This window comes from Phoenix dactylifera, chromosome 1, assembly GCF_009389715.1.
Source record: "Phoenix dactylifera cultivar Barhee BC4 chromosome 1, palm_55x_up_171113_PBpolish2nd_filt_p, whole genome shotgun sequence".
NCBI classification, from domain to species: domain Eukaryota; kingdom Viridiplantae; phylum Streptophyta; class Magnoliopsida; order Arecales; family Arecaceae; genus Phoenix; species Phoenix dactylifera.
In genome coordinates this window covers 9,394,194-9,458,024 of record NC_052392.1, presented here as the reverse complement: position 1 = coordinate 9,458,024, position 63,831 = coordinate 9,394,194, and the positions used below count along the sequence as shown (strand labels likewise).

The window sequence follows — 63,831 nt, the reverse complement described above, 5'->3', positions numbered from 1 at the left end:
GTGGGTGATGATGCTTCCAGTTATAAAGGTGGTTGCAGCAGTCACTTTTTCAAGTCCAACAAACAATGTTTTATTCATTAGGTTATGTTATTCCATGCAAGTATCACACCTCTGAACTTAGATTACAATGGTTGGTGATGCTTTAGAATTGTTGAAATGCATTACTGGATATCAGCCATGCAGTCATGCAGCTTCTAACTTGGTTTGTTTTAGTTAGCAAATGCCTTGCATAAGGGGGGCTGAGTTTGCCTGCAGAGGAATTCTTAGCAGATCATGTATTCATCATCTCGAATTCCTACTTCATACTTTGTCAGCCACTCAACTCATCTCTAGCCCATTGTTGTTCACCACCCATTCCACCTCACTAATGACCCTATTCTCATGAAACCTTCTGCCATTCTTCATGATCCCTCTAGGAACCTCTATTAGAACTCCATGTTTGCCAGGCTCGTACGAGGTGATGCTGAAAAGAGGCCCTTGGCATGTTCTGAGGCTTGTGTTGGAAGCCTTTCTGTCAAGTTTATGTACATCATCTTGTGTATGGATGAACCTTTCAACAAAACACTTACTCTTTCTTCTTTTGCCCCCATGCTTTGGATTTTTTATTCAACAAATTGTTGGCAGTTTTGAGCTAGCTTGATCATAGTGTTATACTATTCGAGAACATGGTTCCACCTTGTTTTTTGCATAGAAAGAGGAATATAACAACAACAACAACAACAACAACAACCAAATTTGCAAATAGATACTAAAAGCTGATGTTATCATGAATCCGATCTCACTAGAGATAAACAATGAAAAAGAAATCCAAAAGAAAGAGTTAGATTGCCAAAGCTTGTTGGTAATGGTTATGATTTATTAGCCAATGATGGGTGTTCTTTTTGTTTTCTCTTAAAATTCTCACAAGAACCTCTAGAGAAAATATGGACCATCATTGCTGGAGACTCTTGTAAGTCGTCGTATTATTAAGACCTGATTGTTCATGGCTTTTGCTATTAATTAGGTACTGATTGCATGTTCATGTTGAAATTAAGAAAGTTGATTTTTGGGAATAGTCTATGTTGTGGTTCAAATTTGGCCCGAGAGTGACCACGCCAGTGGAGTCGAGGAAACCGCCGGTGGTTGAAAAGGAAAGACGAGAGCCACCTCCTGCGCGACGGTTGCGGACCTGTACAAAGCCTCACCGGTTTTTCCAATGAGGCTCCTCCGATGATCAAGTTAGACTAGGGTAAATTTGATCTAGTTGAAAAGTTCCTCAGAAGTTACCTAACCGAGCTATTTATAGTCTCGGTGGAGTGGCCCAGATGGCAGAGGCACTGTCAGCCCTCATCATGAGGGGGCGTAGCTCTGAGCCAGATGGCGCGCAGCTTAGGCTGGTTGGTGGCGTGCAGTACTGCACGTTCGTTAGAACGGTAGGGTGTTGATAGTTACGGCAGGGTATGGCCGGAGTAGTCAAGGTGCCGTCTAACTGCTGAAGGCCGATTATGGAGACGTGATACGGTAGTGTTATGAAGTACGGCCACGTAGGTGGAAGTAGGCCCGCACATGGGTGCGATTGTTGGCAAGGCCGAGCTCGTTAAGTAGTCGCATCATGCGTTTGACGAGGTCGGCTTGGCGGGTGCTGGGAGTAGCTTGGCTTTCCGGGTTTCAAGGCGTGCTTGGTGGAGCGCCCCGAGCTCGAGGATCGGGGCGTACTGCTGGGGTAGGCGCCCTGAGCTTGGTCGGGGCGAGTCGGCGAATGTCTGGAGGTACCCCAAGCTTGGTCGGGGGAGTCGGTGAATATCTGAAGTTGGTGGAGCTATTGGCGAAGTCCCAAAGTTGAGCTGATTCTAGGCCGAAGTAAAGATTCAGCTGATGGTCGTTGACATTTATTGGGCCGAAACTGGGCGGTCTTTTAGTTGTGGGCTGGACGATCCATTTTTCCCCCTATCAGTCTAGATACATAATTAATCTAGATTCATGCAAGTATCATTAAAATATTTATGCACTTAGCCATCTTTACATCTTCCTATAATGCCTATTTATTTTTCTACGCAGTCTTAATTATATATAATTAATATGAGTGCATATACTAGAAGTCTCCATAAAGTTTTTAAAATACCTCTCCATAGGTTATATTTGGGGAACACGACCACAAGTTGATTGTTCTCCATCTTTATATTGAGTTCTTCAATTAATTGTTCATCTTATTCATCTTTGGAGATCTTTGTATGTAGCTTGCTTTTTTCTTCACATTATGGTTGGCATTTTTGGGCTAGTGTGACTTCAATTGCACCATTATTTTCTACAGTTCATACGTTTGTTTTACAAATTTCAGGATCTCAATATCCTTCCCCAGTACAGCTGTTGATTGTCTGTTTAACCAGCTAACAGAAGTTTAATGGTTCAATTCAAATATGGAAGAAACAGTGCCTCCTAGAAACAAAATAGTCATAACAGCCTCAGAAAACCAGCATATCTCTGCTAGATTAATGCCATGAAGAAATTAAATTTAAGACAAAATGTGAAAAAAAAATGCCGCATGACTGCTGGTTTAAGAACTAAAAGCTCGCTGTTAGATATATAGAAAATACAGTAAATCATGGGAATTTCCTGAAGAAGACTTGTTTGAGATATACTTCAATGTATACATAGAGAAATATTCAGTATTAGAGTGAACAAGAAACATCTGAAAACATGATGGAAATCCACAAATTCATAAAGTAAAGAGCAGGAAGCATATTTTAGTTCAATGAAAATAAAATGGTGTCACTCAATGCTCAAAAGAAATGTGCTATGCCACAGAACACGTTACACTGAAAAACGTTCAGTGAAAACATGTAACTCAAATGCCAAAACTTTTAACAGAAATACCTGGCTCCCTGCACCTCAAGCAGACATACAAAATCTCATGGCCATATAAGTAAGGTTCTTTGAGTCCAATACCAGAGGATAAGTTTCATGTGCAAGTATATAATGACAAATCCTTCAATTTAATGGTTTCAAATTCTAAATCCCAACAGAGTATCATTATCCTTAAGCATATATGCCTATAAAACCACATAAAGGACTTGATGCAGCTATGGTGAAACCAGGTACAATCGAGGATCCGGACAAGTAGAAGTTTTAGTTAGGATACCAGCTCAGTATGGGAATGCCAGAACAAAAGTTGGTTCCGGTAGTGTATCTTTCTAAAGAGATCTTAATGATCAAGGCTGAAGAACATCAGACAAATGGAAAACAAGCCACATCATTGCCCAGTAGAAACGAATAAGTTTGCACAGGTGCAATGGAATCATCATTATGATTTCATCCTATGAACATATGACAAGATAGCATCATAGAGAAATTCAACTGTTGAGGCAAATTTCTGACTTGTAACAATGAATGAATAAGATTAGCAACAAGGAAGAAACTATTCATGGACTCTATAGAGAAGAACACTGCATAGCATAGTTATTTATATTAAGCCATGCATGGAGATTAGCAAGTCTTTTATTCATTTAGGATGGACTAGTGTGTTATCAGCAACAGCAGGCCTTAAACAAGTACGGACATGAAGCCTTCATCGAAAGAAATGCAATAATCGTTAATAAATAGGAGAATGCCCCTAGGTACATGGAAAATCAACTGAAGTCAATAATACAAGGTATGGTGATTATATTAGCCAAAACTATGATGAGAATTTCTAGAGACAGTTTTCCAACTTTTTTGGATCGATGATAAAACTTTACCTGAGTGCAAACAAACTAGTCATCTACACTTGCACGCAAAATCAAAAACAATGCCATGCATAGTGCACAAGCACAAAATCAATTATGTGGGTGTACAAGTCTTGATGAGTCGACATGGTCCAAGAGTTCTTTATCCAACTTCTAGGAGTTTGGATGGGTGCTCACTAACACCAACATATACAAGCTCATAAAAACGAAGATCATTGTGGGCAAATATAATTAGCCACCAACTAGCACTAGCAGATGCAAAGTCGGTTAATGGTGGTGCTTGAACAGATGTTTTCACTTGGGAAGGGAGATGCAGGTTCGATGTAAATAGCTGAACCTTTTGAAGCATAATTTAGAACAAAAAATTGATTGAACTGATTCAAAGAGAGTAGAATCCTCTGAACATCAAGACTTGTTGTATACCTACTAGAAGGGCAGTGATCACGGCAGACAACGTTGAAGCCATACATGTCAAGCATTGAAAGTTTAGCATGTAAATAATCAACTAATTAGCTAGAATATATTATCAGATTTAGAGCTATATCCTTGCATAATCTGTATACTAAAGTGTTTATACTACCATAAGTTGGGTCTGAACTTAAAAAGAAGGGAAGATGTTTATAATCAACTAAGACTACAGGCATATAGTATGCAAACACGGTAGATCATACATCATAAATCAGATATTGGCAGCCGCTCCTCGGTATAAGAGACTCGTGCAACACACTGTATTCAAGCCTGCTCAATACTCTGTCTCTTATGTGAAAATGCAACTAAATATGTGATTTTTGTGCATTCGATGACTGTTTGCCTGCGAATGCAGCACATAATGTATATGAGGATTTGATGACACGTTTTCAATTAACAAATCATTCTCGAACCTATGCTTGCAATAATCACCTAGCTTACATACTTCAGAAACTAATGCTGTTCCAACTATTGCTCTCATCCACTTTCAATCTCACAGTCTGGAATATTTGCTACCCCTTCCATGAATGCGTATGTTGGCAGTACATAAAAATACATATATGATATATGTATGTATGTATATGAAGTCCATGAGAAGACAAATGGCAAGCACGAATAAGTTCCATCATAGATGCAAAGACCAAAATTTTACATTGGATCGGAGGCAGTTGGGCTGAAGATAAATATTATGTAGGCATTGAAAGGTTCGTGAATGCCCTGAGAGACATGAATGGATGAAAAAACAATGACATTTTGGAAGGGTTAAATATAGAAAAGAAAGCATAGTAGGCACACCTGTCCAAACTGGCTTCTAAGTATGCATCTTCAACAAGTTTTAGCAAAAAGTGAGGAGCCCATGTTCTTGAGGATGTTCATCCATGGATTGTCACTCCAGAAGTTTGGTGCAATCAAGTGGGAGAGGCAGAAAAGAAAGAGGCATTGAGGGTTTTCTCTTCTATCATGCTACTGATAATCTAGTGGGGCAAGGGGGTTTGACAAAAGCAAGGACTTAGAGAGCATTGGTCAAAAATTAGCCTTGGATTGGTTGATTAGTTGCAAGTTGACTCTAGTTCAACAAAATACCACTACTCATAATAATATCCATGTACTGTCATCTCCTTTTTTTCTTCTTTTTCCTTTGGCATGTTCTTTGTTCTCCATGCTATTTCTTAGCAGTATAATTGTTCATAGCATTTGTCTTCTGCTTTTTTTTTCTCTTATTGCTTTCAATTTCTAAAACTTCGAAGAAAAAATTCATATTTTTCTTGTTCTCGAAACCAATCTCTCCTCTCCGAATTTCTTTCTTCTTTCTCAACCTTCATTCAATGATTGCAATGTAGCAGTCTGGTGCACCAAACCCAAAAGATCATTTCTTATGCACAAGTCCTAAAAGTAAACATTCACCGTGTATTGCTACCTTTACAAGTTGTCCTAAATCTCCGCCAGCTTAGGCTCATATACAGCCATAAATTTTGATTTAAATCCATGATCCAATTCCTCATTAAAGCTTGACTACCAACTAGCAAGTGCAGAGTTTGTTTGCAACATATTGTTTTCCTAACTTAAGCATACTGCTATAAATTGATTCTGGTTTGATTTAAGCAACACATGTTAGATTAAACTGAAAATACGTTCCCAAAGTCAACTTCACTCTTTTTTAAAAAAAATAAAAGAACCAGTCTTCTGTTTAATTTGATATCTATGTCTCCCCCTCCCCCTCCCAAAACATAGATATCTACAGTACTCACTTCATGACAACTTTGCCTATGAACATTATATAGATGTAAGTGAGGATAAATCTTGCAAGATAACATACTGTCAAAGCATGTTGTACTCTATTCCATCTTATCAGAAACAAAAATCTTAGATATAACTTTGTTCCAGATAACATGTACATGGAGTTCCAAAATAGCATCTCAAGACATCTGATGTTTAAAACACTTGCCTGCTCTATACCATCTTACATCAGGAATAAAAACCTGAAAATACAATTCATTCTATTTATACCAGGTCCCACAATTGTAATATGTTTCAGCGTCTCTCAATTCTCGTAGATGACAAATATCAGTAAATAAAGAATACCAAAATAGGCAGCATGTAAAACAAAAGTAAGCAATCACCAAAATTTAATCAAAACAATGTTTATCGCGTTAAACTATCATAAACTTTCTTCTGAAAATATCATTCCTATATTAGATCGAAATTTTTCAAATCATTAAAAGCCCACAGAAAAAGAAAAGACAAACAATTAAGGCATTTCATTGGTATAGGAAAAGAGAAAACATCTTAAAACATTCCATCATATGATGCCTCAAAAGCTGAGGAAAACATAATGAAGAATGTATAGAAGATTGCTTAAAATTCCTACATCATCATATTGTCTACATCATGGCTTCCCGGTCACTTCCTGAACCCTCTACCATTAGCTTCATAGAATGCACAAAATCAAAGCATCTGCACAATGCCCAGACTACAAGCATAATGCCACAAGGCGAGTCCCTGGGACGTGGATCCAAAACCAAATGGGAATATGGGCTTCGGGTAACCAAATATGAACTGGTACCATAGGCACTTTGATGGCGAAAGAAGCAATCCATAGAAAGATTTGGCGCCGCTCACTAAATTCTGTGGTTAATAAGATTTGTGAATCGGTGGTTCCTGTTTGGAGAAGAATCAACGGAATAGCTAATAGCATAAAAACTGATCCAAGTGAAGTATATAGGAAAAACTGATATGCAGCCTTGATCTTTCTTTGTCTCGAACCCTTACCCCTATAATAATGGTAGTGGATCCAAATAGCTGAAGAAGTTGCAAGCAGCCTCTCACGGGGACTACAGAGTAGGTTTCAACAACCTGCCGTTCACGCTAAACAGTAAATAATGCAAGCTAATATTGTGAATTGTACAAAACCAGAATCAGCAACAAAAGGTACATGGCACAAACGCTCAGAATATGCCATAGCTAAAAAGGGTCACGGCTTGGAAACAAGATAATATACATTGTGCTCATTAAGAACATTTCCAATGAAGTGCAGGCCCCAGCAAACAATAAACAAACCAATGAGGTCAAAATCATATCGCACGAGGGGGAAAAAAACAATCATTGCATCACCTGAGGCTCCCATGTAACCATCACCCCCAGAAACATTAAAAAATGTACAATATCTCTATAAGGATAAGAGTGACAGCTATAATAAGCGGCATCCCAGAAGTAACCAACCTCAAAACTTTTTATTCAAGCTCTATAAATTTATTAAGGTCCAGATACGAGACCAAACATCAGACTGCTCATTGTGGCAGACATAGCTAGCCACCTAGAGCTCTTATGAAGTCACATACCACTTTAAGAAACTCGAATACCACATAACAATAACATAAGCAAACACAAAATAGACTGGCTGGCTGCTTCACTAAATAAGCCAAAAGGAACACAAGAACACACGACGACTGGATTTTAGAAAGCTCGCTTTCACTACGATAACCATCCTCTCAGAACATCTCCTTATCTTTCCCATCTTTCTCCTCCTCCACCTCCTCGTCTTCCCAGCAGCATCTCATCTTCTTATCATTGCCAGCTTTCTCCACATCATTTCCTTCCCAGCAATGCAGGATGGATCTTGGCGACACAGCAGAAGCGGAAAAGCTCTGGTACATCAGCAGAGCACCACCTGGCAGGTCCTGTTCCACCAGATCATTACAGGCATAGCCATCTAATTCCACCTTCCTCCCCCACATGCCTGCTAGCCCGCGCCCACCAAAGATAGTAACCGCAACAGAGAACTCAGAAGGGCCAAAGCACTTGAGAACTCTCTCGATCAAGTCCCCGTACACCAATGAGCCAGGGTTGAACCCCATGGCTTCATAACTAGCATAGCTGAACCCTTCCTCCGGGGTCACATGGATTGTGGAGAGAGAAGGGCCATGGATCCCATTCATTGAGTACCCACAGGGATCGAATTCAAAGTCGCATATCTCCATTTCAGGGATGATATCAGAAATTCCAGAGAGCTTTGTCATCTCCTTAGCAGAATAAGAATGTCCGTCCCCTGAATTTTTGAAGAAGATCGATGCCCGCTCAGTGTTCAGTCCGGTCATGCACATTTCAAGAGTAACCATGGGCAGTTCAGGCTTCTGGGTTGCATAATATATATGCCACTTACGGTTGGGCACTGCTGGATCGCCTATCACATAAGCCTTACCACCCAAACCGAGGTCACCAAAGAACTGATTAAGGACTGCAACCTCCTCCGAGAAGCTGCGGTGCGGAGATGGCTGGGCACCAGGAAAGATGAAAGTCCCGCGGGAGTACTTTGCAGACAGAAGAGAGAGCGAAAGCTCCTCAGCCAGCTCGAGGATTCTAGGAATGGACAGTAGGAGCTTCGTTGTCCCGCAGGTCTTCAGGATTATCTTATATGGATAGACAAAAAGGCTTGATTCAGAAAGGACATAAGAATCAAAATCCTTGTTTGAGAGCTGAGACACGATAGTGCACCGTGCCAGATCCAGAATAGAGTCAACTTGTGCCCGTGAGAGGGCACGCAAGCCTCGGCCTTGGGGATCCACAAAGACGGGCGCCTCGGAGAAAGTGATCTCAAGGCGCTTCTCATAGCCCTCAAACCCAATTGGCGAGACAGGTGGAGGGTTTGGGGAATCAACCGAAAAGATTGCCATTGAATCAAGCATGAGAATGCTTGTGGCTGATGAAGGAGAAGAAAGAAAGACAAGGAGGGAGACTGAGAGTGAGGTTTGCTTATTAGAAAGCAGCTAGCCAGAGAAGTTGGTTTAAAGGAGAAATTAAAACAGAAATTTGGAAAATCCTACTCTAGGAAAGAGGGCATCCACAGGGATATCATGATGGCTTTCTCACGCACTGCAACAGACCAAAATAACAACACATCAGTAGCTAGTACACCAATGAAAGGAAACAGATAGGCAGAAATTGAACATTTGTTAATACTTACGTTGGAGTATGCAGCAGACTGGAACTTCTTGATTCCACCGTGAGGTCGAACGTCTTCAATGCTGTAGCCGAGGGGAACTTCGTACTGTAATGAACTACTACTACTAGACTTCTTCTTACCACCTTTGGACTCCATTAAAACATTCACACCTCCTGTAGCACCAGAAAAACAGATCAGTCTCGCCTGAAAAACTTATGCACAGAAAAACTTCACCAGAAAAGCAGTTGCAAAATATCAATGTTAGGAACACATATCTGCTAACATAAACACAAGACTAGATAAATATAATTACATAAGCATAAGTGATGGACTCATGCAAGAAACAATATTTATAAGGCCCAGATCATGTTTTTAACGAAAAAGAAAAGGAAAGGGAAAGCATCCTATCAAACATTCAAAAAGCTAGAGAAAACAACACATGAAGACCCATAGATACATATGTATATATGTATGTGGCTGTGTAAATACAAACAAGAATGAAAACTCGTAAAAATGTACACGATAAATAGCGGTTATCATATCGCGTACCGATAATAATTCTTGGTAGAAAAATAAAAAAAAACAAAAATCAAAGGAATAAAGATGAGGTTTTGATCTACAAGCGAATAAAATAGAAAAAAGAAAAAAAACACGGGAGATTCACAGAACTTAAAGAGCAGAGGAAACGCAAAGAGAGCACCAACGAGATAAGATCATTCATAAACAAAGATTATTCCCTATACAACCAGATCTACATCAAACAAAAACTTCAGAAGAATCGAACTGTAAATAAAGGCAAGCATCAATAGGGAAAAAACAACAAAGCCATAGTTTTGTTTTTGTTTAATGACACAACAAGCATAAAGGAGGTAACAGATTTAGCAAAAAAGAAAAAAGTCACCGGAATCTACCAACAGGAACACCAAGATTTACCTTCCTAAAGATTAAAAAGAAAAATCACCGCATCCATCAACAACGGCCATCGATTCAACATTCTAATCCATCACAAAACGCATAAACAAGACACAAACACACATTAAAGAACAGATCTGTAACCAAATCAAAAACCAGGAAGAAAACAAGTTCTTGTCCTTATTCAGACATCAAACAAAAAGAACAACAGGAGAATCAAAAAGAAAAACAGCGAAAACCAAACGAGATCTAAATCATATGGTATTATCCCCAGAAAGACCCATATGAAATCGATCAATCCACGATACCTCTAATGTAATCACAAAATCGAAAAAAGAAATCAACGAACAGAGAATAGAAGAGGAAACATACTTTTCAATGACAAAACACTGTGTCTCGATGACGGCGGCGAAGAACCCGAAGACCCCAACGATCTCTCAAGTCTTATGGGAAAGAAGAGGACGGAACAAGATTAAGAGAGAGAGCGGCAGAGGAAATCGGCAACCCTAGCGAGAGATGGATGCGAGAGAACTCGGAGGCGAACGGAGAGGCTTTAAATAGGAGTGGTCCCTGGACGAATTCGCAGCCGCGGGCGAGCGATTTTGGCGAGCTGTGACCCCCTATTTATAGCACTCCTTCGGCGTTACGTAAGCCCTTTAGCCTGCAAGCCCTAAAACGGAAACGGATTCCCACTACCCCTAGCCGCCTAGGGAATCGACTCCAGAAAGGATTCTGATTCCTTTAATTAATTAATTAATCAATTTAAAAGCGAAACATCCGCCGCGCACCACCGTCCTCCGGTCCTTCTGGGAAATTTTCCCGGAAACGCGTTTCCTTGCGAATAGGCGATTCGCGCGGCAGGTAAACGGATTCATTCCTCGTGAAACTTCGAGCCGGGTGTGGTGCGGTTCCGCTGAGATTCCCATGCGAGCGGGCTGCGCTGATTCTCCAACGAGATTGTGACGCGTGTCCTGTTTAGCCGCGAAAGAGGGGGAGTTTAGAACATTGCCCAAGAAAGGCCGCCACGTATGTTAAGATCCGCTCATTTTTTTCGTGATTTCCGAATTCCGAGTCGGATTCGTTTCACCCGATCCGATACCATGTTTACGATGATCCGCGGTTCACGTTAAAATGGCTAGGGAAGTCGGAATGGATGGAGGAGAACGGCCGCAAAAGTAAACCTTAGAAGAACGGACTAGAGGTGTTCCGCGGGTGAAAGGGACCATTGGCATCCAAAAAGTTCACGTGACGCTGACTCCTGCGAAGCGCAAACGAGGACAGATGGCCTCATTCTGAGCCACGCAAAAAAGAAATAAAGAAAAAGAAAAAAAATGGAGAACGGAAGGAGAATATAGAAAGCTAATAAGTTTACGATGAAAGGAAAACCTCACAGCACTCCCTATTTTAGGAAAAAAAACGCGCCACAAATAGCTACGACTGCAATCAGAACGAGTTCTATTCTTGATAAACGGAAACAGGTCCACCAGCGCACGAATAAACCACGAATAGTTATTCAGATCAATTCTTTTGAGGCCGTTAGAGATAGTGAATACTATGGCTATAAGAAAAGTTACTTCATTCGTTATTCTTATGTTTTGAAATAGTTTTAAATTGGGAAGCGTTTTTTAATATATATATATATATATATATATATATATATATATATATATATATATATATATATATATATATATATATATATATATATCCATAAATGGTAGTTTTATGCCAACTTATTCTAAATTTTTTTAAAAAAATAGCCATGTTATTTGGCGCATACGGAGTCCGTTTCAAGCATTAATGATGTTATATTATTTTAGAAGGACTTGGACACTTATATGTAGAAAAATAATTTTTTTCTACATATATGGACAAAAATATCGGCGAAGATAATTTTTTTTATAGTCTAAGAGTGTGCTTTTCAATTCACTGACTCAACCTATCTTTAATGCCTGGGGATTCAAGGGTTTATCCTTCGAATAAGTAGCAAATGCAGCGAGATGGGATAAGTTCAGCCCATTCATTTGTTCATGGTTATTGTTACATTTATGCTAAGTATAATTTATACCTAGGACCTTATATATGGTATAAGTTTAATTGGGCCGATATAGCTCGGTTTTAATGCCCTTTTAGACCTTTAGCCTCCTACAATATTAATATAAACATTACATTAGAAATATTATATTTTATAATATAATATTTTAATATATATTATATGGTATAATCTTTACATTATATTATCATATTACATAGTATATTATAAAATAAAAGGGATTGAAAGGGTGAGGTTGTCTAATTTTATAGAAAATCACTTTATTTATCGGCTCATCTCCAAATAATATTTTCACTATCAGCATCCAAACATTACGTTCTTTTTACCACCGAGATGGTAGCACAGTTGGAACAGGACTTTGTTTCCAACGGAGTGATCCAGGTTTGAAACGCGTGGGCGTCGATTAAATACAGAAACCGGATGTCCCCCGCCTGGTTGATCCGTTGGGAGCGCTACTAGTCCTCTGATATTGAGGTGATGCTAGAATGGCATATTCACATGCAGGTTCGTCCGTGCTGGTGGGATGGATATAAGAAATTTTCTACTTGCATCGAATATTCTTTGGTGGAAAGAAGGCTCAGTGGGACTGCTATGTAGGTGGGGTTAATTCTATCCCTCTTGCTAAAGCTAAAAAAAATATTATATTCTTTTTGTACCAATATAAATAATTAATAATCTTTAATATATATATATATATTTGCTAGGAAATAGAATGGGAAAACAAAACGAAGAGATAAGATTAGGAGGGAGCTGGGATCCCCATACCTCCACGCAAGGCAAGGAGGAAGAGGACAAATGACAGCCGGAGATCACTTGGGTGGATGCCAACAAATGGAGGAGAACTCCTGAAAGCTCTAGGTGCCTACAAAATCGGAAGAAGTTGGAGTGCGGTGAGAGCACAGGGGGTGAGGCGTTTATCGACATGCGGGGACATCGGCGGAACGCTGACAGCGGAGCGCGTCCACCGCGTCACGTCGCCGGGAAACCTGACAGTGGAGGGCGTCAAAATGCGTCACATCGCCGGGAAACCGGACCTTGGAGGGGCGTCAAAATGCGTCACATCGCGGAATCCGATTCTCCGCCCACCTACCCTTAACGTCAGGGACGCCCCCTCCAACTCGGAACAGAAGCGCGCATGTTGCGACACGACGACTCTGATTACAAAAGAGGGAGCATCATCAAACGGATAGGTAAGAGACTGCATTCTCCGAAATTCTTTTTTTAAAAAACACTACGATGTTGCGAGGTATATCATATTTTAATTATTTTTAAAATAAAATAAAATAATATAATAAATTATACTCAATAAAAAATTTAATAGCTAAATTTGTGTTCATGAAATTCGATAATGATTGAGAAAACATCCAGCACTAATACCGCCTCCTTACAGAAACTCTCAAATACTAGCATCAACAATACTGGCCATATCTGCATAGTGTATATATATATATATATATATATATATATATATATTAAATAACATTGAAGCATATTCATATTAATATCGGAAGAGCCAACTTTATTTAGACTAATAGGCTGGGTTGTGAACTATGGTAGTTTCTTATGTAGTCTGTTATTTCGAGGATATTCTATGGATCGGAAGGTAGAGTTGTTTAGACTACTTTGAGATTTGTTATTTTCTGATTTTATTAAGTATATTTGTACGCAGAACTGTATGGCACGTCCGCTTTTGTTATATATATATATATATATATATATATATATATATATATATATATATATATATATATAAAAGGCTAGGCCCATTGTTCTTTGTCCGTGCTCGATCACGATCGACTGATCGTGGGAGAGTTGGAGAATAACTTCCAACTCTCTAATCATGCCAAGCTCCATGGCAAGGGCTTGTATGGTTCAGACGTTGGATCCCGCCCATGATTGGGGGTGGAGATGGTCCAAAGGAGAAGCTGGAATGGGGTGCAGGGGAGTTCATGAATCGGATGAAGCGAAGCTCGCCGACATCCAACTAGGCGCTGCTGAATACGCTGAGTAGCGCCTCCCCGGTGATGGTGGGAAAGGGGCCGAGCAGCGGAAGAAGGCAAGTCGTGGGGATGGAGGAGCAAACCGATGGAGAAGCTGACCTCCTCGGATCCCTTTATTGCTTGTCGATAGCGGAGTTCCCTCTCTAGCGAGGCGGCAAAGGAGTTGTCGATAGCGGAGTTCCCTCTCTAGCGAGGCGGCAAAGGAGAGGAAGAGGGCAAAGAGGTCCTGGCAAGCGGGGTGGTTGGCGGCAAGCTCGGTGATGGCCCAGGCGGCGTTCGCCTGGGCGCTAATTGGCCCCCGTCCTTGAGGAGCTTTGTGAGGGCAAAGCAGATGCCGACATGGAGCATGCTGTCAACGCCCTCCGGGTTGCGGTCGAGAAGGCCGAGGGCGCAAGCGGCGTCCTCCTGGTCGTCGGCCTGGCCCTCCTTGATGAGGTGAAAGAGCTGGTTGATGAGCCTCTCGCGGATGCAGAGTTCGATTTGGTTCGATCCCATGGCGCCAATGTTCATGTCGTCCCTACTCCTACTTGATGGTTTTCATGGAAGAGGATCCATCCAATGGAGAATCAGATGCTGGCCTCTGGACTGTAGGTCGAGCTCATGCTGGGGAACAAGTACAACAGCCGGAACCCCACTAGGGTCGAGGGACTGGTGTGGGACCGTGAGCAGCGGAAGTCCAACCGGGCTTTCCAGCAGAACGACGTCGGCAGCAACAGCGATGGTGCCGGCGGTAATAATGATGCCAGGAGCTACGGAAGGGAGCCTGGAGCGTCGGAGCAGGGGATCTCGAGACAGGTTCCGGCAGATGGTACGGGCCATGATCGATGTGAAAATTAATTTGGCAAGTGTAACCGGTAAATCAAATGGATAAGTTATGATTTAGACTAACTTCGTCATGAAATAGCTTCTACGGACTTATGTATATGATAGCATCAATGAACTTACGCATGGGATAGTGTTCACAGACTTATTCGTGAAATTTTGTCGGCCTTAGACTGGATTATGATCTTAGATAGTTTAAAGCCGAAAAAATATTGCTATGAAATCTGAAAATCAAGTTAATAAAAAACTGATGATAGGGCATAAGAAATTATTATTGAACAATTGGTTTAATTTAATATATATATATATATATATATATATATATATATATATATATATATATATATATATATATGCTTCTTTGATAAGATGAAAATGATGGCTTATGTGCATGTTAATTGTACGAGCTTTATGAGAATTGATATGGTATTTATTTTACCTGATATTATTTATTTGATTATTTTCTAATACTTATGGCGTAGTGGTTTAGGATTCTGACTGGGCCCGAAAAACAAATATCCTTTCTTGCTTTTTTTTTTTTAGAGTTTCAGGTTGCATAGTATTTGGCAATAGTTGAGATCACAGGTGGAAGAGATGAATAGATAGAGCATCCTTATTTCCGGTAGGATGAACGGATCTAGAAATTTTATGCAAGTTTGTTATTTATTATAAAATGAGATCATTATGTTCGTGAAAATTGAGGTTATAATAAATTTTTCAGGTGTAGCATACCCTTTAGGGTCCTACCCTATGGAGTGTGTGGCCGTATCATGTAGCCGATCTAGATGTTAGGTTTGGGGCATAACAAATATTATCAATACATGTTGTATGTTAAATGATAAATTTTAATGATGGTTAAGTATGTTAATACTGACATCCACATGATGCAGGAAGAGTTTTAGATGAGTTGGATTTTTATTTAGATATATATAATAAAATGATAAAAATATAGAAAAATTGAGCATATCATGCCGTGAATTTTAAATGGTCTGGACTCTCCTTCTCTGCTCTCACTGCAAAAAAAAAATATTTTTCTATACCTCTACCAAAATAAAAGTTTCTAATTATCTTCTTTAATTAGAAGTTTCACTTTTCAAAACTTTTTTTAGTTAGAATTAAGATTTTACAATCAAAAAGATTCATGGATTAAAAAAATATAAATTAATATATATTATTTTAAACTAAAATTATTTTTTATAAAAAAATTTATTTTTGGATGTGCATTGCATGCATAGAATGCTCTTATCCATGGTAGATTATCCAACCAAGATCATTATGTTAATCATAAAATGAGGCCCTCCCAGTTCAACCCAAAAGTTTAGAGGGTCCAAACATCTTCCTTAAATTTGGTGTCAAATCTTCCAAAATTTATGGAGATTGGTTGAGGCTTTTCTTATCTTTTGTTCCCGTAATTGACCATCCCAGCCTCCCTTTCCTCACTCCCCTCCTTTGAGAAGGGTTAGAGCAAGGTTATTATTTTACTTACCCTTATACAACCACTTCTAATCCCTCTTTTTTCAATAGAGTCAGTGATTAATTTTCTACTAATATTTACGAAGATTTGTATGTCATGAGTAAGTTTGCTCAATGCATAAATTAAACTTGATCTTTTGATTTACTAAACAAAGTCCAAAGCTATTATAATTCATTTGTCATTTGCTGCGATATCAAAAATTTCTAGTGGAAATTGTGTCCACACGCATCAAACCATTTGATATGTTAATGCCACATGGACTCTTGGCTTTGCATTGCAATCCATCTAAACAACATGTCACATATAGCTCCCATGCATCATATCAAAAACTGTTTTACATCAATTTTGATGTAGATCTAAGGGTTCATAATGCATTGAACCATCAAATTAGCATTGGGAGCCCAACAATAAGAACATAAACTTTATTATAAAATATTAATGTCAATAAACGTCATGCATGCAATTTCTTATTCGAGATTGATGCCTATGCATCAATTTCTTATTAGAATTATCTGAAATTATCTTTGTTTACTTCGACGCTACAGGATGCTAAAAAACTAATGTATCCATTTGAACCCCACATGAAGGAGGGACGGATAACTTTACATTAATCTAACAAGCTTGACGTGGATCTCCATCACACAAAAAGTCGAGCTCTTCCTCGCCCCCCTCCTCATTCTCTCTCGCTTTCACACATTCAAATATGGGAGCAATACGCCTCTACTTGTTTACAGCTAAGAAAATATTTGCTTTTATGTACGTGAGCGCCGTTTTGTTAAGTAGCACATCGAATCTCTTGACTATATCACCGAATCTTGTCTTGTCTTTTATTTTGTCTTTATTCCTTTTCTTTTTAGTGGAGGCCGAATCGTCTCCCATTCACGCTGCTCTTTAGTCAGTAACACACTACTGATTAATTGGAAACCACCTCTACTGTAGATGCTTGGTGATTTAAGTTTCCAGACTTAAAAAAAACACGAAGTAGATCGTAGATCTTGGATTCTTTTTCATGACCTATATGATTGCTTGTAAATCACCATAAAAAAAAAACCTGGATTTACAATGAAGAACATTTGACAAGTAGTCATGATCTATGTATTTCAAATTTTTAATCTATCTTATCGGTATTTGTTCAGAAAAAATCCATGTTATTAATGGATACACTTTGTTCTTCAAAATTTCGCATCTGTTGTTTTGTTTTATCAGATAAACTTTATTTCTTATTTAGAGAAAGAATCGATAGCAAATGTATAAATTAAAATAAAAAATTTACCTAGAGAAATAAGGTAACCGGTTGCTTCTTTAATTCGCACGCAAGTGTTGTTATCCAAGTTCTTTTTTCTTTGTTTGGGATAAAGAGAGGTAGCCTTTTCTCTAATATTTCTGATCTCCACAGATTATTGAAGACAATTCAATCCTAAATCACTTGATGCATTTAAGAAAGGCTCTATCAACTTGGGAAGTTGGCACATTCCTGGTCCGTTTTTCTTATAAAATATAAATTTTATCTTAATATATATAAAAATATATACGCACGTATATATCCATACATAATTAATATATATATATATATATATATATATATATATATATATATATATATATATATATATATATATATATATATATAGACACACACACATGTGTGCATGAGGACCATATGGATGTGTGTTTAGTTTTATATTAATCATGCATTGGATAGATCTTACGTGCTTATATAAGATAAAAAAATTTCAATAATATTTTTCAGCTAATTTTTTTGGATGAGGCTTAAGTGATGATAAATAGTATTAGAGTATATTCGGCTCATGGCTTTTATAGACTAAGCGATAGCCTACTAGACTAAAAATTCAAATTCATTCAAATAAGTATCACAATCAATCTATAGTCAAATTCGATGAATTCATAATTTATATAAATAGGTGACTAGATTTTTTTTTTTTGATAAGATTTTGAGTTGTGATAATTTGCCCTTTTTTTCTAATATGAAAGGATATGTTAGCCTATTCTTTGCCATCACTATCGCAAATAAATAGGCCATGCAATTTCCTTGAAACTAGGGAGCCTTTCCCACGAAATATGAAAGAGGACGGCCCTAGGCGGCGAGAATAAATAATAAAGTCAATTCGTCTTTGTACGGTCCTGGCTATCCCAAGGTCATATGGAGAAATAAATAATCCCTGACGAAACGGCTGACGATGGGGGGGAAAAAGAGAAAAAAACAAATATGCAATTTAGTCATCTTTGTACCATGATCCTGCCCAACCCGACACGTTAGCGGAATCGACCAGTCGACTTGTTTAATTCGTAAAATTTTTTTATTATTATTATTTTAAAAAACTTAATTTGAGAAAATATAATATCTGAAAAAATAATTTTAGTATATTTAATTAATCATAAAAAAGTGACTATTCTATGACTTAAACTTGGTTCAATATTTATTTTTATAAAAAATTGTGTATAATATTTATTATATTTTTAATAAAATAATTTAATTATAATTTTTGGTGGCTTAAAAATAATTTAAGAAAAAACATCCTAATTTTTAACGACTAGAAAAATAGCTTTTTCATGTTTTTTATTTTTTTATAAAATATAAAAAATTATTCCTATATTTTTTTAAAAAAATTAACTAATTTTTTTTTTTTGTTGACTGTTTTTTTGCCGAAAAAATGGATCCTAAATGGGTGACCAGAAAAGTGGGGAGAGTTTTTTTTTTTTTTCTAAGAGAGAGAGAGAGAGGAGAGAGAGGAGAGCAAATGGGAAGTCATGGCCGGCTAAGCCTAGTTTGGCAGCTTGTATCAAACGTTAAGTCCACGGCAGTACCCAAGGCCAAGGACAAGCAGTCTTCTCATTTACGATGAGCCTCGTTCGGCTTTCGCCTTTCGTTCATGTTCACGCTGTGGTTATTGGATGTTCATGTAGAGTTGATATTGTAAGATAATATAAAAATATATAAATAAATTTATCTAGATTTTGAAAAAAGTGTTGATTTCAATATGTTATTAGAACAGAGATCGTGAGTTCGAACTCTATCTCCGCACTCTTTAACTCCATTATTAAAAATTTCATATGTTGGACTTATCCATTAAAAAAAGTCTGATCCATATATGAGAAAGAGTGTAAGAAAATATAAAAATATATAAATAAATCTATCTCATCCTATCATCTTAAGCTGTGAAAAATGTAGAAAAAAAATACAAAGTAATTGTAGGTCCAACCTGAATTAGCTCCCCTTGTTATTAGACATGCACAATCTTGTCTTCATTGCCCCCAAAATACAATTAATTTAGAAATTTTAAGAGCACATAGATGGGACTTGAAGACAGGGATTTACCCAAATTCCAAATGTGGTGTGTCACAAACTCACAATGCTTTTTTTATCATAGAAACCTTTCATTCTGATGTTAAAGGTCCAATCTCTAACCCTCAACTTATAGCTGGGGGTGCGTTTTCAATGTACTAGCTCTTGTATCATCACAAGACGCGGGAGTAACAATCAGATGGTCTAAGTTCAGAGACCGGACCCCTCCAGTCTCTGTACCTATTGGAGGGAATCCTGATCCGATATCGTTTGAACTATAGATCAAGATGCATTCCTTTTGTCATGACCTGAAACATTTGCGAAGATCTGGTTTTAATTGAACATTGGGTTGTATCTTGAGCTTCCATCCTTTTTAATGCGGATAGGGTTGTATCTTTGGTGCGGGAAAAAAAAATTCAGCTTCCTTTGCATGAATCCACCGTTGCATTGTGTGCTGGATGCTTTGAGATCTGTGTAGATAGATGAGTGATGGAGTTCGGATAACTTTGAGATTGGTTTAGTGCGTGATCCAGCGGTGAATTCGTTTGAAGGAAGTTGGATACTTCTTTCACGCGAAAGATAAAAAACCTACTATTTTTCCAATGCAAGGTTTTGTATTTTGTATTGCCATCAATCATTTTATTAGAATAAATTACAATTTTTTTTAAGATTAGGAATAAATTATGCTTACGTTTAATAGTTTGAAAAACTTATACTTACCTCCCTCCCAATAATTTATTTTTATTTAATACTTTAATCCATAACTGAACAGAACGTAAATCAAATCTTTAACCTTAAATGGGACTTTAATGCCATGTAAAAAAATTTCAAAAATAACCAAAATAATTTTAAATGACATAACAAACATCAAAAAATATAAAGAGAACATGTGTGTCCTCCTTCCCATTTAAAGAGCAATTTCAATTTTTCATATGAGGCAAATGGTTTTACTAAAGTCATTAATTTAACTAGATGTAAATATAGGTTTCATAAGTTGTTGGATGCAAATATGATAAATATAAATATAGGTGGAGTTTTTGTAATTTACTTGTTGGTTTAAGAGAAGGGAGCAAGATGGCGAGCTGACATCCCAGGCATCAGCTTTTATTAACTCCAAAGCTTATGTCCTTTGGATGACATATGAAGGCCCATTGAAGTACTCATGTGAAGTGAAAAGAGGCAAATTCTCCAAGCACCAAGAAGAATAGAGATCCAGCAAGTTATCAGGAAGAAATGGAGCACCAGTGACATCACTGAGGAATGACCACCAAAACCGAGAGGCAAAAGAGCAGGTGAGGAGAATGTGGTCAAGTGTTTCAGAGGCACCATAATAACCAAGCTTACATCGATATGGTTTTAGGAGTGACCCAACTATATTCCTCATAATAATTAACCAAACCAAATGTAGGCTTGTTGTAGGCCAAGACAAACTCAAATGGATCAAATATTTATATCAATCGGACCTTTCTGTTTGATAGGCCCCTTACAAAAATAATACTACTTAGATTAATGTTGTAGACCTAACTCTTCGCCGGCCATGCTGACAGAATCCTTGAACCAATTTCATCATCCTTGGTAAAATCAAGTCCACTAACTTCGGTCTAAGAATACTAATAAAAAGAATGCAGTAAATAAAATAAACCTAAAGTTATCTCACGTTGTCCTTCCAGTTTACCACTTTTCCACTATTGTACTAAGGTACATATGATCTTCACCATACATTCGTAATGTTTTAGCTAGTATACAAAAATGCATACCGTGACCTTTCTGTCTATAAATAGTTGCATGCATTGCGCAATGGATGTGAAGAAGTGGGCTGTTGTTGCGGCAATAATAATAAACCTAAATCCGATAATGGGTTGGCATTTTGGATTAGTGGGCTTACATTAGGCCCACATATAGTTCATAGTTTGGAGATTAGGCCCATAATGGTTGTCACGATAAGGGCAACAAGCCAAGCCCAAGCCCATTGTTGCATGGTGGCGGAGGAGCAGTCACTGAGTTCCACAAGAACTAGTGATTTTAGCCGAAAGGATGGAGACATAATCTTTGATTAAGAAATTAAAAGCGTTCATTAGGAAATTGCTATCGAAGTCTTAGACTACTCGGATCGACATAAGAAAAGTGCCATGCCAATGATCCATTATAACTAAAGAAGCCACCAATGTTTTTCGAGTGGCCTCTCATCTATGCTTAACGTTTTATGCCATAAAGTATCATGAGGACTGGTGGTGAAAAGCTGAGATTAGAATTTGCAAATCTCACCCCTTGCACACCCCCTTAACTCCACAAGAGATGCAAATAAATAAAAAAAATGCATTATAAGACCTTGAGAAGTATTTAAAAATTTCCCTGGAATTTCACATCATTCAAATGTGTGAAAGAGCCTTATAAATGCACCTCCTCCTCATTGCCGACTGTAATTTGTAGGGTTGGAACAAACGAAATTTAGCGAGATGAACCTACCAATCTCGTTCGAATTAATATTAACTTCAAAAGTGGACGAGGCCTTCTTGTTTTCCTTTTTTTTTTTATTTTTTTCCTCAACCATCATCAAGTCCAATTGAGCTTGAGGAAGAGGTGTGAGATCTAGACGATGGCTTTTGTTGATCAACTGAGGAGAAGCTTGCAATTATTTTCAAGGACTAGATTTGAAGTTTGAATTGGCATATGAAATGTTCCCAAGTGGCCACAATCACATGCTTACCACGCAAAAAGACGTTCCACAATCTGGTGCTTATCTTTAACTTTATTTATGCCTCAAAGGAGGATGGCAATCGGGCAAAGAGAAAAGGGGCAGCTTGGGGGTGGCGTGGAAGGTGGCCTTTATCCTTAAACTTTTCCTTTCTTTTTGAACTTTGCCGTTCTCTTTTTCTTTCTCCAAACTTTTGCCCATATCCGCGTTCGCATGAACGTGAGAGAATCGATTTAGGCCGGAAGGTAAAACACATTCCTCTAGAACAAATACAAACAATAAAGTTTTACCTTAGTAGTGTTGTTATGGTTGTCGCAGCCTAAGACATCACCAAAAAAGTTGGCCAGAAGATGCTTTTGGAATCCTTGGCCCGTGTAAGTCCTCAAGATATGCCTCATGTATAGTCCCTGCGAGATTAAATGCACTCTTGCATGGATCCTCATGATGGCCATCCTGGGTGTTGATATGGTAAAATAACAATGTTATATTTAGAATATGTTTTGCGTGTTCACTCTCACGCATGTTTGATTAACTTTTTCTTTTCCTCAAGCAAGAGATAGAACTTGCTTTACAATTGTTATTTGATAGGTCCCCAAACGGAAGAAAGTGAAAGAATTGGTGGACTACAACTCTTCTTCGGGTGAGAGTGAACCACTGTTAGAGATGATGGGTGCTCCAAACCACGACGAGCCCAGAAGCCGAACCTACGCTATTTGATGTCTCTGATCCATAACCCACACACGGCAGCCACCGCGTCGGAACCGTAGGGAGCGGAGGGCAGTTCGACGATGAAGCCAGCATGTGAAAAGGAGGAGGGTCGCGATAGGAGTGGGAAGAAGAGTAGTTCGGTTGCTACGACGACGGAGGAAGCGGGAGACGCTCGAAACTAGGAGCAGAAACCATGCACACAGACTCGGTACGAAGACTTAGACGTGGGAAGCGGTTCGCGCCATGCACGCAGGTTTGGCACGAAGTCGAGGACATGGGACAAGGAGAAGAGAGGAATTCCGAAGAAAGGGAAGTCTAGTTGTAGTCCACTGTGTCTCTCGCTTCCTCCGTCGTCGCAGCAACCGAACTACTCTTCCTCCCGCTCCCATCACAACCCTCTTTCTTTTCACGTGCTTGCTGGCTTCATCGCCGAATTGCCCTCTGCTCCCCGCGGTTTCGACACGGTGGCTGCCGTGTGGGGGTTATGGTTCAGAGACATGAGATAGCATGGGTTCGGCTTAACCGTGTCTGGAGCACCCATCATTATTCTATCCATTATGTGATACCATTCCAACGATCATAACTTAGATATGACAGCAATATTTGTACATTATTAGATGTCCATCACATGAGAAAGTGTCTGGAAAATGTCATAATTTGAATTCGCCTTGGATCTCATTGTTTACAGTACGTTAACGGGCAATCAACATGATACTAAATAAAAAAAGAAAGAGAAGAAAGAAAGGATCACATTAGTTACTAAAGAGCTTTGTGCCTCAAAAACCTTGGTCACATCTAAATGTTACATATAAAGAATATTTAATTGCTATGCATCAAACATAATTTGCATTTGCTTAATTGAGGAACATGTAGGCCCCCAGCCGTGAGGAGTATCAATTCAGACAAGTTGGCTAGCAATTGAATGAAGACGTATCTGGCTCCGTCAGGCTGTTCAAATTCAAATTTCAGATCACCCCTCCGTGCATAAATTAAGCAAGATTCAATTTTCAATGCTGCCGGATTATTTTGTTAATAATCCCACAAATTATTTCTTCATCACATTGGACATAGACCCCTTTATTTGTTGCATCTAAAAAGTCTCATTCGAGACAAGATCGACTAATTTCTATTTTCCCAAGGAAAGTTGATACGAAATATGACAAAAAATGAAGATAAAACGTTAATATGGTAAACAACTAAGCAAGTAGTATACAACATAATTGTTACTTGACAAATATATATATATATATATATATAATCAATTCTTTATGTTAATGCGTATATAATATGTACAAGAATATATACTGTATGCTTCTCATGGCCCATCTATTTTGATAGGTCAAAACAAATTTGGCTTGCTTATGGAACGCAAATCTTTTTTTGCATTGAATCAAAAGGCCACATTTCTTGCAGTATAGGCTATTTTACAAGCTGAAGGTATTGGGGTAGGCTGGCCCATCCCCTGGCATTGGGGAATTGGAATAGGTTGGTCCAATGACAAACAACCATGATACCTCAGTATATCAATCTAGTTTGAGACATTAAACACTACACTGCATGCACCATGTTGCTATACATGCCACTAATTACAACCACTTATTCCTATAGCAGTACATCGAGATGCATGCTTGATGAATCGAGTTCACAGAAACGAGCGGTTGTGATTGGTGGTATGTATGGCCACGTGATGCATACGGTGTAAGGTATAATTTGTCAACTTTTCTTTTTTGATAGGCTGGGAGGATCGTATTGTTCTAGCATGACTACATCTAAAAAAGTCGGAAAAAAAAAGATGGCAAAGAGGCAGCGGGATAGTCTCGTACTGTCCTAGAGGATACGACCCGAATGTTGGGCAACAAAAAAGGCGATGTAGTCAATAATCCTATTCACCTCTCGATATACTTGAGTGGCTAGGAAAGCACCACAGTCTATCATCAACCTGTAGATGTCCTACAGAAGCAGATGTCCATTGCTAGCCCTATGTTGGCCCTAGATTCACTCGACCATTGTAGCTGAATCTCCTTCAAGGTGAATACAGTCCACTTCCAAGACGAGCCTTGCATAGGTGATGACCTCCTGGACAACCCTCAGCTCCGCACCAAGAACAGAGATATTATAAATCCATCGCTCCTAAACCGTGATAAGTCTAGAGTTGGGGTCCTTAATCACAAACCTTGCTACGCCCATGCTGTCTCCATCAGTCACACTTCCATCAAAGTTCATTTTGAGAAAGCTCGAAAGTAGGAGCTCCTAGGAGATAAAGAACATCTGAGTCATTGTAAAAGTTGAATGGCAGTCCTAGATGTCCATTGCAATCCTAGATGAGTTACAGGAGTGAGCCTGGATGAGTTACAGGAGTAAAGCTCTGTCGACAACAGTCCCCGGATGCTGCCTTTTATTCTTAAAGACCTGCGCATTTCTATTTAGCTGAATGTGTTAGGCCATATAGGCCAACCCGACTCCCCATTATGAAGGTAAACAAGAAAGGCCTCAATCGGAGTTGTGGATTGCATGAAGCTCCAAGTAGCCCCAGCTAATCTCCACACCTGAGCCACCTTTAGGAACCCAAACAGAATGTGGGCAGACGACTCCTCGACATCTAGACATCCAACACATGTAGAATTGAGCCTCAACCCCCGTTGGCTAGTACAACTCTAGTTGGTAGGTAGCCCTACTCAACCTTCTAAAGAAACAAAGCAACACAGGGGTGAATGTGGAGCTTCCAAATCCAACCTCCATCCATTATTCGAGTAGCCTCGGCTCTAAACAGGTCGCAGAGGTCACTCGATCTCATATTTGACCTACAAGTCGATCTTCAGACCCTTTTATCAGCGGCCCCTCAAGTAGGAATCAACAAAGCCAGAACTCTCTCGGCTAGCTGAGCCCCAAAGATATGCTGCATAACTGTTTCGTTCCATCTTTTCTCCCTCGGGATAATCAGGTCACAGACCTTGACAACGTTCATGCTATCTAGGTCAACAACCAATTTCAAATTGGAGATATTGGCAGCTCAACCATCCAGCTATTATCCATCACATCAATTGCTTGACCATCCCTAATCGACCATCTAATATTGGGTAACACCAGCGGGGCGCAAGCGCATATCTCCCTCCAAATGAACGAGTCATGTCGACCAATCTAGAAGTCCATCATCATGATCCGCATGTCGTACTTAGCCCTCATTATAGTACTCCATAGGCTCTCTAGCTGAAGCAGATGCCTAATAATATATCTGGCTACTAGAATCTCTCTCCTCATCAGCAGAGACTGAATACCCAAACCCCTGTTGCTGAAGGGCTGACAAACGACCTTCCATGCCACCAAGTGCACTCCACCTCTGCCCTCGTGCCTATCCCAAATGAAGTTCCCGAACATCTGCTCCAATCTAATCAACGGAGCCTTCGACACGATGGTATTAGATAATAAGTAGATCGGCATTGAGCTGAGAACAACTCTCACTAGAGTGACTCTGCCCATCATGGAGAGTGCTTTTGATTGCCACCCCTGATGCTCTGCTCAATACTGCTACAATCCACCCTCTGAAGCCGCCTTTTGGTGATAGGCATACCCAAATATCTCCAGAGTCCCTCCTGCTCCCCCACTCCCAAAGTTTTCTTGATGGTGGACCTGAGATGAGGCTTGATCTTCGGACTAAAATAGATGGCTGACTTAGTCAAGTTAACCTCCTGTCCAGATGCAAAGTAGTAAGCCTTCATGATGCTCCATATCATTCAAGCATTCTGCCTTGTAGCCCGAACAAGGAGCATATAGTCATCACCAAAAAAAAAGGTGTAAAATTGGGGCGGATGATGGAACTGGCCTGTAGGCCTCAATTACCCGTGTCAAAGAAGCCTCCTGGAAGGCTCTGGACAAGGCATCAGTGCAAATAATAAAAAGATAGAAAGGAAGTGGACAACCTCGACGAAGCTCGATGGCAGAGTCGAAGAAGGGCATAGGCGTGTCATTCACAAGGATAGCAAAGAAAGGAGCCTGCACACAAGCGATGCCCATTTGATCCATATCTCATAAAAATCAAAGCTCTCCAAAGTGCGTGTAAAGAATCGCCAACTCTTACAGTCGTAGGTCTGTTCCATATCGAGCTTCAATAACAGTGCATGCATCGCAATAGGAGCATGAAGCTCAAGCGAGAATGTTCCATGCAAGGGGGGCAACTTTACACAATGACTCCATACAGTTTGAGGAAGACAAATTAGAGAAAAAAGGCATATGGCCAAAGTATGTGAATTACTTCATAACACGGGGATGTTAAGAAACACCACAAAGAAATAGAAAAAAAAAAAAGAAAATACAAACTTAGAAAAGCATGCAAATATGCAATACATGGATAGGGAATGAATCAAATTGATCGAAGCTTACGAAGAATTGAAGTGTGAACTAATTACTAAACATAACATTTCCTTGGTGTCTCGTATTGGAAGCAAAATAGCAAATATAGAGGCTCCATTTTGGAGTTTCATTCAATATAATAGCGACTTTGAGATCATGGAGAGTGGGAGGATTTAAATTGCAGAGAACCAGCAAAGAAATCTACTTGCATCATCCCTTCATTGCAAATGTCTCAAAGTCCAACAATTTGCCTCAAACTAAACCCTGAGCAGGGTCTAAATAGAAGCACTCTCCCACATATAATAACCAGCTTTCCAGTGCAATGAGTCCAATGCATGAGGAGAGAGGCATAGGCAAAAGTGAGCAAGACCCAAGGATAACCACCTAAAAACCTATGCCTGTTATTGCCAAGTTATTGATCCATCCAATTAAAAGCACAAAGTCCATAACAATGGTAATAGGATTAACCACACAATGCCACTCCTACCCAACAACAGAAGCCATCTTTCTTTTCACCTTTATCCAAAGAAACCTAAAAAATAAACAATAGAAAAGCGGACCCCTTGTTTTCTTTTCCTCTTTCCCTTTATTTCCCTTCTTTCCTTCCACTTTTCCTCCCTTCCAAGCCCATGGAATGAGTGTGGGCACACTTTGAGAGCGAGTACTGCCGAGCACTGGCCTCGCCAACTCCCCCTCTCTTTCTCTCTCTAAACTTCTGGGCCCTCTCTGACACCCGAATCAGTCCCCTGATCTCGAATTTCCCTGTACTCTCTGTCCTCCCCTATGACCCATGCCTCCCCTTCTTTATCCCCATGTTATGCCCTCATCATGGACCACGCCCCCCATCACCATCATCACAGCCGTCCAGTGTACATAATAGGTGTACCTCATCATCATCGGACGTCATTCCCATCACCATCATTGAACCCACGCTTTCTCTCTCCTCGGCTATAACAAACACCCAAAAGCTTCCATGTCTGCTCTCTTCTCTCTATCTCCCTGCTGCTCTAATGGCTCCTTCTACGCTCTGGTTCCTCTTAGAACTCCATGTCTTCTTGCTTTTCTTCGCCTCCTTCTCTCTCTCCTTCGAGCCCGTCAACATGGAAGGTAGGAGAGTGTTCATATTCCAACCAACACTTCTCTCTGCGCGTGTTCTCTCTTTTTTAATATCTTATTAGTTTTAGTAATGGTTTTTCTTTGGATTGTTTGTTTCTTAGTGGAGGCTTTGATAGCTATCAGAAGAAGTTTGAACGATCCGCATGGGGCTTTGAACAACTGGGATGAATACTCTGTGGATCCTTGTAGCTGGGCTATGATCACCTGTTCTTCTGAGAATCTTGTTATTGGCCTGTGAGACTTCTTTTTCTTCTTCATTCCATGGCTTAATGACTTTACAAAATGGTCCTTTTGTTTTAATTTTAATGGGCTATATGGGACAACATAGAGAGCTCTTCTTCTTATATTGCAATGTAGAAGAGGGTTAGTTTATGAGGGTATTGGTTTTTAGTTGTTGTATGTCAGTTGGATCTATTTATTGGATTTAATGTACATAATTGGATGATTTTGTTGAATGGGTATGATTTGGAGTAGAACTACTCCCACCAAATCGATGACCCAACGGGAGCTCTTCTTCTTGTGGTTTCATTAATACAACAAAAATATTTTGCTTGAAGGGTGTGAAATTTTTATTGGATTTCAGGAGAGCATTTTCTCGGTTTCTCTTATAGTTTGATAATATAACTGTAGGACCTCATTTAAGCAGCACTGGAAATCTTTTTCTAATAGTTCAATGTTTATAGTTCCAAGGATTTTGTGTGAAGGCTGTTGAGTTCTGGAAAAACTTCAGGGGCTTCTCAAATACTTTAATGAGTACCAATAGAAACAGTCTGATTAGATTATTGGGATCTTTTTTCTCGTAATAACTAAATCTACGTAATTGAGAAATATTTGTTCAGGCTGTCGTAGGATTCGTTGGATTTGCATTGGAGTTGTTCTTATTGGGTTGCAGAGTTTGCAAGAAACTTCTATTCTTATACTTTAAATGAGTATTATAGAAGGATTCTTTTCTAAATATTTAATGCTCTTTTTATTATTTTTTCTTTTTTTTGTGCAGCGGAGCGCCGAGCCAAGGCCTATCAGGAACGCTCTCTGGGAGGATTGGGAACCTTACCAATCTTCAGCAAGTGTGAGAACAACATATAAAACCTTGAAAAAAGATCACAAAATCCCATCTTCGTTTCCTTCTTCCCAGTTCTTGGATACACCTCTGTTCTCTATATTACTCTGTTTTAATGGGCTTTCAGGTTACTTCAGAACAACAACCTAACAGGGGAACTCCCGGCCGAGCTCGGACAGCTCCGAAAGCTCCAGACGCTGGATCTCTCGAACAACCACTTCTCCGGAAAGGTGCCCGGATCTTTGGGTCGCCTTGCTCTCCTTCGATATCTGTAAGTGGTTTAAATCTCGGAAGCATGAAAAGAGTGCAAAGGAAATCCCCAACAATCTTATTCGAGCGTGCATTCTTGTTCTTTAATCCTCTCATTATTCTAAACTTTTCCTCGATCTCTGCACAGGAGACTAAACAACAACAGCCTGTCGGGAGCCTTCCCTGTGTCGCTATCAAGGATCCCTCAGCTCTCGTTCCTGTAAGTCTCCATAGCTTAGCCTTATGATTCTTCCATAAAAAGGGAATTCTCCTCTCCTCTGTTTTGGTTTCTGTTCTGGATTTATAGCAACCAAGATTGCTCCTTTCCAGGGATTTGTCTTACAATAACCTCAGCGGACGACCGGTTTCCCTGTTCCCCGCCAGAACATTCAAGTGAGGACAGCCCTCTCTCCTCCCACTTCCTTCTTCCCGCCTGGACGCTGTTCTCCCTATTCCAAAACGCGTTTCAGAGTTTCTAACTCTCTTTTCTCTTTATCTCCATCTCAGTGTAGTGGGGAATCCTCTGATATGTGGAAGTGGAAGCATAGAAGAGTGCTCGAGAACACCAACCGCTGTTCCTCTTCCCTTCCTCTTGGAGTCTTCTCGAAGTAATCAATATCTCCTCCCATTTCTCTCTCACCAATATCGCAAAGCTCTGCACTCTTTAATTCATGGGAATCGCTTTCAATTCATCCAGAGAGATCAAAGGCCCAGAAACTAGCCGTTGCCATTGGCACCAGCTTCGGCGCCTCCTCCTTCCTTCTCTGCATCTTCCTCCTTCTCTGGTGGCGGAAGACGAAGAAAGACCGCTCCAACCTCGGCCTCAAGGGTTAGTCACCAAAATCTCTCGCTGTCATTAAACTCGAAGAAAAATCCAAACTCTCACAGAATGATCAAATTCTCTTCTTTTTTTTCCCCAGAGAGGGAGGGGGAGGGGGCGGTGGTGGTGGGGCTGGGGAATCTCCGACTGTTCGGGCTGAGGGAGCTCCAGGCGGCGACTGAGAATTTCAGCGGGCGGAATCTATTGGGGAAGGGGGGCTTTGGGCACGTGTACCGGGGGCGGCTCGCCGACGGCACCATGGTGGCGGTGAAGCGGCTGAACGACGCCGGCGCAGCGGGGGAGACCCAGTTCCGGACGGAGGTGGAGATGATCAGCCTCGCCGTCCACCGCAACCTTCTCCGCCTCCTCGGCTACTGCGCCACCGCCGCCGGCGAGCGCCTTCTCGTCTACCCCTTCATGCCCAACGGCAGCGTCGCCTCCCGTCTCCGGGGTACGGTACACTGCTCCTGCGGACCGCTCTAATAACGATTTAAACAGCTGCTCCAATCTCCATCCCAATCCAACTCCATGCCGGCCTCGTACTCGCGTGGGGGCCGGACTGGACTATAGTTGTCCCCGCGGGCAGGCTTTAGCGGGTGGGTCCGGTCCTCATGTCGGTGACCGGATCCCATTTTATTTAACCTATTGAGTCCTGTTGGCCGTCTCGATCACCGTACATTTTGTACTTCTTCCCGGTCGGCTCGATGTAATGATGGCCGTAACACACCGTTTACGTGCTCTCGATTTGACCGACGGTGGACCCTCCCCCACTCTATTTCCGGAGCCACATGCGGATTGCGAGCAACACCATCTTTTGGATGCTCCTTCTAGGTCTTCTTGTGCGTCCTCCGAGATCTGCCGTCTAATTTGCCTCTAGGTACAATCCATATCCGATGTAGCCGTCTGTTCGTCTCGTCATCTTGTGGGGCTTTGTTACCTTTTGTTTTGTTTTGTTTTGATTTTTTTTTCTAAACTGAATATATCATATAATACCAATACAAAATATTTTCAATAAAATTAAAAAATAATAAATTAGGAAGTATTTAAGATAACTTCTTCTTTTCGGCCCATAGAGTGTTTTAAGAGTAGTTGATTACGTAAGAAGTCATCCAATCCTCAATTTTATTGGTTTCTTTGAATACATTCTTGGCGGATGTATTACTATGGCCGGGCCACTGTCGAATGTAATCGTAAATAAGATGTCTTATGTTATTTGATGAGCCTGGTTGAGAGGCTATGATATGACATTAAAGCCTAAATCTTTCTCTCTCTTTTTTTCAAAAAAAAGTTTGTCGGAGCCTAAATCTTTATCTAAAACACCAATTTTGACCACCGGAAGAAAATGACTTTAACCTCCTCACCTCCGGTGACGGGATCACGTTAAGGTGTTTGAATTTTTTTTTGGCTCTCCCAGGTAAACCGCCGCTGGAGTGGAACACGAGGAAACGGATAGCCCTGGGAGCAGCGAGGGGTCTGCTGTACCTGCACGAGCAATGCGACCCAAAGATAATCCACCGGGATGTGAAGGCGGCCAACGTTCTCCTCGACGACTGCTGCGAAGCGGTGGTCGGCGACTTTGGCCTCGCCAAGCTTCTCGACCATGGAGACTCCCATGTCACCACCGCCGTCCGTGGCACCGTCGGCCACATCGCTCCAGAGTACCTCTCCACCGGCCAGTCGTCCGACAAGACTGACGTCTTTGGCTTCGGCATCCTCCTCCTCGAGCTTGTCACCGGACAGCGTGCCCTTGAGTTTGGCAAGGGGCCTAACCAGAAAGGCGCCATGCTCGACTGGGTAATATGAATGTATATGAATGTCTCTATATATCTAAAAGACGCCATAAATATCTTCATATATGTATGAATACATTAGTAGCGATCTAGTAGTACATTCTCCTTTCTTATACCTCCATTTTGCATGATTCTTGCATGCAGGTGAGGAAGGTGCATCAGGAGAAGAAGCTAGATTTACTGGTGGATCGAGACTTGGGAAGCAACTACGACCGGATAGAGGTGGGGGAGATGGTCCTGGTGGCCCTCCTATGCACCCAATTCCTCCCCTCTCACCGTCCGAAGATGTCGGAGGTGCTAAGGATGCTCGAAGGTGACGGGCTTGCCGACAAGTGGGAAGCTTCCAATACGCTCCCAATGCATCATGACGCTCCCGGCGCACACCATCAAAGTGACTCTAATGCATTGTTTGTAATGAACAGCGATGACAATGGTGGCAGTAGTGATGATGATGATGATGATGATAACCATTCCCTGGATGTAGTAGAAGAAATGGAGCTATCTGGTCCTAGGTAAAAATGCTCATTAGGATAGGAGAAGTTGGCATTTAACAACATAGTTTCTGTATTACAAGAAAAATTCCTTTGCACCCTGTCTGAGTTGTTGGTTCGCTCTTTTCTAACATCAGGAAAAGATGTAAAGAAGTACAGATATTTTACAGTTGGGAAGAGAAAGCATCTCCTTCCTTTCCTTTCTCGGGGAGAGCACATTTCTTTCCCGTTATCCTAATCTATAATTTTTTAAAAAAAACTTTGGTCGCGTTCAGATCGTGGTCGGGCTATGTCAGATCGTGTGGTCCTGATGCCGCCTTAGACTGTGGGCCCACGTTCCAACTTTTTATCAGTGATTACCGGAGAACTGCCTGTCGCTTTGACGACCTTTTCCAATTTCCCAAAATGCCCCGGGCATAAGGGGGTAAATTTGTAAATTGCTTTTATTTATTTATTTTTGGCAGATATCGGGGCATGCACGAACGAAAGAGTGATTGATTCTTTCGTGCGCTGGACCGTCGGATTGCGACGACACAAGCGGAACCCGGTGTGGCGTCGCGCGGATGACGTGGGTGCTTGGAACCCGGCAAGATTGGCCGTTCTCCGTTTGGAATGGGATCGGTTCAGCTGTGATGCGGACGGTTGTCTTGTACGACGGGTTTCTACAAGACACGCGCGTCGCAGGTGTTCTGTTGGGCAGGACAAATGTTGGTGAAGGAATACAAGGTGTGGCGAAGTGGTTCTTTGTGCCTGGGAGCTGATCCGCTGCCCCTGCAGCGTCGCAGCCTACCTACGGCCATGCCGGGTTTTGCCGGTAGGCTGCAATCATAGTGGGACGCATTTCCGATGCGGTACTGTTCCTTGATAGCAGGATCGAAGGAACACTAAACTGAGAACCTAAAGCGACTCGGTTCCTTCATGAAAAAACTTTGGCAGGCATCATGTATGCGAAATTTTTTTTTTTTTTTGGTGCGGACTGGGTTTATTTCGAAGAAGATGCTACAGTAATTAAGTAGATTCGAAACCAATACAATAATGTTAGTGGACAATCACTGCTCCATGACATATACAGACTATCGAAAGGATGTGGCTCTTTTCGAACTATCCATGTTTATTAGGAGCGCAAACAGTATTGCTGATCAAGTAGATTTGAGGCTGGTACAATAATGTTGGTGGGCAGTCGCTGCTTCGCGACATATACGGACTATCGAAAAGGTGTGGCTTTTTTCGGATCATTCACGTCTATTAGGAGCGCGAACAATGCTGCTGATCAAGTAGATTTGAGGCCGGTATAATAATGTTGGTGGATAGTCGCTGCTCCGCGACATATAGGGTGTGGTTTCTTCCGGATCATCCATGTCTATTGGGAGCAAGAACAGTGTTGCTGACTAAGTTGCCTTCTTTGTGGCTTATCATTTTAGAATTTTTTTATAGAAGAATTAAGTTTTTTTTTCTTTTTATAATTTTTTTTATTTTGTTGGCTGCACTCATGCATATTTAGTATATGAAGTACCATTGTATTAAAAAAAAAAAAAAAAAACTTTTGCAGGAAGCGTGATTGAGAATTCGCTGGATTTTGAAATTGCGACTTGATGATTAGTTGTAGTTTTTTTTATTATTGCCTGATTTTTGAAAGGACTTTCTTGTTTTTTTATTTTTTCTCGAGAGGTAAAACTTCTTTCACCACGTTGAGTCACTTACGTGAAGCTAGCACGGCGCCAGCTTTGCTTTAATTGATGCACAAAATTTAAAAAGAAACTACATCTTGTTCCTTGTTATTTTTTTTTGCGGTATCCAATATTCTCCATTCTCTTCTTCTACGTTTCAAGTGTTTCTTGCTCCTATTTTGCAAAAATAGCTACAAGTGGCATGTGCTTTAACATGTGAATAAATGTGGAAGTCCAATCTTTAATTGCTCTTATTAGCACTTTAACAAAAGCACTCAAAATGCATTCAGTCAGCTAATATGATCTGGAGCCATCAATTCCAAAATCTGTGGAAGAACAAACTGACTTTGAGAACTGTGAATATCTTCCTGAAAGAGGTACTTCAGACTAGGGATACAAATAGGTCGAGTCGGAGCGGATCATGAATGACCCCAATCCAACCCGGTTTCTTGGTCGGATCATAATTTTAGACTCAGACCCAACCCAATAGACGATCGGGCCGGTTCGGATCTACGACTACAATATTTGATCTAACGGATCATTCGGATCGGATCGGATCGGGTCTATATATAACCCGGACCCAATCCAAACAATTCGGGTCCGATTTGGATCCGGATTGGATCGGGTCTGAATTCAGTTAAGATTACTCCGTGAAAATAATTGTGCAAAATTTTCCGAGTTATAGCTGTCATTTTTCATTAATTTCTAACCTTGATTTCAAGCTTTCACCTCTAGAACTTTAGTTAATTGTCATGGCTCCTGCATGTGACTCATGATAGCTTGGCTGTCATTCATGCTAGGGATGTTTCGCTTAAATGTGCATGACATTTGCTTAACTGTCAGAGTTCATATTGAGAATGCAATTTAATTATCTTTCAAGTTTATATCTATTACGGGGGAACTAAGCCGCCATGCTCTACGTGACCGGCACGCGCGCCCATGAAGACTACGGCTGCCCTTCGATCCAGCAGTCCGGCCCCGAGTCGGACATCTTCGGCTTCGCAGCCCGACCCCGAGTCGGCTGCCCCTTAATCTAGCAATCCGACCCCAAGTCGGATATCTTCAGCACCGCAGCCCGACCCCGAGTCGGCTGCCCCCTGATCCAGCACTCCGACCCCGAGTCGGAGATCTCTTGATAACGACAGGCTGCTTCCCAGAGGCACGCCGAGGCCTCCTGCTCCACTACTCCCTGCAACGGCTGTATCCGATGCTGTTCCACGATCTCCTGTATCAGCCGTACAAAGCGGAACTCCACTACGCCCTGTCATGGCCGTACCCAGCGCTGCTCCACGACGCCCTGTAACGGCCATGTCAGTGGCCACTCCATCGCGCCCCACGATGACAAACCCCCCTGAGAGACCCCCCAGCCAGGTATATATGCGGCTGGGGGGAGAAAGGGGGGGTAAGCAATATCTTCCAGAGCACTCTCTTGCTTGCTATTATCATCTCTCCTCCTCCTCCAATCTCCTCTGACTTGATCGTCGGAGGGCCCCCACTACCCCAGTGGTGGTGCGAGGCTTGCTTGCAGGTTTTCCGGTGGAAGGTGGAGCACAATCAACATCAACCAAGGCAGCTCAGACGGAATCCCGTTCACACCGCTGTGCCAATCGTTCTCGGTTTGGACCACCAGCAACAGTTGGCGCTAGAAGGAGGGCCTGATCTCAGAGCGATCGTAATGGCACGGCGAGATGGTCGTGGAGCTTCCAATGCCTCCGGTTGCGGGGCCTCTCGCGCCTCCGGCCGGGAGGCCGCTGCGTCTCCAACACATTCTCAGCAACACTCCACCATTCCACCCCCCATTCAGATGGTCGAAGCCGCTCAGTTCGACCAGTTAGCCCAGCAGGTTCGCACCCTCGCGGAGGCAGTGCAGAACCTGTAGGGTGTGATGTCTCGAGCGCCACAGCGGGCCCAGGAGCCGCTGCCCCCCGAGCGCTCACCTGTCTTCCTCAACCCGCGCTCCTTCCTCTCCCATGGGGAGGAGCGCCGGCGCGAGGAAGGTTCTCGAGCACGGTCCATTCTGCCAGGACCTTCTCATCGAAGCTGCGCGGGGTACGAGAGGCGGACCCGGGCGCGTTCTCCGACCCCCCAGTCCTCGAGGGGCCCGCACTCCAGTCGGTCCCTCTCGCGCCGCTCCTTGTCTCCCACCCACCGGTCGCGCTTCCTGGACCGGCGGGTGGACGATCTCCACAGACAACTCCAGGTCCTGAAGGGCCACTCCAAAGATCTCTTCGCCGACTTGGAGATCTCCTCCCAACCGGCGCTTGCCTCGAGGATCCTGCGGACCCCAAATCCGCCGGGATTCAAAATGCCGGCGATCGAGCCCTATGACGGGGCGGCGGACCCGCGGGATCACGTGGAGAGTTTCAGGACTCTTATGCTCCTCCATGGAGCATCAGATCTCCTCCTCTGCAAGGCCTTCCCGGCGACCCTCCGTGGCCCAGCCAGGGCGTGGTTCGCCGGCCTGGAGGCTGACTCTATCCAGTCCTTTGACCAGTTCACTCGCCTCTTCATCAGCCATTTCGCCGTCAGTAGCCGGCGGCGATTGGTTTCCGACTCCCTCTTTGATGTCCGGCAAAACGAGGGAGAAAGCCTGCGGGATTACCTTACCCGCTTCAACAAGGCTACATTGGAGGTCCGGAACCTGAGCCAGGAGGTGGCTCTCTCAGCCCTGAAGCATGGCTTCCGGAAGGGCAGACTCACCTTCTCCCTGGACAAACGCCTGCCGCGGAGCTTCCAGGAGCTGTTGTCTCGGGCGAACCAGTATGCAGACGCCGAGGAGGCAGCCGCCCACCGGAACAAGGAGGCCGCCGAGGCCCCTCTAAAGCTCGGGAAGAAAAGGCGAAAAGAGGCACCCCAGAGGAGGAGCCCGACGCCTCAACATCGGCGCAGAAGCCCGTCACCGGCGAGGAACCACGGCGCCCCACGCCCTCGTTCTCCGCACCGACGCTTCAACCGGTACACCCCACTCCTGGCCCCCCGGGTCCAGATCCTTATGGAGGTCAAGGGGCGGGAGAACCTCCCGGTCCCGAGGCAGATGAAGAAAATCCCTGGGAGGAGGCCCTCTCGGGCGTACTGTGAGTACCACCGAGACCACGGCCACGACACCGAAGACTGCTTCCAGCTTCGGGACGAGATCGAGGCTCTCATCCGCCGAGGGCGTCTCGGTCGATATGTAAACGACCGACGTCCCCCCGCAGACCCGCGTCCGGCCGACCCGGCCCCTCAGGAGCCTCGGGAGCAGAATCGACCCGTCGCGGGCGTAATCCACACCATCACTGGGGGCTGCTCTCGGCCCGTGAGAAACGCAGGGGGCTCGGTGGAAGCATCAGGGGTGGCCGTCGCGAAGAGGCAGCGGGTCGGAAATGTAATCACCTTTTGTGATGAGGATGTAAAGGGGGTTCAGACCCCCCATGATGATGCCATGGTGATCTCCCTCACTATGGCGAACTATGATGTAAGGCGTGTTCTTGTGGATAGTGGAAGCTCAGCTGATATTTTGTTTTACGAGGCCTTCCAAAAGATGAGCTTGTCCCGACAAGTGTTGCACAAAACATCCACCCCCCTCATAGGATTCACTGGAGACGCTATCTCGGCCGAAGGTGTCATTGAGCTGCCTGTGACTGCGGGCGTTGTACCCGCAGAAGCCACGGTGCGGCTCGGGTTCTTGGTCGTCCGTGTTCCCTCGGCCTACAACGCTATCCTCGGACGACCCGGACTGAACGCCCTTCGCGCGGTAGTCTCTACATACCATTTGCTAATGCGGTTCCCCACGGCGGCCGGGATTGGAGAGGTCCGAGGTGACCAACCGACCGCACGGCAATGTTTCCTAGCAACTCTCAAAGGGAAGAAGCCCGTGGAGGCCCTAAGCGTCGAGTCCCTTGACGCCAGAGACGAGGTGGCTTTGCGGCACGGGGAGCCGGCCGAGGGTGTGATCGAAGTTCCCCTTGAAGAGGGTCGCCCGGACCGTACGGTCCGGGTCGGTGCCAACCTCGACTCGGAAGCTCGGCTCAGGTTAGTGGAATTCCTCCGAGCCAATGCTGATGTATTTGCCTGGTCGGCGGCCGATGTACCTGGGATCGACCCGGAGGTCATTTCTCACGCCCTCAACGTCGACCCGACCCACCGACCAGTAAAGCAGAAGAAGAGACACTGTGCCCCAGATCGGATCCGGGTGGTCGACCAGGAGGTAGACAAACTCTTGGATGCAGGCTTCATAAGGGAGGTGAGCTACCCCGAGTGGCTGGCAAACGTCGTACTTGTCCGGAAGGCGAGCGGGAAGTGGAGGATGTGCGTCGACTACACCGACCTGAACAAGGCGTGCCCCAAGGATAGCTTTCCGCTTCCACGGATAGACCAACTGGTCGACGCGACTTCCGGATATCAGCTGCTGTCTTTCATGGACGCCTTCTCCGGCTACAACCAAATAATGATGGCTCCACAGGACGAGGAGAAAACTGCCTTTATAACAGACCGGGGGCTGTACTGTTACAAGGTAATGCCCTTCGGTCTGAAGAATGCTGGCGCCACTTACCAGCGCCTCGTCAACAAAATCTTCAAAGGGCAAATCGGCCGGAACATGGAGGTGTACGTGGACGATATGCTGGTGAAGAGCCGCCATGCAGACCAGCACATCGCGGATCTGGAGGAGACTTTTGCCACCCTGCGGAAGTTTCGCATGAAGCTGAACCCAGCGAAGTGCGCCTTTGGCGCTTCGGCCGGGAGGTTCCTCGGTTTCATTGTCAACCAGCGGGGGATCGAAGCCAACCCTGACAAAATCAAGGCCATCCAAGATATGTCCCCTCCGACCAAAGTGAAGGAGGTTCAGGAGCTCGCTGGGAGGGTCGCCGCGCTCGGACGATTTGTGGCAAAGTCGGCCGAACGCTGCCAACCGTTCTTCAAGGTGTTGAAGCGCCCGAAAGACTTCCTTTGGACGGCCGAATGTCAAGTGGCATTCGACCAACTCAAGGAGTACTTGGCATCTCCTCCCCTGCTGTCCAAGCCGCAAGAGGGGGAGATGCTCTACCTCTATCTGGCGGTCTCCCCAACCGCAGTCAGCGTAGTACTGGTTCGGGAAGAGGCAAAGCTCCAGAAGCCCGTGTACTACATCAGCCGGGTCCTACGGGATGCCGAGACGCGGTATACGAAGGCGGAAAAGATCGCCTTCGCGCTGCTCACCGCGGCCAGGAGGCTTCGCCCCTATTTCCAGGCTCATCCTGTCACCCTCTTGACCGATCAACCACTGCGGCAGATCCTCAGCAATCCTGAGAATGCGGGACGGCTGGTGAAGTGGGCAGTAGAACTTGGTGAGTTCGACATCCGCTACCAGCCCCGACCCGCCATCAAGGCCCAGGTGCTCGCGGACTTCCTCGCTGAGTGCACTGTGCAGGAGGCGGAACCTAGGCCGCCGGAAACACCCAGCCTCGACCTCCCAATCTGGACGCTTCACATTGATGGGTCGTCGAACCCCGAAGGTGGAGGGGCCGGGCTGGTCCTTACCAGTCCCGATGGAGTGATAGCCGAGTATGCCTTGAGGTTCGGATTTCCAGTGACCAACAACGAGGCGGAATACGAGGCCTTAGTCACAGGACTCAAACTCACCAAGGAGCTCGGCATCCGGCGTTTGAAGGTCTTCACCGACTCCCAGCTGGTGGTCGGGCAGGTCCGAGGGGAGTTCGAGGCTCGGAGCCCGACCATGCAGAGCTATGTCTGGAAGGTGCAAGCACTCATTCCCGACCTCGGCAGTGTTGACATTCAGCAGGTCCCAAGAAGCGAAAATGCCAGGGCCGACAGGCTGTCCCGCTTGGTGGGCGCAGACGCGCACAACTTGTCGAGGGCGATCTACCTGGAGACCCTGGATGCCCCGAGCATCGGCGAGGCCGGAGCGGTGATGGCGATTGATCCGGAGCCATCTTGGATGGACCCGCTCGTCGCCTACCTCGCCGAAGGAATCCTCCCAGAGGACGAAGATCAAGCTCGGCGACTCGTCATGAAGTCCGCCCACTACGTACTCTATGAAGGGAGGCTGTATCGGACCTCGTTCACCGCCCCCCTCTTAAGGTGCCTCCGCCCCTCGGAAGCGGCCTACGCCCTCAGCGAAGTCCACGAAGGCATCTGCGGATCGCACCTGGGGGCTAGGTCCTTGGCGCATAAGATCATGAGGCAAGGCTATTATTGGCCTACCTTGTTGGAGGACTCAAAGGATCATGTGCGGAAATGCGACGCCTGCCAGCGCCACGCCAACGTCCAGAGAGTCCCTTCTGTCCCCTTGGCACCAATCACTGCGCCCTGGCCCTTCGCCCAGTGGGGAATGGATATCCTCGGACCATTCCCCGTCGCTTCAGCTCAGCGGAAATTTTTGATTGTTGCAATCGACTACTTCACCAAGTGGGTGGAGGCAGATCCGCTGGCCACTATCACGGAGGTGCAAGTCCGGAAGTTCGTGAAGAAGAACATCATTGTCCGATTTGGGGTACCTCGGGTCCTCATCTCGGATAATGGGCGACAGGTCGACAACAAGCATTTCCGTGACTTCTGCGAGGAGTTCGGGATCGAGCATCGGTTCACATCTGTGTCGCATCCCCAAACCAACGGCGAGGCCGAGGTCACAAATCGGACAATCCTCCAAGGAATCAAAGCGCGAATCGGTCGGACGGGGCAAGCTTGGGTCGAAGAACTCGAGAATGTCCTTTGGGCGTATCGGACCACGCATCGGACCCCTACCGGGGAGACGCCTTTCAGCCTAACCTATGGCACGGAAGCCGTTGTCCCCGTGGAGCTCGGACTTCCCTCACCTCGGGTGGCCGCGCACCGACCCGAGGCCAATTCGGAACAACTCCGAGGGAACCTGGATCTCTTGAAAGAAGCGAGGGAAATGGCGCAGGTTCGGATGGCGATGTATCAGCGGAGGGTGGCCCGATATTACAACTCCAAGGTCCGACCGAAGCTTTTCAGAATCGGAGATCTGGTGCTAAGGCGAGCTAAAGCATCTCGACCTGCGGAAGGTGGGAAGCTAGCGCCAAATTGGGAAGGCCCATATAAGGTTCGCTGGGTAAACCGACCTGGCTCCTACCAGTTGGAGGCCCTAGATGGTCGAGAAATTCTAAGGAGCTGGAATTCCGCTAACCTGCGGATGTATTACCAGTAGAACGACGATGCCAGAAAGACAGTTCAAAAATGTATAACATTTTGCATTTCAATAATTTTTGGTTACAACGGCGTGCTCGTGTGATTACAAGGAATTCCCAGAGGGGAATTAGGGTGTAAAGAAAGTAAAGAAGAGGTGGAGACTCCGAGGAGCTGAAGATCTGGGATCCCGAAACCTCCATCTGAAGCGGTTGCAATCCCGTCGGAAGTGGGTGCTTCCAACCGGAGGCGCCATCGGCGTCTCACGAAAGAGACGAAGAGCCGGCGCGGATGAAGAAGAAGTGGACGAAGGAGAAGTCCACACTGCCTCCAACCGGAGGCGCCATCCACGCCCCACGAAGAGGATGAGGAGCCGCCGCCGACGAAGCTCCCGCTGCCTCCAGGGGAACGCCACCTCCAAGGGATATTCCGGTCCTCCCCAGTGTTAGGGGAGAGAAGGAATACACGGGGGAAGAGCATATGGAGGCGCGGTCCCGGATCAGGCACCTGGTGCGGAGCTCAATCGGGAGGCTGAACTTCAAGGAGGGGAGATGTGATCCCGGATGAAACGCCTAGAGCGGAGTTCCGCCGGAGAGACCCTCCTTGCTGATCCCAGATGAAACGGCTAGTTGGCTGAAGTCGCGAGGGGCGCGCCTCCCGTTCCTTCGGCAGGAGTCTCTCAGCCATGCGCCAAAGAGAAGGTCCACGATCCATGGCAACTTGAACAGCTCCGGCTTGGCAAACTCCATCGCACCTGCACCTGTATTTATAGCCAAACTGCAGCCCCCCGGTCGTTCCGATGCGGGTGGCTCCCATAAATGCGGACGCATTGAATCCGGAGCCGTTCTGGCTCTCGAGGCGTATCCTCCCGCGATTTCCTAAGCGTCATTCTCCTTAATCGCATTCTTTGTGCAGGACACTCCGGGTGGCACGTACCCCTAGGTCCACATATCTCCGCTCGCGCCCAGGCCGCATCCGCCTCGAAGAACGCGCGCATCGCGGCCGCTTAACTGACACTCCTCGCAAGCAGCAACTGGCGATCCGATTTCCCAGGTAACGCATCAATTAGCGTTTAATGCCCTTCTGGTGTTCCCCAGGCAACGCTTGGAGAAGAGGAGAAACACGATCGCAGCTGGCCACGGAGAAACCCCGTCGGGCTGCAAGCGACAGGCGCATGGCCAACGAGCGGAATTTCCCGAGGCACGGCCCTCGGATGCCAGGCTAACTCGATGATCATCCCGGGAGCAGACTAGCCTGAAGCCCCGACCGGTCGCCTTGGCTTGCGCCAGCCTTGGCCGACCAACGAGCGGAATCTCCCGAGGCTCGGCCCTCGGATGCCAGGCTAACCCGATGATCATCCCGGGAGCAGACCTGCCTGAAGCCCCGACGGTCGCCTTGGCTTGCGCCAGCCTTGGCCGACCAACGAGCGGAATCTCCCGAGGCTCGGCCCTCGGATGCCAGGCTAACCCGATGATCATCCCGGGAGCAGACTAGCCTGAAGCCCCGACCGGTCGCCTTGGCTTGCGCCAGCCTTGGCCGACCAACGAGCGGAATCTCCCGAGGCTCGGCCCTCGGATGCCAGGCTAACCCGATGATCATCCCGGGAGCAGACTAGCCTGAAGCCCCGACCGGTCGCCTTGGCTTGCGCCAGCCTTGGCCGACCAACGAGCGGAATCTCCCGAGGCTCGGCCCTCGGATGCCAGGCTAACCCGATGATCATCCCGGGAGCAGACTAGCCTGAAGCCCCGACCGGTCGCCTTGGCTTGCGCCAGCCTTGGCCGACCAACGAGCGGAATCTCCCGAGGCCCGGCCCTCGGATGCCAGGCTAACCCGATGATCATCCCGGGAGCAGACTAGCCTGAAGCCCCGACCGGTCGCCTTGGCTTGCGCCAGCCTTGGCCGACCAACGAGCGGAATCTCCCGAGGCTCGGCCCTCGGATGCCAGGCTAACCCGATGACCATCCCGGGACCAGACTAGCCTGAAGCCCCGACCGGTCGCCTCGGCTTGCGCCAGCCTTGGCCGACCAACGAGCGGAATTTCCTGAGGCCAAACCCTCGGATGCCTGGCTTAGTGCCGGAAGAATTTTCTGAGGCCTAACCCTCGGATGCCTGGCTTAGTGCCGGAAGAATCTCCTGAGGCCTAACCCTCGGATGCCTGGCTTAGCGCCGGAAGAATCTCCTGAGGCCTAACCCTCGGATGCCTGGCTTAGCGCCGGAAGAATTTTCTGAGGCCTAACCCTCGGATGCCTGGCTTAGCGCCGGAAGAATTTCCTGAGGCCTAACCCTCGGATGCCTGGCTTAGCGCCGGAAGAATTTCCTGAGGCCTAACCCTCGGACTCCTGGCTTAGCGCCGGAAGAATTTCCTGAGGCCTAACCCTCGGATGCCTGGCTTAGCGCCGGAAGAATTTCCTGAGGCCTAAACCTCGGACGCCTGGCTTAGCGCCGGAAGAATTTTCTGAGGCCTAACCCTCGGATGCCTGGCTTAGCGCCGGAAGAATTTCCTGAGGCCTAACCCTCGGATGCCTGGCTTAGCGCCGGAAGAATTTCCTGAGGCTTAACCCTCGGATGCCTGGCTTAGCGCCGGAAGAACTTCGAGAGTCAGGAGTCGGCAAGACGCTGCCAAGAGTTAAAAAGAAAAAAAGAGGAGGACGAAAGCGAGATGAAGAAACATTCGACTTGTATTAATTTTCATTGTTTCAGGGCCAAGGCCCATACAATTTGGCAAAACGCCGACATACAAAAAAAAGAGGACAACGAAAGGTACAAGAGGTCAGCTTGGAGGAACCCCCGGGTCGGGAGCGTCGGGCTCGTCCGCAGGGGGTAGGGAGGCGGTAGGAGAATCAGCAGGCGATGGCGCCGGAGAGGAGTCGAGAAGGGAAATCCCACTCAGGTCAACTTCGGGGTATTTAGCCGACACCCTTGCCAGGCCCTCCTCGAAGCCTAAGATGAAGGATTCGGACCCCGCGTCCGACGCGTCACGGACGAACTCGTCAGACTGACGATAGGCCCGTACCGCCTCCGACATATCACGGGTGAACTCGGCGGACTGACGATAAGCCTGTACCGCCTGGCGCCCGATCTCCGCACTCTTCTCGGACAGCGCCGCCTCTGCTCGCTCCATAATCTGAGCCTTAGCCTCCAAGACCTTCGCCACAATCCGGTCTTCAGCCTCGGAGGAGACCCTCAGCAGATTAGCCTGAGCCTCCTTATGCTTCGCCTCGGCAGCAGTGCGAGCGGCCTCAGCTTCCTCCAGGCGCGAACGGAGCTCTTGGTCGTTCGCGCGGGACCTCTCCAAGGCTGACTCCAATTCGCCCAGTTTGGCTTCAAGAGACCGGGTTCGGTTGCGAGCGCTGTCGGCAGACCGCTGAGCCTTCTCCCACCTCTCTCGATAGTCCGCGACCTTCCGGGACTGCTTTTCAGCTCGTTCCTCCGCCTTCTTAACCCTGCTTTCGAGGCCCGAGGCGACTTTGAGTTGCTCCCGAGCTTCCAACAGTTGCTTCTCGAGGGCGGCGAAGCCGAGTGCCCGCTCTTCGGCCTCCCGGAGCCTCGCCTCGAGGTCCCCGGTCGTCCTGCCCGCCACAGCCTGGCCTCCCTCTTCCACTGCTTTCAGTCGGTCCTCGGCCTTCGCCAGAAGCCCCGTCTGTTCCTTGTAGCACTCCTCTAGACGGATCATGTACTGGGCGAGCTAAGAGATAGGAAAAGTGAGGGCGTCAGGCGGAGAACAACAGAGCTAATAAATGGTGAAAGGCGGCCAGAAGAACACTCACCGACATGAGACAGACGCAGCTGGCAGCCCCGACGTCAGAGACCCCCAACTCCCGGACCCGCCGACGGTCCTTCTCCAGCAGCACTGTTTCGATGAGGTTTCGGGCGCCATCGGTAGTGAAGGCCGACCCCGATTTCTCCCCGGAGCCGAATGGTGGTTCTGCAGCCTTACCCTTATCCATCGCCTGGGGAAAAGTCCTGCTGATTGTGCTCGGGGCGGGGGTCACTCCAGGAATTGATAGGGCCCCGCTCGGCCGGGGCCTCGGCGCGTCCCTCCTCGAATCATCAGGAGCCGGCTGAGTCGAAGGCCGGGCCGGGGACCGATCACGTCCGACCCGTCCGTCTCGAGCGGGCTCGGATGATACCTCCGGAATAGCGGCAGTCTCACCACCGGAGGGCTGATACAGCGTCAGCTGCCGGTCCGTGCCCACGGCGTCTCCCTGATCGGTGGGCCCAGACTCGTCGGTCGGCGTCAGTGGCACCTCCTTGCGGGACTTCTTCGCCGGCGGGGCCCCGCTCGGAGGAGCTCGTTTCCTCCTCCGGACCGCTTCCAGTAGGGACGACCTACCAACAGCCGGTCCCTTGTCCGACCGCATGACGTCGTCAATCTCTGCAACAAGAACGAGATGGTCGGGCTGAGAAACCGAAGGAAAGAACGAGACGAAAGAGGAGAAAAGAGTCAAAAAAGAAATGGTGGCGGGCTCACGGTCGGTGGGGACCGAGCTCAGACCGACATTCACCAAGGTATCCTCGGAAATAAGGCGGGCCACCGGGGGGAGCTGGCCCTCGGCAACCAACCCCTTCAAGGCGGCCAAGCCATCGGATTCCTCCCTCGACAGTCTCGATAGGCCGATCGGGGACTTCATCGGCGTCTCCCAGGTCGCCCTGATTTCCCAAGAGGGATCTACATCGATGAAGAAGAAACGCTCCTTCCAGCCGTGAATGGAGGAAGGAGCCTCTTTGACGAGGCCGCACCCTCGCCGCGCCGCAAAGCACCACCACCCTTTGTCCTGGGGGTGGCCACTCAGGCTGTAGAACTCCCAAAAAACATTCAGAGTGGCGGGAATCTCGTGCATGCGGCAGAGAACCTGGAAGACCGTCAGGGCACGCCACGAGTTCGGCACCAGTTGCGTCGGCGCAACTCTTAAACCCCGGAGTACCTGCACGACTAAGTCCGAAGGGGGGAAGCGGAACCCGGCCTGGAGAATGCCCTCATTGATGGCGATCTTCCCTGGAGGAGGATGGGACATCCTCTCCTCAGGCCCCGGGAGCGTAACGTTGCAGGCCTCGGAAAGGTGGTACCGAGCCATGAGTTTGTCTAAGTCTTCGGCGACCAGCTCCGACTTAATGTGGTCTGCTCTCACTTCGCCCATTCCTAATGGCCAATAAACCTACGGTCAGGACGGGGACAAGAAGGGGGGAAAGACCGGGACGACTGGGGTACACTAGTACAAAAGGAAAAAGTATGGAGAGCCCTAAGTAGAAGAATGGGGTAACTCACCGGAAGAGAAGGAAGAACGGCTCCGAGAGCGTCAAAGGAGAAGCAAGCGAACAGTCCGACGGCAACAACGGCAGCGCAAAGGGGAAACTCGAAAATATCTGTAAAGAGGAAGACGGACGGGGGAGGGCCCCCGGTTAAATAGGCGGAAAGGCGGGTGATGCCTCGATGACGCCAGAGGACGCCTGGCCGCCGAAGGGTCGCTCGCGCCCCAAAGGCGAATCGACACCATTAAGGAAGGATGTCCGCCGAAATCCTCAGACTGCCAGGTCAGCAACAACCGCCATACGCCATAAAGAAGGCGGGGAGCTCGAAGCGCGCGCGCCTCTCCGAGGGATGGCGGCAATCTCGAAGCATCACTCCCTTCACCCGTTCCCCTTCTGGTTCCAGGCTCGGAAGTGGGGGGCTACTGTTACGGGGGAACTAAGCCGCCATGCTCCACGTGACCGGCACGCGCGCCCATGAAGACTACGGCTGCCCTTCGATCCAGCAGTCCGGCCCCGAGTCGGACATCTTCGGCTTCGCAGCCCGACCCCGAGTCGGCTGCCCCTTAATCTAGCAATCCGACCCCAAGTCGGATATCCTCAGCACCGCAGCCCGACCCCGAGTCGGCTGCCCCCTGATCCAGCACTCCGACCCCGAGTCGGAGATCTCTTGATAACGACAGGCTGCCTCCCAGAGGCACGCCGAGGCCTCCTGCTCCACTACTCCCTGCAACGGCTGTATCCGATGCTGTTCCACGATCTCCTGTATCAGCCGTACAAAGCGGAACTCTACTACGCCCTGTCATGGCCGTACCCAGCGCTGCTCCACGACGCCCTGTAACGGCCATGTCAGTGGCCACTCCATCGCGCCCCACGATGACAAACCCCCCTGAGAGACCCCCCAGCCAGGTATATATGCGGCTGGGGGGAGAAAGGGGGGGTAAGCAATATCTTCCAGAGCACTCTCTTGCTTGCTATTATCATCTCTCCTCCTCCTCCAATCTCCTCTGACTTGATCGTCGGAGGGCCCCCACTACCCCAGTGGTGGTGCGAGGCTTGCTTGCAGATTTTCCGGTGGAAGGTGGAGCACAATCAACATCAACCAAGGCAGCTCAGACGGAATCCCGTTCACACCGCTGTGCCAATCGTTCTCGGTTTGGACCACCAGCAACAATATCTAACAAGGGAAGTGACATGTTCTTGTAGTGCTTGGTTGAGGAAGGCTATGAGCTTGTCTCTGGTGGAACAGACAATCATTTAGTGTTGGTACATCTGAAGAACAAGGTAACATGTAAATCTTTGTTTCTTCAACTGCATATTTTACAAGCACCCGTCCGTTTAACAGTGATAAGTCAGCAAGTAAGACACTCGATTATGACTCCCGTCATAAGTACGTCTACAAAAATTATCCAACACATATTATCTTTAGACATCTACAAAATTTCCTATTGATTGTACATCATGTTATATGAATTTAAAGGGGCGCTTTCCTTTATTCACTAGTTGTGAATATAGAACATTCTAACTATTATTTGATGCTTAGCCGTGGGTCAGTCATAACTCTAAATTATGAAAGCAATCATCTTAACTTCTAAAGTCTTTCCATAGGGAATTGCTGAGTCTAGAATTTAAAAGGTGTTGGAATTGAATCATATTGCAGCTAATAAAAACACAGTTCTTGGTGATGTGTCATGAACGCGATTTCAATTTTTACAAGATGCCCAAGATGATTGTTTTCGTTGGATCATGAGCCCTCTAACTCTCTGAGGCCTGAGCGCGATTTCAATTTTCACAGAAATACAAAGCTTGGGCCGGGCCTTAACAGAACTTATTTGCACCTCTGCAAGCTGCAGCCCGCGGGCCCAAATAATATTATAGATACGGGTCGGGTCGGGTTAGAGCAGGTTGTAGGATTGGAAACCCAAAATTATCCAAATTTCAAATGAGTCGGTTTCGGTTTGGGTTGGGTTTGAATTCAACAAACCTAGACCCGACCCGAAAAATGGAACGGGGCCAATTTTAGGACCCAACCCGGCCCCACGGGTCCTCCAAAATGGATCGGGTCAAGTCGAGTCACGGGTCAACCTGACTCATTTACGGCCTTACTTCTGAAATTCCAGGCGCGGACCTTCTCCAAAGTGGTCTGTATAATAACCCAGATTTTTTGGGCTCCTAGGCTGGCCTGGATTGGCCAGGCCCAGCCCGACCGCGTCCAACCCTATTCCGTGGGCTCGAGGGCCGCCCCGGAGTGGTCAGGCCCAGCTCGACCCATGAATAGCTCAGTTGTGGGCCTAGGGGCTGGCCCGAAGAGGCCAGGCCTAAGGTCACTGTGCACTGAGGCACGATGCAGGTGGAGAAGAAAGCTCCGATGGGAGCCTTCTTCCTCCCCTGATCCCGGCGGAGTCAGAGACTCCCTGAGAGCAATCCGAGTTCAGCTTGAACTTTAGAATCTCGGCTGTTTAATTTTTCTCCTCCTTAGATTTCCTCCACATGAATCGCCAAAGATCGCTATCGATTCCAAACCCTCTTTCTAGGCTTTCTTCCTCGATTAGTCGCCAGAAAGGATCGTTAGATCGCCTCGCCGGACCGAAATAAGGCTCCTTCTTCTCCTTTTCTTTCTTCTTTGTTGTTTTTGGCCTCATTCGCCATGATTGGAGCCGACGAATCACCAAAAAATTGCCGAAACATGGATGCCTTGTTTCGATGTTCTTTTAGCGTGATCCTGCCCCTGTCGGCCACCATTTTGCCTGGGGCTACGGCCGCCACCGAGTGGGGGCGGGCCACCATGGCCGCCACCCCCCTTGAGTGGGGCCACCATTTCTAGCAGGTCCAGCCAGTAGATCGGAGAAAATTATATGCTACACTACGTGCACTATGTCAATAGTGCACCACATGAACAATTTAAGATAGGATGAGGAGAGCGGCAATCCGAGATGAGTACATGATGAATGCAACTCACAAGAACAAAACAAAATAATTGGCGTAGTGCACCGCCATATGATGTAAGGTATAATTTTTTTTGTAAAAACTAGGTTACGTGCCTTAGGAATCGCATACCTGGCACTTGGCAGCCTCAGTGCTCTTCGCAGTTGACGTCAAATGCACCATTCCGAAGCTATACACAGAGGTACATTTCGAGGGTAAGGAATTTTAATTGCTCTCCTCAATTGCTCCTCGACTCACTTTACCTAGTGTTCAGGAATCTCTGATGCTACAAATGGAGTCAAGTTATGCCATAATGAACACATAAAATGTTAGTGTTCATCAGTTCATGCAATACGTGCAACCAGAAAAGCTAAATACAAACACCTTGATGGCAATGCGAATGAATTATATTGACAAAATCCATCACACTGGACAAATTTGAAAATGAGTTACACTGAATGCTTGCAGAACACATACAAGAAATTAAGTCACTGATCATGCAACAGGTTGCACATCGCTATTCACAGAAACACTCTCTAGAGTCACTCTTTCGTAAGAGGTTCGAGTTGCATTAGGTTTTAAGAAGCCACGAGCCCATGTTATGCAAGTTAATAGGATTAAGCGCAACATAAATCAACCGACTCCAGTTAGGGTGACGGCGAGTAGTGGTATGTTCTTATCTCAATATGTGAGATCAGATATTATTATTTAAAATATTATTCACTGGAAAGCAAAAATTGGAACCAAAGTAAATTATGTAAGATATGATTCCTTTATCATTGGATCCGATGTGAGAGTGGGATGTGCAATTACTGGATTAAATTATTTGCTCAGCTTAAAGCTAATTATCGATCATACTTGAGCATAAAAAATATCAAAATTTCTTTAAATGAATTTGATCTGAAGCTGCACTAAAAATAAATATAGTTTAGACCCGATCCAACCAATCATCGGCTCGAGTTCAGCACTAAAAGTGCTTTATCTCTCTAAAAGAAAATTGCCATGTCACTAGTCCCAACTCACACGCAACAATCAGAGCCATCCAATTATGATTTATGCTACGAGAGAGGTGAGTTTGACGACAGTTAAAACTTTCTTTCCCCCTTTTTTTAAGGTAAAGTGGTATAACACTATTTTTTGTGAAACTTGTTAAGAGTTGAAGACAAGAAAGTCACACTCTTTATGCAAATCTTCCGGCTGATGCACAAACCATGTCCCACTAAATATCGGTTAGTCAAGATACTACGATGGAATAAAATTGGTCCTTATTGATGACAAGTCCCTGGGGCATATATAATTATATAAAAAAAAAAAAGGCTAGAACTTTGGACAGAGGAAAATTGTGATTTTTGTTTCATATGTTATTAGTTTCAGAGAGTATCATCACTCACAGAATAATAAGAAACTATTTTGCCTAGCCATGGCCAAATTCAACTCTACATGGTCGATTTTCTCATAAGTTGGTTACCTCCAGCAGCTCTCCACAAAAATATAAATTGCTGGCAATGATCTTTTTATGTTTTTGTTAGTGTTCATAGAGTTTTTAAGGGACCATTGAGAAGTAAATGGATGTTACAGCTTTTGTCTTCTGCAGTGAATTATATGTAAAGTGAGCAGATGCTGGGAGCTTTATTCAGCTGCAACTTACTAGTGTTGGCTGAAAATATCTAAGTAAGGTGGTGGAACCTGGTGGAGATCTTTCGAGATGAGGCATATAGGGTAAATTTGATTGCTAAAAATATAATCTCAAAATTAGAGAGTTAGCAACATTGGAATCTTGGTTAAGCTCAAAGGTAAGATCAAATCCTTGTTAAAGATCTGGACAGCAAAGTAGAAAGTGTTTTTTTACTCTTTGAAGAAGATCCAATACTAGGATTCAACTAAAGGTGGTATAACCAGGATATTATGATACGTGACTGGTTAAATCGAAGCGACTGTCTTGATTTGATCTCCAAAAGAGGAAATTCTTCTTCAAATTTGCTAAAATATAATTAAGCGCATGCTGCAGACTGTAGGCATAAGTTTGTTAAAACTAGGGATTCCAAAACGAAAATGTCATTAGATAGCACTAAAATGATCAAAATGTCTGAAGATATTAAAAGGGAATGTTATGAAAGGGGTTTTCCAAAGAATTGCCGTTGCATTAGTGGAAGTTCTTGGCTGAGATTAACCATCTAGACAAGATGTCTTGGATTCTCGATGTCCCAGATTCCTGATGTCTCCACCTATTATTTTTCTATGAAGGACCTAATGTAAATCTAAATTGTCAAATTTCTAGTAATAGAGGAGTTTGGAAGTCATTGTGTACCCTTCATAATTTTAATTTTACAAGGAAGTGTTGACGACTGCCACAAGAATGCTTAAAGAAAAGAAGAGGGCATACAAGATTTGGGGGGCAGATTGGAGAAAGGAGAAATGGAATTGTTGCTGGAAATTGGACCCGGGGGCGGCCGCGAACCGAGGAGGAGGAGCTCCGGTGGGAGAATCGGCGGACGGCGGTTCGTCGTCTGGCGGTGTCCTCCGGGGGGGCCTGTGAGCGAGAACGGTGGGCGGTGGATCGTCGGCGTGCGGCTCCTTCCGGAGGAACCTGCAAGAAGCCGGTGGCCGGGCTTTCCGGCGCCGGCCCTCCGATGCCTAAGTCAGAGGGGGGCTTAATTTTGGAGAAGAGAGAGGGACTGTATGTGAAGTCCGAAAAATCCCCTTGGGAGAAAGAAGCCTCCAGCCCCCTTTTTAGAAGGAGAAGCTCCCCTTTTATAGGGAGAGTGGCAGGGTTACCTGTGATGTAACTGGGCGAATTAATGGGTTACCGTCACGATTGGACGTGGGCGTGGAAGTAATGAGTTGCCGTGGATGGCCCGTTCCCATCATGGGAGGAGATGGCGTGCAGCCAGAGCTTGCTTGAGGCGCACAGTGCAGTACATTCTTGGGAATGATGAGGCGTTGACAGTCGTAGCAGAGTATGGTTCCTGATTAATATATCGTGGCGTGGCCGGCAAGTAAAACATGGTGCGGTAAGGCTGCTGCAGGGCATGGCCGCAGCATATAGATGACGAGGCCGGCCTTCTGAGGTCAGCTCAGCCTTCTGGTCTCGTCCTGCTGGTCTTAGCCTTCTGTGCTCGGCCTGCTGTGCTCGGCCTTCTGGTCTCGGCCTGCTGAGCTCGGCTCGGCCTGCATGAGCTCGGCCTTCGGAGCTCGGCCTTCTGTGCTCGGCAGCATGGATGAGCTCGGCAGCCTTCTGAGCTCGGCTTGCATGAGCTCGGCTCGGCTTTCTGAGCTCGGCCTGCATGATGAGCTCGACCTGCATGGTGAGCTCGATCTTGCTGACGGATTTGGGTGCTATAATTGCATTTGTGGGGTGGTCCATTTTTCCCCCAACACTACCCCCGACTTCCGAGTTCGAGCAGCTTTTTGGCTCGGGCGAAGGAAGTAGTCTAGTCGTCAATCATCCTGTAACATAGCCAAATATATATGGAGATGTGCGTGCCAAGTAGGGTGTACCTCTCATGCAGTTGGAGTTAAGTGCTCCAGGTTGACTCAGCGGCCTTCTTTGGCCTTGTCTGTTGACGATCAAGCCGAAATCGAGCCGAGCTTGATAGTCGATGGAGATCGAGCCGAGCTCGATTAGTCGATGGAGATCGAGCCGAGCTCGATTAGTCGATGGAGATCGAGCCGAGCTCGATTAGTCGATGGAGATCGAGCCGAGCTCGATTAGTCTATGGAGATCGAGCCGAGCTCGATTAGTCGATGGAGATCGAGCCGAGCTCGATTAGTCGATGTAGCATGACGTTAATCCTTTAACTGGGGGATCCGAGCTTGGTCGGGAATCCGATCTTGGAGACATACGGGAGATGGACTTCATTCGTTGGCGATCGTGCGCCCTTATTCGGAGCGGGGCGACGTTGGAGATAGAGATACCCGTAGGTCGTTTTTTGGATTCTCCGACCTGAAAATAGATAAAATATTGAAATTATTTGAAGCCAAAGTGGCGTCCTGTACCTTTTGGAGATATTTTGATGGCTCCTGAGCTCCAAAGTCCCTCAGGACTTGGCTCAGCACCGGCCTTCTTTGGCTCGATTTTCTGGGAGGTGTTCTGCGCTCGGGCTTCTGAGCTCGCGCTTATGAGCTCAGCAGCCTTCTGGTCTCGGCCTTCTGAGCTCGGCCTGGATGAGACTGCTGCAGGTCGTGGCTGCAGCATGTGGATGACGAGCTCGGCCTTCTGAGCTCGGCCTGGATGAGACTGCTGCAGGTCGTGGCTGCAGCATGTGGATGACGAGCTCGGCCTTCTGAGCTCGGCTCGACCTGCATGAGCTCGGCCTGGATGAGACTGCTGCAAGTCGTGGCTGCAGCATGTGGATGACGAGCACCGCCTTCTGAGCTCGGCTCGGCCTGGATGAGCTCGGCCTGGATGAGACTGCTGCAGGTCGTGGCTGCAGCATGTGGATGATGAGCTCGGCCTTCTGAGCTCGGCCTGGATGAGACTGCTGCAGGTTGTGGCTGCAACATGTGGATGACGAGCTCGGCCTTCTGAGCTCGGCTCGGCCTGCATGAGCTCGGTTTTCGGAGCTCGGCAGCATGGATGAGCTCGGCAGCCTTCTGAGCTCGGCTTGCATGATGAGCTCGGCTCAGTCTTCTGAGCTCGGCTTGGCTCTCTGTGCACGGCCGGGGCTTCGGTGATGGCGACGCTCTGAAGGAGAGCAACGTCACGAGCGCCGTCGTAAGGACTTACACCCATGAGGAGGGAGTACATAACTCTCCTTCTCCAGACCTCAGCTTTTATTTCTCTTTCCCTCCAACTCGTTAATGTGAGACTTGGGCTACTACTTCTCACTAGTTGCCCCCACGTACGTCGTTGTAGCGGGAGCCATGCCTGATTCGAAATGGCTCGGGAGAAAGTTTCTTCCTCCGCTTAACATGAACCCGTGGAGGCGGCACAGGAGGAGCCTCCACTTGTTGCAGACTTTGGGCTGCAATGGCTAGCGCTTGGACTTGCTGCACTAGCGCGTCGAAGTGCTCGGGTTGGACTTGTGGAGCTTGATCTGCCGGAGGTCTTGGTGGTAGATTCTGGACTGAGCGCCCGGGGCTTGGAGCATGATGCCGGGAGGTATCAGAGACTCCTCTGCTCCTTAGTTTCATGGCCACAACTCGGGCCCTTCCTCTAGCGCCAACTGTTGCTGGAAATTGGACCTGGAGGCGGCCGCGAACCGAGGAGGAGGAGCTCCGGTGGGAGAATCGGTGGACGGCGGTTCGTCGTCTGGCGGTGTCCTCCGGGGGGGCCTGTGAGCGAGAACGGTGGGCGGTGGATCATCGGCGTGCGGCTCCTTCCGGAGGAACCTACAAGAAGCCGGTGGCTGGACTTTCCGGCGCCGGCCCTCCGATGCCTAAGTCAGAGGGGGGCTTAATTTTGGAGAAGAGAGAGGGACTGTATGTGAAGTCCGAAAAATCTCCTTGGGAGGAAGAAGCCTCCAGCCCCCTTTTTAGAGGAAGAAGCTCCCCTTTTATAGGGAGAGTGGCAGGGTTACCTGTGATGTGACTGGGCGAATTAATGGGTTACCGTCACGATTGGACGTGGGCGTGGAAGTAATGAGTTGCCGTGGATGGCCCGTTCCCATCATGGGAGGAGATGGCGTGCAGCCAGAGCTTGCTTGAGGCGCACAGTGCAGTACATTCTTGGGAATGATGAGGCGTTGACAGTCATAGCAGAGTATGGTTCCTGATTAATATGTCGTGGCATGGCCGGCAAGTAAAACATGGTGCGGTAAGGCTGCTGCAGGGCATGGCCGCAGCATATAGATGATGAGGCCGGCCTTCTGAGGTCAGCTCAGCCTTCTGGTCTCGTCCTGCTGGTCTTAGCCTTCTGTGCTCGGCCTGCTGTGCTCGGCCTTCTGGTCTCGGCCTGCTGAGCTCGGCTCGGCTTTCTGAGCTCGGCTCGGCCTGCATGAGCTCGGCCTTCGGAGCTCGGCCTTCTGTGCTCGGCAGCATGGATGAGCTCGGCCTTCTGTGCTCGGCAGCATGGATGAGCTCGGCAGCCTTCTGAGCTCGGCTTGCATGAGCTCGGCTCGGCTTTCTGAGCTCGGCCTGCATGATGAGCTCGGCCTGCATGGTGAGCTCGATCTTGCTGACGGATTTGGGTGCTATAATTACATTTGTGGGGTGGTTCATTTTTCCCCCAACACTACCCTCCGATTTCCGAGTTCGAGCAGCTTTTTGGCTCGGGCGAAGGAAGTAGTCTAGTCGTCGATCATCCTGTAACATAGCCAAATATATATGGAGATGTGCGTGCCAAGTAGGGTGTACCTCTCATGCAGTTGGAGTTAAGTGCTCCAGGTTGACTCAGCGGCCTTCTTTGGCCTTGTCTGTTGACGATCAAGCCGAAATCGAGCCGAGCTCGATTAGTCGATGGAGATCGAGCCGAGCTCGATTAGTCGATGGAGATCGAGCCGAGCTCGATTAGTCGATGGAGATCGAGCCGAGCTCGAATAGTCGATGTAGCATGACGTTAATTTTTTAACTGGGGGATCCGAGCTTGGTCGGGAATCCGATCTTGGAGACATAGGGAAGATGGACTTGATTCGTTGGCGATCGTGCGCCCTTATTCGGAGCGGGGCGACGTTGGAGATAGAGATACCCGTAGGTCGTTTTTTGGATTCTCCGACCTGAAAATAGATAAAATATTGAAATTATTTGAAGCCAAAGTGGCGTCCTGTACCTTTTGGAGATATTTTGATGGCTCCTGAGCTCCAAAGTCCCTCAGGACTTGGCTCAGCACCGGCCTTCTTTGGCTCGATTTTCTGGGAGGTGTTCTGCGCTCGGGCTTCTGAGCTCGCGCTTATGAGCTCAGCAGCCTTCTGGTCTCGGCCTTCTGAGCTCGGCCTGCATGAGCTCGGCCTGGATGAGACTGCTGCAGGTCGTGGCTGCAGCATGTGGATGACGAGCTCGGCCTTCTGAGCTCGGCCTGGATGAGACTGCTGCAGGTCGTGGCTGCAGCATGTGGATGACGAGCTCGGCCTTCTGAGCTCGGCTCGGCCTGCATGAGCTCGGCCTGGATGAGACTGCTGCAGGTCGGGGCTGCAGCATGTGGATGACGAGCTCCGCCTTCTGAGCTCGGCTCGGCCTGGATGAGCTCGGCCTGGATGAGACTGCTGCAGGTCATGGCTGCAGCATGTGGATGATGAGCTCGGCCTTCTGAGCTCGGCCTGGATGAGACTGCTGCAGGTTGTGGCTGCAACATGTGGATGACGAGCTCGGCCTTCTGAGCTCGGCTCGGCCTGCATGAGCTCGGTTTTCGGAGCTCGGCAGCATGGATGAGCTCGGCAGCCTTCTGAGCTCGGCTTGCATGATGAGCTCGGCTCAGTCTTCTGAGCTCGGCTTGGCTCTCTGTGCACGGCCGGGGCTTCGGTGATGGCAACGCTCTGAAGGAGAGCAACGTCACGAGCGCCGTCGTAAGGACTTACACCCATGAGGAGGGAGTACATAACTCTCCTTCTCCAGACCTCAGCTTTTATTTCTCTTTCCCTCCAACTCGTTGATGTGAGACTTGGGCTACTACTTCTCACTAGTTGCCCCCACGTACGTCGTTGTAGCGGGAGCCATGCCTGATTCGAGATGGCTCGGGAGAAAGTTTCTTCCTTTAACATGAACCCGTGGAGGCGGCACAGGAGGAGCCTCCACTTGTTGCAGGCTTTGGGCTGCAATGGCTAGCGCTTGGACTTGCTGCACTAGCGCGTCGAAGTGCTCGGGTTGGACTTGTGGAGCTTGATCTGCCGGAGGTTTTGGTGGTGGATTCTGGACTGAGCGCCCGGGGCTTGGAGCATGATGCCGGGAGGTATCAGAGACTCCTCTGCTCCTTAGTTTCATGGCCACAACTCGGGCCCTTCCTCTAGCGCCAACTGTTGCTGGAAATTGGACCCGGGGGCGGCCGCGAACCGAGGAGGAGGAGCTCCGGTGGGAGAATCGGCGGACGGCGGTTCGTCGTCTGGCGGTGTCCTCCGGGGGGGCCTGTGAGCGAGAACGGTGGGCGGTGGATCGTCGGCGTGCGGCTCCTTCCGGAGGAACCTGCAAGAAGCCGGTGGCCGGGCTTTCCGGCGCCGGCCCTCCGATGCCTAAGTCAGAGGGGGGCTTAATTTTGGAGAAGAGAGAGGGACTGTATGTGAAGTCCGAAAAATCTCCTTGGGAGGAAGAAGCCTCCAGCCCCCTTTTTAGAGGGAGAAGCTCCCCTTTTATAGGGAGAGTGGCAGGGTTACCTGTGATGTGACTGGGCGAATTAATGGGTTACCGTCACGATTGGACGTGGGCGTGGAAGTAATGAGTTGCCGTTGATGGCCCGTTCCCATCATGGGAGGAGATGGCGTGCAGCCAGAGCTTGCTTGAGGCGCACAGTGCAGTACATTCTTGGGAATGATGAGGCGTTGACAGTCGTAGCAGAGTATGGTTCCTGATTAATATGTCGTGGCGTGGCCGGCATGTAAAACATGGTGCGGTAAGGCTGCTGTAGGGCATGGCCGCAGCATATAGATGACGAGGCCGGCCTTCTGAGGTCAGCTCAGCCTTCTGGTCTCGTCCTGCTGGTCTTAGCCTTCTGTGCTCGGCCTTCTGGTCTCGGCCTGCTGAGCTCGGCTCGGCCTGCATGAGCTCGGCCTTCGGAGCTCGGCCTTCTGTGCTCGGCAGCATGGATGAGCTCGGCCTTCTGTGCTCGGCAGCATGGATGAGCTCGGCAGCCTTCTGAGCTCGGCTTGCATGAGCTCGGCTCGGCTTTCTGAGCTCGGCCTGCATGATGAGCTCGGCTTGCATGATGAGCTCGGCCTGCATGGTGAGCTCGATCTTGCTGACGGATTTGGGTGCTATAATTGCATTTGTGGGGTGGTCCATTTTTCCCCCAACAGGAATAATGAAGAAAGGAAGAAGAAATGGAAGAAGTGCCTCCTTTAGATCAAAAACAGTCTATTGATTGAATAGTTAATATACTGATAGTGCTATGAATTGTTCTTAGTGTCATCTGTATAGCTGGCCCTGTTCATAAAGTTATTAAAACTACAAGAAGCAAATTCTAGCATTTCCATGGAAAGCTACTAAAATTTATCATAGCATGACTCAGACTTTAGATATTTATTTGACCCAACTAGGATTCATTATTCCACCAAGAAAAACTGCTGAAATTATCATGGCATGACCCGGACTTTAGATATTTATTTGCTAGCTGATTTTCACTATTTCTCAATGACTGCATTGACCATATTAATGAAAATTAGGCTTGTATCTGGGTATTTACGACCTAAACTGGATTTTACTACATGAAATTATGTCTTTGAAAAGAGCACAGATGCAACTAATGGTTTCTTCTTGTACCATAGTTACCATTTATCTGCTTCCAAAACCTAAATGATTATTTACCATCGCCAATGGCTTCTTAAAATCGAAAATAAAAGCTAGATTTGGTGGACGTGTGTCTGTGTTGCAATTTGTGGCACCATGTCTGACGTGTTTCTGTGCTTTATAGCGAGACTGGGTTACTTGAATGGTTTCGGAGGTATCGAACTGTTATTCATTATGTGTACATCCATGTATCTAGATATGTATGCACCATGTTATTATCCCTATGTTTTAGGACTTTGATGTATCAGATCTGTAACCATGTTGCCATTTAACATTCTTGTATGTATTGCCCTTAAACGCTGAGTGATATATTTGGGAATAACGTGTGGATTCATCATTAAAACTTTCTCGCTAGAAGTTACTCATACTACTGATATAATTGCATGTCATAGTTTGAATCAAAGCTGGAATTGAACAAGAGTGAGAATTTCCAAATAAGAAACTGGTCGGTATACTCAAACTTAACCAGGTATTTTTTTTGTAGAAAAAAGTTGAACTAAAACATATTTTACGTATAGGCATCACACGATGTCAACGTCTGCTTATAAAAGCCGCACAGGAAATTCTTTTGAGAGAAAAAGCTGCAGGAGTAAATTAAACACACCAAAGCTCACCTCGTTAAACCAGTCATATGATACCCAAGAAACTCGAGTAAATATTCTTGCGAGGCATTTGCTTTCCTCTTTTTTATAAAATATACTAGCCTTCAGATAGAGCTTTTAAAGCTTTATTTTTGTTTTTGGTACTACAGCGGCTCACACCTTACGGGTGTGGATACGTCCGACAAAATCTGAAGATAATAAAATAGAAAAGAAATCCAGCACTATATCGTGCTCCCTCCAAACAAAAGCTCCAAAATGGTGAGCCACATAGAAAGCAACCCAGTCAGCTGTACTATTCACTTTCTTATAAACGTGTGTAGCCTGATGAGCACTACACTCCAGTAGTAGTCCACGAATGTCAAGTAGCAATGGTCTGCCCTCACCTGCACGTCCCCGATCCCTGATCCAATCAATTACTGTGGCCGAGTCGTCCTCGAGGATGATCCGGTTTGTACCGAGTGTCCGTTGGGCATAGGATATGTCCTCCCAGGCGGCTCTGAGCTCAGCACATACTACCGAGGAATCGAAGATTTGCTGGCCTTCTGTCGCCACTAGTCGGAGTCATGGTCTCTGATAACGAAGCCCACGCCTCCGCCTCTTTCGTCACCGGCTACATTGCCATCAAAATTCACCTTCAGGAAGTCAGGAGGTGGGGGCACCTAGGATACGAAAACATATCTGGATGCTGCAAGAGCAGAAGGGGTACCCTCGGGGGCGAGCTACTACCCTTAAAGACTCATGCGTTTTTGTCCAATCAGGAGTGGTAGGCCAGGTAGGCACACGAGTCCCTCTCTCCTCCGAACCAAATGCTGACCCCGAGGCCTCCAAAAAAACATAGGAACCCCTTAGTGGACCCCACCTCTACCCCTCATCATAAGGGAACCCCTTACACCTCCAAATCTGACTAGCTCGCGGGCACTCGACTAGCACATGATAGATGGAATCCTCCACCCCAGGCATACTCCGCAATCTGTAGCTATCCTCACTCCCCGCCATGCCAGGACGCTCCTAGTGGGTAGACAACCCTAAACTACCTTCCACAGAAATAGTGCGACGCGGGGATGGACACGTAGTGTCTATATCCAGCTACCATCAAACTGTCGAAGCACCGCTCTCCCTCTCATCCGCACTATGTCATGGAAGCTCACCGTCGTCCGCCCAGACGGACTCCATATCCTCCTATCTATTGCCACCCCCACCGGGACCGAAAAAGTCAGCACCCGCTCTGCAAGTTGCTCACCAAACACCCGCCTCACAAGATCTACATCCCATCTCCGCTCCCCCTAGACAAACAGGTCACTAACTGTGTGACCCTCCAACCATCTATGATCGATCAGTGTGGGCCAGTCCTGCAATATGCCCTCCGATAGCCACATATCTTCCATAATACTAATGATCCGACCATCCCCAATCTCCCATCTGATCATTGGAAGCACCCCCAGGGAACAAGCACATATCTCTCTCCAAATGAAAGAGGACCCTCGTCCAGCTCGGAAGGCTGCCGAGATGGTGGGGTTCCCATACTTCACCTTCAGAAGAGAAGCCCAAAGACTCCCCGGCACCAAAAGAAATCTAACTGCCAGCCTAGTGGCCAGTGTCTCCCTGCGCTTAAGTAAAGAGTGGACACCCAGCCCCCCCCGACTGGTAGGCTGACAAATAACCTCCCATGCCAGTAGGTGGATGCCCCCTCTGTCCCTACGTCGTCCCCAGATTAAGCTCCTGAACATCCTCTCCAGTTCTCGGAGCATAGTAACCGGTACCAGTGTATTGGATAGTAAATAAACAAGGAATGGAACTCAACACTAACCTTAGAAAAGTAACTCTGCCCATCATCGATAGGGTGCTCGCTTGCCAGCTCTCCAATCTGCGTCTGATGCTTCCCTCTATAGATATACACTCCCCCCACCGCAAGCGTTGGCCTGCAATCGGGACCCCAAGATATCTAAGTATCCCCTCCTGCTCGTCAATCCCCAAACTACTCATGATGGAGGCCTTCACCCTTGGATCGATCCTTGGACTAAAATAGATGGCTGACTTAGAGAAGTTGACCATCTGACCTGAAGCTCCACAATACCTCTCCAAGATCCCACTAATAGCCTATGTTGATCTACATGTCGCGCGGGTCAATAGCAAGCAATCATCCGTGAAAAGCAGGTGAGAAATGTGGGCCGCACCTCTCGCTGGCCCATATGCCTCTACCCCCTATGATACTGCTCGTGGCAGAGTGCCCATGACAAAGAATCTGAGCAAATGATGAACAGAAAGGTAGCCTTGCCTCAGGCCCGCCGATGACTTGAAATACCACATTGGGGATCCATTTATCAATAGTGCAAAGGATGGTGACAAAATGCAACCCTGAATCCACATGATCCACTGAGTGAAATCCAAACACCTCCAAGGACCGTCTCACAAAATTCCACCTCATCCTATTATATATCTGCTCCATATCCAGTTTGACCCCCATCAGACTCTTACACCGAGGCACTCTCTGCAAATCATTCATAAACTCATGAGCGATGAGGACGTTCTCAGTGATCGAATGTTCTCAACAAAGCCTCCCTACTCCGAACAGATGAGCCTAGGCAGGATGCCTCTCAACCTCTGGACCAAAACCTTTGCCACCACTTTATGCAGGGTGGTGCACATACTAATAGGTCGAAAATGGCCCGGCTCCAATGTTTTGTCTCTTCGGGATCAGGGTGATAAAGGTCCGCCTCCACTCCTCGGGCATCGATGGCGATACAAAGAACTGCTAGAAAGCCGCTAACACCTCTTGTCTAACAATATGCCAGTACCTCCTGAAGAATACTGGGGGAAACCCATCTGGGCCCAGGGCTTTGTCCTTACCCAGGGACTAGAGGGTTTCCTGAATCTCTAGATCCAACACTGGTCTGGTCAAAGCTGCATTTTCTTCCTCAGAGACCTGCTCCTTTGGGTCCAGCCCACAACCACTGCCATCCATACCCCCTGCCTCGGTCCACTTAGCATGAAAAAACTGCTCTAGGGTCCTCACAACCTCCATGTCCTCTGACTCTTGCCCACTATTGTCCCTAATCTTGCGAATCATGTTCTACTGTCTCCAGATGATAGTCGACTGGTGGAAGAATCTCGTATGCCGGTCCCCCTCTTTGATCCATTGAACCCTCGACTTCTGCCTCCAAAACACCTCCTGCTGCCTAAGTAGAGAGTGATGCATGGCCAGTATCCCCCTGAGCTCCCTTGGTCCTCCTCTGATAAACCTCCACCACTATCCTTTTGGGCCTGTAAGCTAGTGACGCGGATGCTTCGACTTCCTCCACTCTCCTGAATAAATTCCCCACTTCCTCCTTATCCCACCTGATTAATCGGCGACTAGTTAACTCAAGCTTCCGGGTCAACCTGTATATCACATTCCTATGAACTGGCGATCGCCATACCTCCCTCACCACGTCCCACGACCTCGGGTAGGACAGCCATTCCTTCTCAAACCGAAATGGACTATGAATCTGGATAGAGTGTGAAGTAGTCACCAGTATGGGGCTATGGTCTGAGGCTAACCTGGGCAAGTGGCGCACCCAGTAATCCGAAAATCTCTGGATCCATCTGGTCAAAGCAAAGACACGGTCTATCCGCTCCCAAACTCGTGCCCATCCCAGCCGGTTGTTGCACCATGTGTATCTCAAACCTGTGAAACCAAGATCAGCTAGCCTATTGGACAAAATAAAATTTTGGAATTCCCGAACCTCGATTTTGTTGGTGAAGGCCTTCCTGTCCCTCTTCTCCTCCGGGCCATCAATGCAATTGAATTCCCTCGCTATCATCACCAGATGCCCCAATTAGATGAGGTTGGTGACCTCCTCCCATAGGACTCTCCTCTCCCTGCAGTCTGTGCTCGCATAGACTGCCAATAGAACCTATGGGGCCCCTCTACCCTCTGATATCACTAAGGTCATCTACTGACTGCATCAATG

General features: G+C 46.6%; 2 protein-coding genes across 2 annotated transcripts; one reads left to right on the top strand and one right to left on the bottom strand.

The window, feature by feature from the left end:
• Positions 1 to 7,376: 7,376 nt before the first annotated feature.
• LOC103720711 (S-adenosylmethionine decarboxylase proenzyme-like) lies at positions 7,377 to 10,630 on the bottom strand. Its single transcript, XM_039125818.1, has 3 exons — positions 10,393 to 10,630; positions 9,130 to 9,281; positions 7,377 to 9,038 (listed from the first exon to the last, which is right to left on the bottom strand). Exon 3 carries the CDS (start codon positions 8,849 to 8,851, stop codon positions 7,658 to 7,660), a length of 1,194 nt encoding a protein of 397 aa, XP_038981746.1. The 5' UTR covers positions 8,852 to 9,038; positions 9,130 to 9,281; positions 10,393 to 10,630; the 3' UTR covers positions 7,377 to 7,657.
• Positions 10,631 to 28,220: 17,590 nt separating this feature from the next.
• LOC103701191 (probable LRR receptor-like serine/threonine-protein kinase At2g23950) lies at positions 28,221 to 33,119 on the top strand. Its single transcript, XM_008783165.4, has 11 exons — positions 28,221 to 28,530; positions 28,641 to 28,773; positions 29,537 to 29,608; positions 29,727 to 29,870; positions 29,997 to 30,068; positions 30,179 to 30,241; positions 30,356 to 30,456; positions 30,546 to 30,677; positions 30,769 to 31,119; positions 32,083 to 32,462; positions 32,603 to 33,119. Exons 1-11 carry the CDS (start codon positions 28,236 to 28,238, stop codon positions 32,972 to 32,974), a joined length of 2,115 nt encoding a protein of 704 aa, XP_008781387.2. The 5' UTR covers positions 28,221 to 28,235; the 3' UTR covers positions 32,975 to 33,119.
• The last annotated feature ends 30,712 nt before the right edge of the window (positions 33,120 to 63,831 follow it).

Excerpts from the sequence above, each read along its gene's own strand:
- LOC103720711 (XM_039125818.1), bottom strand. The coding sequence starts at position 8,851 with ATGCTTGATTCAATGGCAATCTTTTCGGTTGATTCCCCAAACCCTCCA.
- LOC103701191 (XM_008783165.4), top strand. The coding sequence starts at position 28,236 with ATGTTATGCCCTCATCATGGACCACGCCCCCCATCACCATCATCACAG. Across the intron at positions 28,531-28,640 it reads CGAGCCCGTCAACATGGAAG|TGGAGGCTTTGATAGCTATC; the intron begins GTAGGAGAGTGT and ends TTTGTTTCTTAG. Across the intron at positions 29,871-29,996 it reads CTTGCTCTCCTTCGATATCT|GAGACTAAACAACAACAGCC; the intron begins GTAAGTGGTTTA and ends ATCTCTGCACAG.